The following is a 69,713-nucleotide window of genomic DNA, read 5'->3' as shown; positions in this document are numbered from 1 at the left end:
TAATCACTATTAGCCTTCCGTTTGAAGTTTCCAGTTCTCACCTCTGATTTATGTGGCATGAAACAACCCTAGCTGGCAAAGAAGGATTCGTCGTGAGGAATAATAGCTGTGAAACTTTCCTGAGATTCTCTATTCCAAGCAATGTAGCTATATAGGCTTGGTCGTGAAAGGCTTCTGGACTATTCGTTAATGATCTTGTAAATGAAACCTCAAAATGTTTGAAGAAAAGAGTTGCAGAACTACAAAAAATCACAAACTTAAATTGAAAAATTCAGAGATCTAAAAAGGGTTCCTCCAAAGAAAATTTGGGAAAACAAATTATATGATCACGATTTACGAGCTTCCCGCCTTACCCAAGCAGCCAAGCCCACAAGCTCATGAATTTTGAATGGGCTGGGCTTGCAAGTTTTGGACTGCCCATTCTACAAAAATATAAAGAGTGGACACTATTGGTAGGTATTAGGGGATTGAGTTTTTTTAAGCCACGGTGAATGGAGGATTCCTTCACCATCACTGCACTTGGATTGGTACTTGGGTACAGTGAAGGGCATGTACAAATATATTTATCAAAATGAGCAAATAATAATAGTAAAAAAAAAAAATGGGAAAGAAAACGCCATCCGGTCGCATAGCACACACCACCCCTATGCAGAGACACAGGGGAGCGTAAAATGACCGCCGCACCCAAGTCATTTCCATCTTTCCAAGGGTGCGACGGATATTTCGCATGCCCCTGTGTTTGGACGCAGGGGCGGCGTGCTCTTTCCCAAAAACAAAGAAATCTACCAAATATATTTTGGACTCTTGTCATCTACATTGTCCATTGGACCCCTTGACCTTCAGCGTAACGCTGTGAAAATGAGTGCTAATATATTATCTATAGGTTTGTGTTAATTTTGTCTTTATATCCATAAAATGTTCATTGAAGAAGACCCCTCTTTTGAAATCGGAGTCCCATTGAAAAATGTTAGGTAGGGTGTCTCCCTTGGAACTCTTTTTAAATTTCATAATTAATAAAATCATCGGCCGCCTAAGGTTTCAAAGTCATGAGATTTTGCTCTTTTGGCAATTGTGTTTGGTATGTATTCTAGGTCGATTTTATATTCTTGAGCAATAAAAAAATAACAAGAATATATGTATATCAAATACAACCGAGATTTTGTTGATATATTATCTTTTTTTTTTTTTTTTTGGTTAATGATATATTATCCATGTCATCGAGAAATAAAGCCACGAAAAAATAAAAAACAAAAAGAGTCATGGGGTTAAGGTAGGGGGAACTAATGAGTCCTGATTCTCTACTTCCATTTGCCCGGTACTGTCGTGTGCCCGACACATAAGCAAGGCAGAAAATACTACCTTACCCTTGCTTGGATAGGGTTAAAGCGATATTTTCTACCTTACTTGTGTGTGGAACACGCACACGGCAGTACCGGACAGGCAAAAGTAGAGGATTTCGATTCGAGATTAACATTGTTATGGTTATTGTGGTTGTTGTCCCAATTTTATGTCTAGAAAAGGATTCTAATTTAGAATGGGACCCTAGGGATGGATAGAGCCAAAATCCAATATCTTTTTGTGTCTTTTCACATGAAATATAAAAGTAAGAGAGAGTCTGGTGATGGCTTCTGCTGGTTGGGACCATTATTTTCTATCATGTCACAACTTTGCTGGTTTAACATTGAAATTTTGTTGATCTATTGTCCATGTCAGTCAGACTCTACCATGCATATAGCGACATCAAGAAATTAGGTCTTGAAAAATAAAAATAGAATTGTTTTAAAATTTTATTGAAATTACAAGGGAAAAAAAAAATTCTTATATGATGTTAATATTGATCCAAGTAAATTTGGCACTAGCATGATAAACAGCATATATACACAATTAAGAGAAAATTTATCTAGGTTAGAGATTGAAATTAGAATTTAGCTAGTAAACCCTAGAAACAATTTAAGATATCAGATTTTTCGGTTGTTTCATCCCATTTTGGCCTTAATTCCCGAAATCGGATTAATCTAAAGGGAGAGGAACAAAAAATGAACTTCATAAAAGGCCATTTTATGTTCTCAAAGCTGAATTAGATAGATATTATAGGAGAAAGTTTTCATGCACCCCCATCTATGGTTATTAATGTTTGCCCCCTCTAGAGTACGAAGTTGATAATATCCTTTTTTTTTTTTTGTTCCCGCTACCCTCTCCAATAGCATCTCAATCAACGTCTCAGTCTCCCTTTACGGTGGCTAACCATCCCCTATATTATAATGTACATCTATTCCCACATATATATTAAGAATTAGCAATGCTTAGTAGAACAACGATTATAAAAGAAAGGAAAGAGAATCACACACACACACACACACACACAGATAGAGAACACAACGATTTATGTGGTTCACCTAAGGTGGACTATGTTCCACTATTCTATCAAAGAAACCACAAAACCCTCACACACCTTGTCTCGTGAGATAGTAATTTTATCTGTTCCATTTCCTCAAGTTCCTCTAATATAGGGGGGTGGACCCCACCTGGACAGGGGTAGGGTGATCATTTCCCCCTTATTAGAGGAACTTGGAGAAATGGACCTACCCAGGAAATGAAGCAGGTAAATGTCCTGTGAGATAACCCCTTATATAGCATCTTGTACTTTATAATATAGAGAAAACCCTAATTCCCAAAAATACAAAACTTCCCCAATATAAACAACTCCCAAAAATTAAGGTTCTTTTGGATTGGGGATGAGTGAACACCCCTGTATATAAACTAAAGAGTTTCACAAATAAAGGGATGCATGCATGACGCCCAAGAAAATTATCTCCTCTAATTCCCTGTCTGGTCCAATTCCCCAATCCCTCTAATATGAGGGGGGAGGTGTGGACCCCACCCGAGCAGAATATTCGGGTAGGGGTAGGGTGGTCGTTGCGCCCCTCCCTCGTTAGGAGCACTGGGTATTGGCCAAGCAAGGAACTAGAGGGGATAAAGGTCCAAAGCATCCAACTATGTACAATTCTTCAAATCGGGAGGGGGGGGGGGGGTCGGTAATTTCGACCTACACATTGGTCTCCATCACACGATCATGCGTCAACCGTACACATAACCTTTGGCCCAGAAATTTAACTCAAGGTGTACCCAGACTGTTTCCTCTCAGAGACATTGATTTTGTTCAGAATTGTCAACAATGGGGTAGGAGGACATCTTGATTGTGTCTGCTATTTAGTCATTTTAAAGATACCGTGCCTTTAGACTGAGAGAAAGAGAGAGAGGAAATAATGTAGATGTAAGGGAGGGTGGTATCCCATCAAATGAAGCCAAAACTGTGATAGACGTAAGGAGAAACAAGTTGGAGGACATGAATCCAAGTTGGCAAAGTGAAAGTCCCATCCACGGCTCCGAACTCTCTGCCGCCTGCAGTAATAAATCCCTCGCCGGTCCCTATCCCACATTGGCCATCACAAAGGCAATGCCCTAACTCTTGTCCTAAATCCTCATAAAAAGGACCCTATCCATCTATACCCCAGACCCCTGCATGCCTCTCTCTCTCTTCCACAGCCTGGCACCTCCTACTGAGAGAGAGAGAGACACGTTTCGACTTCTCTGTGAATCTTCGTCTGATTGGACCACAACTCCCACGTGGCCATGACCACCCCTTGCCGGACAGTCCACGTGTACAATCAGCAAAATTAATGACTTCTCTAAAGAGAAGCATTGGACCACCTCATTGGAGTTAGTCCATGTCGACCCTCTTCATCAATATCTCCTCTCCTCTTGATGCAATAGGCAAAAAGTGCTATGCTTTAATAATTTCATGTCTTTATCTCATCCACAGCCACAGGTGGCCATGGCCCCTAACTGCCAAAGTCTTCTGCTACTGATCACTACACTGTCTCTCTCTCTCTCTCTCTCTCTCTCACTCCTCAGTGATGACTGATCTTTCACCATCTCCCCATTTTTCTAATATTTACAGTTTTTTTTTTTGGTAATATTAATTGAAGAACAAAGAAAAGGTGAAAAGGAGTGAAACACAAGAATTCAATTGAAGTTGAAAGGAAAAGGAAAAGGGAAAGTTAATATCCATACTGAGGGAGGAAGCCATACCATGAGAATGTTGGTTCCTTTTGAAGGGTACCCTTCGGATTAGAGAGAGAATCTGAAAGTGACCCATTTTGACCCTCCCTTGGAAGTTGGGACTTTGAGACTTTACTTGATGATGAGAGGGATATCTTCTTGGCCAGGCCGGCCTTTTGAAACTTTTGGGTCTGTGTCAATCTGTGTGACCTTAAGTTAATTAAGGCTCACATTATTCCCAAGAGAAAGAGAAAAATTTACGGCTCCATTCTCCAAGTTGCAGGAAAAGTAGAAAATTCCATAACTACTACTACTACACCCTTCGCAATCACAGCTGTAAGAGAGACCCCACCAGTGAACAGACCAGACAGTGAACCAGATAAGGGTTCGGTTTTACTGTGTAACCACCAGTTAAAACCTCGGTTACTCCGATCTAATCTTGAAAGCCATACTCTTAAATGCTTATCTTTTCTTTTAGAACACTTTCAAGTTTGAATAGTAACTTAGGCAAGTCTCCCACCTTAAGTCCATAAGGGTAGTAGGGTTGAAGTCAGAGGACTTCCATCTTAACCTCTACCTAATCCTTGTTATAGAGGAAGAAAGTAATGAAGTCAGCCTAAATAAATACCTTGTTTTGTTGGCGGCTCAACCCCACTTAACCCTCACAGAGAAGATTAAAAAACAAGAAGTAAAAGATTCCCACGTTGTACGTTTAACATGGTTCTAAGTATCGGTGATGTATCGGGCGATATGTACTGGTTTTGTTAGTCATTGATACTGATATCGTATTGATCATGGTACGGACAAGGGGAAAAATAGTTAGAAAACTTATTTTTTACGAAAATTCAAGGGTAATTTTATCCGATACAGCCGATACCATATCGGTATCGTATCAGTTTTGCATGTTGCTGATACCCGTTCCAATATCACGCACTAAAACCACGACGTTTAATATCTTCACACATGTATTTTTTATTCAATTTCTCTTTTCTCTCAGATTATTGTGGATCGTATTGATGACATGTTTTACCAAAAAAGAAAAAAAGTATTGATTATATGTCTTGTATTTTGTCGTTTGTATTAGTGGATGGATTCTAAAGAGCAGTTAAGAGGCATGGAATAATCAACCCATCTTACGCGTACTCTTCATTATTGGGGCTTTCCACGAACTGTCGATCCATGGAGAGGATTGGGGGCGGCGTCCCTTGAAGATTATTTTTTAAGGGCTACATGGAAATTTCGGTAAACTATCTGTACAAAGTTATAGTATATATTTGTAGTGAAGGTTCTTTCTCTGTAATCAATCTGAGAGATGTGTGAGAATGAGCGGTTGTTACCCTATTCTCCATTGATAGTAAAGAAACATATCTCATCTCATCTCACCGTGAATGTAGGCACGTTTGCCAAACCACGTAAATCTTTATCTTCTGTGATTGTTGTTTGTAATTTTCATTCGTTTCCTGCATCATTTTAGGTTCTCAATATCTACAAATACCATCTCACGCGCTACCATTGGTATAGAGAGAGACTCTTCCTACACATACAAAAGAGAGAACGAGAGATTGGACTTTGAAGGAAGATAGGAAGGAAGTTCATAGTTTACACTTGAGCTAACACCCATCACAATCTCCATCTCCACATACACACACAAACAACATAAATAGTAATCCATCAATTTGATATTGTTGATTTACTAGTATGAGGGGGGAAAATGAAAGAAAATATATTTTGTCATTAATATAGAATGGAGAGTACTCTTGTAAGACTTTTCAGAACAGAGAAGATGATGGCTCATATATGGCCCCCATATTGGTAGTTTTCTTGACATCTTTGTTTCGTTAGACATGTAAAGAGATTTATTTCCATTAAAATACACCCATTCTTGAGTTATCTCTTCGTGTGACATGATTGGAATCTTCGAAATTGACAAATTTAACATTACTCTATTGGTTCTGCCACATATAAATGATCGACAAAGAAGGGTTTGGTTATGAAGATGGTCACTAGGCTTAAGAACCAAGTAAAATAAAAGGTCTTATTTGGTTAGTTTTAAATTAATTAATTATCTAGATACCTTGCTTATTAGAAAGGAAAAAGTATATAACTACCTTATATAAACCTCATTAACGAGAAATGGTTGGTTAGGGTTAACCATCATTAGGTGAGGGGTCCTTTTTTTTCCTTTTAAATTGACACACAAACAAGCAAATTAGATATGATTAGTCGCGTGATTATACGATTTTTGTAGATAGGTTAGTGTCACCCTCCTCATATTCAAAGTTCATGTATGTGCATTTGATAATTAAATTTATAAAACCCACCAGGAAAAGTGTTCCTACGACCAGTTGATTGTCCTTTTAACTTGGTTTGGAAGAGTTCCTCCATGCTTACTTGAGGCCTAATGTGACCAATCACACTTAAATTAATGTGGGGTTTTTTTTTTTATCTTAATCATGCATGGTTAATTAATTATGAAAGTTGACATCATTATTTTTCTTTAGGGGCTCTGTTCGCTGTGCCGCAGCGCAGACTGTGCCCAGACACATGGAGGTGTGTGCAATGACCATCCTGCCCCTGCACAGACTGCCCATATGCCTGGGCGCAACCTGCACGTACTATGGCACAGAGAACAGTCTCTCTTTTCTTTATTACCAAATTTATCCTACCTAGAGAACAGAAATCCACCCTCAGTTATATGAAAGAGGTCACATTCAATATGGTGACAAGTTAACCAGTCGTAGTTACACAGTGCAAAACCCTCTTCTTTTTTTTTTTTTCCCTTCTGCAAGTAAGGGTTGATTGAAGAAGGAATAACGTGAACTACTGAACTATGGTGTGGGTAAGGTTTTCTTTCCTCAAATTCATTACTAGGATATGTTTCCTATCCCAGGGCGTAGCCTCCGCTAGCACCTGCCTCTCTTCATTTCTCTCCTCCTCCCATGAAATGACTTGTTAGCCCTCCTATTGACTGAACAGCTAGGGAAGCATTCATTAGCTATCGCCTACCCCCATAACCTCCACTACCAGACACGAAATACCCTCCATCAAATATAATATGAATCTTTCTTGAGTAAAAAGAAAAAGGAGTAAGAATGCCATCCGGTCACACCAAACACGCTATCCTTGCGCCTTGACACAGGAACACACGAAATGACCACCGCACCTCTAGTCATTTCTACGATTCCAAGGGGTGCAGTAATCATTTTATCGGGCCCCTATGTTAGGGAGGAGGGCAGCGTGCATTGTGCTATCGTGTGGTGTTCTCTTTTCGTAAGAGAGAAAGTTTTTATCCGAGAGTATGGCCTATGCCAGCCTTCTCATGTGTGTGTCTCTCTCTCCCTCTCCCCCTTCCTCAAAACAAGGGGCAGAGGTATCTCTCTCTTCCCCATATGAAAAGACACTTTTCGCCCCCTTGTTTTGAGGAGAAGGGAGATAAACACATGGGAATCCTAGTGTATGTTACACTATTGGACAAAAAACTAATTCCCAAAAATAAAACAAAAATCCTCCAAATCTTTATTTTGCTATGCATAGTGAAATGTTCGAGTGTTTCTACATATACCGACTGCCATGTAACAAATAGTGAATAGAAGAGTTTTACATGTCACTAGGCTTTATCATACATGATAACTCATAACGCTTCACTATCTATCACATGACGTAACTCATGTATTATCACATGATAGAATCATAACACTACACTAGGCACAGTGAGGTGTAGTTTTTCTTTGAGAACAAAAAAAAAAAAAAAAAATTCTTCATTACAACCAAACTCAATAAGTCATTCTTTTATCTTCAATAGGGGACCAATATTCATGGAGTTATTGCTGTCCACCTCAGCCCTATTATTCCCACTATAAGTATCTTTTTTTATCATAACTACTGATGATCCTATAGAATAGGGGCAACTCTGTCCCTCAATACAAACAAGCCATTGGAAATAAGAGTGTACGGTACCTACTTACGTATAAAACAACACGTACGTGCTCTAGCCGGAGAAGGCACCTCTGCCTCTGCCTCTGCCTCTGCCTCTGCACAACAAAACCACGCCCGAAGGGTTTGCCTTCCGACAGCACCTCGTCGGCTGGTCCTGTGTGGTTCCTGTTTAGTAATGGCTTTATGGGGATCTTAAACCTGATCTGAGAGAGCTCTGTGTGTGTCGTCCTTGTGTTGGTTCTTCTTACGTACAGAAAGCCTATCCTATTCATTCTTTAGCTTAACTTTTTGGCTGGAAAGTATATATATATATGCTTCTGTTTGTCTAACAAAAGTTCACTGCAGAGTAATTGAGAACAGAGACACTACTACTCTGATGATATAAAGCTGGACCTAGCTTTACCCCTAACTTTGAATCATTGTTTTGCCTACTTGCCTATAACAATAGGAAAATGAATGGACATAAGCTTATTGATTCTCTCTTATCATTTTAGAGGTTAAGAACTTCTCTATTTGTGTGTTACCCATCTCTTCCTCTCTCTCTCTCTCTCTCTCTCTCTCTCTCTCTCTCTCTCTCTTCTTACCTCTTTCCTTTCTGTACCTAGTTCAGCCTTCCTCGTATAACAAAATCTCTGAAAGTGCAAGTCAGAAAAAGGGTAGTGAGAGATAGAGAGAGATAGAGACCCCCAGAGGGTGGTTTTTCTTTTCTCCTTTTTTTTATTCCCCTAAACAATATTGTTTGTATTTGGGGTGTGGGGCTTGGGGGAGGGGGGGGGGGGAGGATTGTTCACATTTTTGGAATTTAGATTTAGATTGGGTTTTCACAGTTTCACAAAGTTACTAAACATGTAGGTAGGTAGTAATATTAGAAGTACAAATATATCAATTTCCTTCAATCTATCCATCCTTCCTCCTTGCTCAGTTTCCCACCATTTGCACCAAAGTTTAAGGAACTGTCCAAGTCCTTGATGTTGCCCTCTAACTTTACAGTATTTCTTCTCTCTCTCACTCTATTGCCTGCCATGAGAGTGAGACTAAGACTGTGGAGTGTGAAGGGTTAAGGTGACCCACCCAGCCATCCATCCCTTCCACATTCTTAGTCCCCCCCCCCCCCTCCCCACCAGCTTTAAGCCTTTAACTGTTTCAGATAACGAAGAATGGTGGTGACTGATGAGTGCAAAGCAAAGCCCTTTTCAAATATGGACAAGGGGATGATGTATGGTCATATGGTCCCCCACAATGATACATACCCATACGATTGATTGATTGATAGCTTGGATTCCTTTTTATCTTTCCTTGTAAATTGTCAAAAACTAACCTATGGCAATGGTACCACCCACCTCCTCTTTGATTCCCTTTTCTGTCTAATTTTAACAAAAGATTAAAAGAGCTATCATCATTGGATGCCAGAGGCAGGGTTATTACTGTTCTTTCCTGCTTTTGGTTCTGCTGGGACCTTATGTATATATAGCCTTCTACACGCAATTGCTTTGGTCAATAAACACTAGATAAATTGGAAGGTAAATGGGTTATATGTATGTAGGCTTCCTCTTCTTTTTCCAAGATATATATACCTTTATAAATTAAGGGAAAAAGAATTTTGGCGGGAGTGTGGTCTACGTCAGCACTCCAATGAGTCTGTCTCTCTCCTCTCCCATGTAAAAAGACATCTCTGCATGCCTCTTTGTTTTGACAAGGAGAGATATAAACACATGAGAGTGCTGGCGTAGACCACAATCCCAGACAGAAAACTGCTTCCCATTAATTAATTAGATTGAACCCTCCAATAACTTATACTTAATAAATTAGCTATTAGTTATCAAATTTTCAAGCTACTAGCAAGTCCACGGGGCATAATTGATACATAATCACCAATATATATGATCCCATTTACTTGAAGAACAAAAAATCTAATTGTATACATTTGTATAAAATGCCTTTAATCCTTTGTTACTTGGAAAAATACCTTTAATCCTTTGTTACTTGATAATTGCTTTTAGACAATACTTGCTATGTTTGGATGCCAAGAAATGAAAGAAAAGAAAAGAAAAAACACAATAAGACAAAATTCACGATAACACAATGATTGTTTTATGTGTCTATCTCTTTTTCTCAAATTCAATTTTTTTTTTGAAAATTTTCTTTTCTTGGCATCCAAACATAGCCTAAAGTTTTAGCTTATTATTATTAGTCATTTGCAATAGAGCTAAGTTACCCAAGATGGACCGTTGGGTCAAGCTTAAGTCACTTGGTATATTGGATGGGGTCCAAATTTTCTGGATAGGAGGATCTCAAGGTCCCGAGCCTATATGTTGAGTTTTAGCCCTAACAGAGTTTGCCAAGTGGTAAATAAAGCTATGAAGACATAAGGACTACAAGAGAGTCCATGGTCATATAAGGATGTTGATACAAGGGTGCATGCCAATATATGAGAAGGTATGTAATTAAATTAAGTCCTTAAATTTGATATTTGGCTAATCTATTAATAATCCTGGCATATCTATGCAATTGGTGGAATTGCCACATCATCCCACCATGTGACTCAAAATTGGTAAACCACGTACCTTGATAAGCTTATTGGATTAATGATCCGTCTTGACGAACTTTTGCGTCTTAAAACATTATTTTATAGGGCAAGAGATGTCAAATTTGTCGCATGGTCTCTACACAAGTGTTTGGCCAATGGGGGAGCACCTTTAGGTATCTACCCAGAGAGCAGAGATGTCATTTCATGGTGCCCTGTTAAAGGGCGTAGGAAATACTATCAAGTAGAGATCATTTTTCCTATTTTATAATGCAGACTTGATTCAGACATTAAAATTAGAATATCGAATAGGCTCCTTCTTATTTTACTAAACATAAATTTTCAGCACAACAAAATAACCCAAAACAAAGATGAACGTGAAATTACAATACTTAGCAGTTTAAATAAACAGGTCATTATCCATCTATGTATATAAAGGGAAAATCTTGTTGTAAATAAGGTTGGTGAAAACAATGTCATAACTTTAATTTTTACCCTTTTAGTATAAATAAGTAATATTTAGTTGTTGAGGGTCTCTTAAACCCACCAACTTACTTGCTTGATTCACTAACTTTTAAGCAATGAAAAAAAAAAAAAAAAAAACAAATGTTACACGACAAAGCATACACCCCTATATATATATATAAATTGACTCTAGATTAAACATCTTTTAATTATTTTTTTAGATTAAACATCTTTAATTATTATTAAAAAAAAAAACTTGTTATTATAAATGATCATATAATTCAGCCTATTATTGTAAACCATAGCAGCAGCTCTTTTTGTTTATTTTTCTCCATTCTCAACAAAAATTATTATAATTACTCTTAAAAAACCTTGTAGGAACTGTAATAATCAATATATAATAATAGAAATATTCTCATAGTCAATAAATGCCACAACACACTAGGTTCTGTCCCAAAACTTAACAGCTCTGATACCATTTGTAATAGCCCAAACCCATATATGATCGATAATAGGTGTCACCCTCGCGGGCGGCAATCCAATAGATTGGAAATTTCCACTTAGATACAGCGGAAAACGTAAAAAATAATAATAATAGTTTCATTCATGTGTCATAAATGCCAAGGATGACAAAACTGAACTGAACAGAACAAGAGAATAAGATTTAAGAGTTTAAACCATTTACATACTAGCATAAGCTAGTTCACAGTTTCACACTAAATAAGAACCATATTTAAACAATAAAAATATTAATATAATGATTATGTAATGAAAAGATTTTATTTTTTACTTAAAGACTAAATAAAACTTTTATGCTGTCAGGGCTGTCATGGCACTGCGTATCAGAGGTGGTAGGAGCCGATTTATTCCTATTGCGGATGCTTATGAGCAAAGGGATATATATATTATAAATTTTATGAAAAATCCAAACAAAAAATTATATATTGTCACTTATAATCATATTTGCATTCTTTAACTAGATTTTAGAGGATATTTGTTGAAGAAATTGCTATGGTGAAAACATCGTTTAGATATCCCAAGGGAATAGGTGGAAGCTGTTGAGGGTGACGGGTAGAAAATGTATAATTGATAGTATACAGCAGAGAAAATCCCCCTGAGTTTGATTTGATTAGAGATATTGACATAAATATGTATTTTCTCTTACTTATTTATAGGTGGTTATTTTTATTGGTGAATGGAATATATATTAAGTAATAGAGCAAAGAAATAAATTAATAAAAAAATACAAAGTAGCTAACGAAGGGGGGACCCTAAACAAGAGAAACAAAACAACTAACAAAAGGATGGAATATCAAAATCGGAGAGGAAGGGTGGGGAGGGGGTAACAAAATTAAAAAGATGATACATCAAAAATAGGGAAGTAGAGAAAGCTGAACTAACAAAGGTTGATACATCAAGAACCCGGAGGAGGGGAGTAATAAGTGGAAGGTCACAAGCTGAGGCTAGATGTCTATTTCGTCAAATGTCTAGGCTTACAAATCGTATTAGAAGAAATTTGTTTCTAGTCTCAATAGTGATGACTTTCTAGATCTACTCGATCAATAGTCCGCGTCCAAGAGGTCCATATTCTTTTATTTCCCACCAAAGGCAAATTACCAATATAATCACAAATAGATTTATTTCTAGAATTTTTCTAGATCCACCGCCATTGTCATTAAAAGAAAAGGATAGTTCTATGATGAGACCAACACTTACTAATGACATCTTGTCAAATAGATCTAAAGAAAGAGCAAGAAAAGAAGAAGTGCTCCACATTTTCAAAAGAATTCCAACATAGACAACAGTTTGAGATAGGATAATTTCTTTAAAGAATGAACTTTGGAATAGGGAAAGACAAAGTCAAAGAATGGCATATAGTAAAACTATGAGAGGAATATTGGAACCAAACCAAACAATATTATGCCATAAAACTCTTACAAATCTTGTTATGCTTATATTCCAAGCAGAGGCAGAGGGAGAGATAGATTCTTTGAAGAATTTTAAATCCATTACCAAATCATCACTGCCCCTGGGTCTTAATAAAGAATTAGAGAGACTAGACCAAACATCAAATAAATTGTTGGAGTTACTAAGACTAGGGCACCAAATACCATCTCAGGTAATGGATGAAACGACCTTGAACATTCTATCAAAATCAACATCATATCTTATACGTTTACCATATTCGAAAATGATTGTACCGTAAGCTAGGATGCTAGTTTTAAAGCTACAAGTATGTATCACAATCATCATCAATGCTTGAACAAGTAACAGATAACTATAGTTAAATCTTGAGAGATCACAGGATATTCTCTTGTTTCAACCCTGTCCCTCCCTTGGAACTATAGTTAAATCTCTTGTAATTGTGGTTAAAATCTCATTGACGAATTAATACAACCCTCCCCATCCCACCAAAAAAACTGAAGAAGAAAGAGAGAAAAGGACTCACATTAGAGGGTTGAAAAGTAGTAATTTCGTACTATAGTATAGTCCATAATATTCTCTTCAATAAATTGAAAGTGAATGAAAAGGATGTACATATATATATATATATATAGTGAAAGGATAATAGCTAGCAGAGGTAATTAAAGCATGAATAATGGGTCAATCATCATTGATGGCGTTTTCCCATCTTGTGTTTTTGTAGGTTACCATGATGCGAAGGGTAGGACTAAGACACTAAAGTACCACCACCACCACCACAACCACAACCACAAACAACGATACCCAATAAGAAGATATGGAGATATGTTCGACCTATATATATATAGTGATCGATGTTAGGATGAAATGAAAAGCCAAAAGGAACATGTTATACAAGTCAACTAGTTTATACACTACGTTGACTAGTCAACTATATTTTATTAACCTTAACCATGAAACGATACACCAATCACGGCGAGATTGAGCCTCCATGCTTCCGTACTGTTGGTGTCTCTTATTGGCATGGGAGATTTTATTCCATATTTCTACGCCGGCTGCGTTTAATTTATGAACAATATCTTCTTTTTATAAATTTAAAAAAAAAGAAAAAAAAGAATGGTAATTGATATTGTGCCTAGATATGTACCTATGCCTAGACACAACTCAGTATGAAAAGATCAATGCAATTCTAGTCTTTTTTGTTTTTTTATGAGACGCGTCGGTCTTTTAGCGTTGGGATGTATTTGGGTGCAAGTAAATTATGTGCCCAACGTTCAATTAGCGTTCTTTCTTTCATAAAAAAATTTAAAGGGTAAAAGAAAATAAAAGGGAAAAGGTGGAGTTCATCAATTAACTTGGGGTTATGATGATAAAAATGAAGTTTCTTTTTTCGGTTTCAGCAACAGTAGGGAAAGGAGAACAGTGGGAGAATGGTCCCCGTAGACAGTAGACAGTGGACACGGCAAACACTTGATCCAATCATGTATCCATGCCGCACTGTCCATACAAACCTCCAAAGGAGAAAAGCAAATACGCGTATGATAAAAAGAGGAGGACCCATGCCTCTCTCTCTCTCTCTCTCTCTCTCTCAATCAATTAGTAAAGTCTCGTCTCATCCTCACCCTTTGATTCCTTGAAAGTTGCAACCCCGTTTGTTTGTCGTTCTCCATCCACAGCCAAGCCAGGGTCCCAAGACTGAGAAGTGAGAAACAACGCCTTTAATACTCATTTAACAATTGATGGGTGCTTACAAATTTCAAGTTTCAATAGTTTTAGCAGGATTTTAAATGAGTAGTTAGTTCCTTTGCCGTTTGTCCAAGGGTCCTTATCCCATTTTTTGAGGATGTACTACCAGTACTGAGTAATTTCTAATCCATCACTTTGGTGAACTCAACCTCTTAACTTATTAGTCGTACCACTACCATCTCAGCCTCCACTCCCAAAATCAAGAATATCATCTTAGGTCTAATGTGAAGGTGTTTACTTCAGTGGAGAAATCTCTCTCGATCGATCGATCGATCGATCTCCATTTGGTGAACCTATTTTCCATGGTACAGTGCGGATAACAAGAAGGCTTGGTTGGTCACTTGGGTGAGTAGGTGAGTAGGCTAGTGTCTCCCAATTGGTTGCCTCGTTTGTGCTCAAAAGTCGTTGAGATTTTACGTTGAGAATTTATGGGTCATGATGGGTATTACGAATAGGATGACATATGACAATGATTTGACATTCATTTTTTACCAATTCGTTGTTGGTTGAATTGGTCTTCCGGGAACGGGAATGACATCAATCACCATGCATTGTCTCTCTTAGTAATTAGAGCATTCAATTCATTACTCTATATATTATGCTTGACATTATGTTATGGAATGGATTTTATGAATCAGTTTCAGAACTGAACTGTTGTAATATATATTCCATTTATAGATACCTATGGAAGGAAGCCTTTGAAGAGCTTTTCAATTCTCATATATGAACCAGAGATGGCCAGATGCGTGTACCTTTTTGGGCATATGTGAAATTTAATGGCACTTACCAAAAAAACAAAAAAAAATAAAATTTAATGGCAAATTTTAGGAGGGAGAATATTGTAGTGTATTAATCTATATGTGATGCAGCAGTTTAAAAATAAACTTGAAAATATAAAAAAGTTTTATTGTCAAAAAATAATAAATCAAGTACAAGATAACAAGGTCAGATAAGACCACTTAACTCTCCTTCGTTTTAGGACTTATTCAATTACAAGAGGATCTTAAACTCAAATGAGAACGCATTTTTATCTGTTTCATTTTCCCAAGTTCCTCTAATAGAGGGGGGTGGACCACACCCTAATAGGGGTAGGGTGGTCTTTTCTACCCCCTCTATTAGAGGAAGTTGGGGAAATGGACCTACTCAGGAAATGGAGTAGATAAAGATCCAATGGGAATTCATTCAACCACAAGAGAACCTCAAACAAAAATGTGGATTGACTCACCACAAGTGGTTGTATTGAATTCATATTCTTCTTCTCTTCTATACTTCACATACAAATATATATATATATATATAGGGGAAAAGAGAACTATATATAAATTGAAAAAGAGCCGTTGTTGTAGACTCATTAGAAATATAACTGTTGGAAATTAATGACTAGTGACATTATGGCTTCATCATTTTTCCTCACTTTGAAAGAACTCGTCCTCAAGTTTAATTTGATCATCTTCATAATCCAAGTGCCATGATCAAGTTTCTTCAACTTATACTTTACCTCTAACATGGTGCTCAAAATTGAAATTTACTCTGATACCAAGTTGATGTGGCTCAAAAATAAACTTTGAAGAAAAAAAAGTATTGTCAAAATAAGAAAACCAAGTACAAGATGACAACGAAGGTCACTTAATTCTGGAGTCGTTTGGGGATTCACTCACAACCAGAGGTTATATTGGATTCAAATTCTTCTTCTCTTCTCGTCTATACTTTACATACAAATATATATGGGAGAAGAAAGAACCAGTTGTAGAAATATAGTTGTTGCAAAAGAATCGTTGAATTATAGCCATTGGATATTAATGATTTGTAACATTATGGCTTCAGCAATAGGGCTCTCTAATGCTAAATTCATCCCAATCCCAAAGAGCCCGGATCATCTACACGTACATGTAGGTTGCATGTATGGTTAGGTGATGATATTTGTTTTATTTGTTGTCGTTGAGGTTGTGTTTGGTATGCATTACTGCAATAGATTTGGGTCTAGAACATATTTGAAAGTGAGAAAATAGAGAAGAACTGGGTTTCATAACCTATTCTTAACCCATAATATATTATGAGAATGCAAATCAAATTAAACACAGACTAAGAGTGTAGAAGAGGCAATTATGGAATCAAAAAATTGATAGATAGATAGATATCATCACCTAAATGTACATGTAGGTGATATAGGCTCTACCCCAAGCCCCACCCTGACAAAAAATAAAATTACTAAATTTATATACCTAAAATTTTTTAAAATTTTTTTTTGTGGCAAAACCAATTCCACCTGTGATTTTTAGCTTTAAGCATTTATTGGTATAGATTAGATGGATAGTGAAAAATATAGACTCAATTTGGATGCATATCCGTTATTTAGATATTCATTTGATAACCGAATAATGGGTATAGATTTAGGTTTTTTTTTCCAATCCATAAATGTTCATTCTAATTATATTATTTTTTTGGTAAACATTCTAATTATAATCTAAGAGTGTAAAATTCAATTGGTTTTAGTTAATAATTCATACTTAACATGTGTTATATATTCTAGATCTATTTCTATTTTCCCATAAGGAATGCAATAACAATTATGTACTATTTGTATCCAATTTTCATTACAATTTATTTCTATTAAATATTGTGAGGTTCAAAACCAGATGTATGAATATTTGGTGGATTCGAATTAAACACTCAAAGAAATACCAATGGGATATAAACTCAAATTTAGATGGCAAATAATGAATTCAAATACTAGTGTATTTGCTACTAATTCATTCCACATACCTACTTGTCTAAAGCAGAAGAAATTTTTATTTTCCTAAGTGTGTGTTTAGTGTTTTCAGGGTTTGCCCTTTTGCTGATGGCAATGCCGAAGGTAAAAGGTCAGATTTCTGAGAAGGTTTTTTTGGTAGTTTTTCAGTCATTTTTGTATCATCTCTTCTTTTATTTTAATATATACTTTGCTGACCTTTAGCAAAAAAAAGAAAAAAAAAAAACAAAAGAAATTATTATTTTTATCTTTATTTTTATTGCAAATGTTATTTTCATTGTCGACGACACACTTGAATGAGACATATACCAATCGGAATCAAAAGAGCATCACAAAATAAGCATATAGACTTTTCTTATACCCCTCTAATTTACCATCATCACCATGTATTTTTTTAGTTACTATGCCTAGTGAAGTATAGCGCTTCACTATTTGTCACATGGCAGTGCCTGAGCTAGTCCATGTGATAAGAGATTAATAGGACTAGACAAGCATCTAATTAGTACAATTTCACCTTAAAAATAAGCAGAGGAAGTAGTTAATATTACATAAGATATTATTATGTATTTTATATTTGTTGGGGAATCCAACGCCCGCCCAGACCCCAACTCAGGCAGAGCGATGCGCGCTGGATAGTGTACAATAAGGAAATAAAGTTGCACCTTCTCTCATAAGACGTCTTTTGGGGGATTGGCAAGCGCTTGATCCTATAATTGGCATTAGAGCAGGTGGTCGCGAGTTCGAGTCCCCGCATGTGATATACTGTGGAACAGATTGTACTTGTGAGTGCTCCCTGAGCGTGCGTTAGGGGCGATTGTTGGGAAATCCAACGCCCACCCAAACCCCAACTGGGACGGACTCACTCATAAGATGTATATTACTTCAAAAACCATTCAAAATAGGAGAATTTATTAAACCTCACAAGGCCAAAAAGGATGCTAAAAACCATATAATCACCAAAAATCTTGTTAAACAAATTATCTAACTGAAACTATCTATTAACTATTACCAAAAATAATATATATCTATTAACTAGGCCAAAATGTGGCAAATATCATACCACAAATCAATCTTGGTAGCTATTTAATGTGTTCCCCACATGGTTCCTCGGCAAGATAAGTGAGGATGGCTGGTGCCAAATATTTAATGAGTGAAGAAAAGATGTGTAATTGAATGGGAAGTTAGCCCAAAAGAAGATAAATAAGACCAAAAAACAAGAATAGGCCAATTTTGTGTAACAAATTCAGAATTATCAAAAATTGTTTCTATTGCTATAGCCATCCAAACAATCACAGAGAGAATAGTTTCTTATTTGGTTCTATGTCAGGTCTAACTAAAGTAAGAAGCAATTGATACAATGATACGTGCTTAGCAACTTTGACACGTGAGGGGCAGATGAGATGTTCGATAAATTGACAAGGTGGTTTTTTGTGGTCCTATGCTCCATCGGGCGTGTGAGGGATGGGTGAGGTTCACGTGACATCACACTCACATATCAAAGAAAATTAAGAACTCAAAGAAGGTTGGCCTGTCATCTATCAAACCGGTTTGCAGTTGGAAAATTTTTATCTTCAAATCTCTCTCTCTCTCTCTCTCTCTCTTGGAAAATTTTTATCTTCAAATCTCTCTCTCTCTCTCTCTCTCTCTCTCTCTCTCTCTCTCTCTCTCTCTCTAGAGTTGAGACTTGAGAGAGAAGGCCTCCGTTGACGTACAAAAATGGTCATAATATATTTTTTTTATTCAAAAATAATATATTAGGATTCAAAACTCCAAATATATATTCTCTAGGTTGGTGTGGCCTTAAAGCTACTTGATCATGATTCGTTATTGTTCGATGCCTGGCGAGTTAGTTGGGACCCAAATTTCATCCAGAAGTAAGGTTCACTTTAATGTGCCAAAATTAAGATGACAAAGATGATTAAAAATCAATTTTTGTTAGTTAATTTAGATTGTTAAGAAAGAACATTGTCGTTAGCCGCATATAAAATGACATATTTATCCCCTATTGTGAGAGGAGATAAATATAACGACGCACTAACGTAAGCTATGCATTCGACACTTGACTAATGGAGGATTGGAAGGTATGATATCCTATTCTAATTCAACAGTTAAATGAAAAAAAAATTCCAATTAAGTAAATAATAAGTTCATAATTTTATTTTTTTTGAGAAATAAGAATAAAAAAAACTTGCAAGACATAGGGGCCATTAGCTATTGGAAAGTGGGATTAATTAAAAAAATTTCAAAATATAAGTTGCAAACATTAATTACAAAAGGAAAAATTAAAATTGAGAAGATATAAAAAGGAATATAAGAAATAAAATTTAAGAAAATTAGGGCCAAAGGAAGTTGGGTACAAACATGGCCATCTCGCCAAACGCTAAAGCAGTTTAATGTGCCTTTCATAACTCACACGTGCCTAACCTTTATAGATATCGCCTTCTAACACGTGCCAATCTTCTTTTATAGGTAGGTTCCTATGTAGCTTTCTTTCTTTATTATTTGTTGCCTCACCTTCCCTCTCTCTTATAAAATATCTTTGCCTTACCTACTTTAGCAATTAGTTTAGATTAGGAAAAAATTTACACCTCTAAATCACAAGAGGGCCAGTGTTCTCTATCCCGGAGCGGAGGATGCGCTAGCAATTATTGTTCATTGTCTCACTACTTTGGGTAAAGAGGCCTTTCATGGACAGTGGAGAGTGGAGAGAGACAGAAGTGGGAGGTGCGCTCTCGGACTGAAAGCGTGTAAAAGTCCTCTCCAACGCACATCGGATAGTTAGGCACTGGCCTTGGGGTGCATGTCAATCTGTTCAGTTGTCTGATGCATGCTAAATGCACTGATGCGTTAGAGAGGATCGACTCACAGAAAACATTGTCCCATGGTAAAAATAGACTTTTCAATTTGAGCGTGCATTATTCTCAAAGACAAGATTAATGTGTGGTGGTGGATTGAATGATATTGCAATGATCTTACTTTTTATCCGGCTAAAATAAATAAAGAGATAGGGATCGCTATGACGTCAAAGTACATTTTTACACTGGTGAAAGAGTGTACCCAGTGCATGAGACTCTCACCATTGCAGGGTCTGGGGTAGTTCATAATGTATACAACCTTACCCCCACTGTGCAGATAGCCAATAATAAATTGAATTATCCAATAGGGAGTTTTGATGAGGAGAGAGAGTGTGGGGTTCATAGATGAAATGTGAAAGGACATGAACAGGAATCTACACTCACATGGTGGAAATTATTTTCACAGTAATAAATCTCAATTTGGATATGTATTGACCTCTATCGGTCTGGATCAAAACATATTCAACTTTGATCGTTTCAAAAAAATTGGTTTTTTTTTTGTTAACATTATATATGGGATCAGTCAAGAATCGATGTCAATCTCTACCAATCCGATACCGATTCCTCAAACCATGATATAGGATCCACATGAACCCACATCGTCAAAATATGAGAGAGATAGTACTTATGTGGACCCAGTGTTTTTCATGTAGATGGATATAAAGGAATCATTTTCCTTTAACTAAAAAAGAAAAAAACAATAAAAGCCTTTTCTTTTATGGAAACAGATAAAAAAAAATTTTTGGATAAAAGAAAAAAGATAATTAGCATGCCCTCATTCAGAGGAAAATTAACATGTCTCGCATTTTTTATCGTGTGGAAACAAGATTTGAAAATTCTGATCATTAGATGTTCAAGAAATTATTTAGATATACCACATGTCAAATTTCATATCTAGATATGCATTTTCCCAAACGTAAATATATCCTATTGTGAATAGTTGTCACAATACCTAGGATAACCAAGGTGATCGACGGGAACAAAAATTAAGGTGACACCAGTAAGGCACATAGGTGTAGCTTAGATGGCCGATGTGCCAATTTAAACAAAGTCGCCAAGACGCCTAAGCGACCCTTGACAACAATGCTCTTATGTAAATCTCTACACTCCACTCTAGTCCTTGCCTTGTTTTGACACTTAGGAAAAATTGAAATAGAGTAAATTTAGACAAGCAAGGAATCTTTGGGTCCACCTATAAATAAAATTTCAGGAATTTGACTCTTGTCCACTCGTGATGGGAGCTTGGAAATCCAGCTCAGCCACAACAGGGGTATTTGTGTCATTTCTTATGCCAACCCCTTTAGCTCGCATCCAACGGCTAGAGGAACCCAGGATTCGTGCCTCCAGCCATTGGATGTCGCTAGCTTGAGAGTATCCGGGTCCCAACACCCTGCTCCCTTCTTTAATTTCTCTCTTTCTCTCTTTCTCCGTAGGGCTTACATATTTGTGGATTTGGGTCCTCTTTAGCACGACACAGCATGTAGCACATCATTCAACGGTCTACAGCGCACGAGCACATAATCCAACACACAGGTGGGTTGTTGGACTGTGTATTCGTGCGCGATAAACCATCTGATGTGCGCTACGCTGTGTCGCGCTACAGACGAACCCCACGCCATATTTGTGTGTATTTTGGAGTGAAGTAAATATTGAAGCATAGTGAACTTTTGTCTACCTCGCTCGCACGCAAACAGTCTCTCACGCTTTGTTTCTCCCTCTCTCTTTCTCGAGGGTGTTTTTCACTCATAGGTCATTTACAATTATTTATATCATTTCCTATTTTGATGTTTAATTTTATGCTCTCCTGTCTTTTCAGAAGGCGATTGTAATCTTTGAACCCTCACTCACTACTGCAAAGAGCAAAGGAGAAAAGGAGAGAGAGAGAGAGAGAGAGAGAGAGAGAGACGGACTGAGAGACAACAGGGGGTTTACAAGAACTGAAGAAAGCTTTCAATCAAACAGAAGGAAAACGATGTCTGAGAACTTGGCACTCTTTCGATCCCTGCAACTATATCAGGTAAGCATCTAAACTAAACTAAACAAAACCCATTTAGAACCAAAACAAAGAAATTCTAATCACCCATTTCATTTCAATTCTCTACTTTTTTTTGTCTCTGCAATTCCCCCCTCTTTTTCTTTTTTTCTATCCCTTTTCTTCAAATGTTTTCCTACCGATAAGCCTTAATTGTTTGGAATCCCATCCCAAAGGCTTCTCTTTCTTTTTTGGCTTCTAACAGTTTTTTACTAAAGTTCTAACCGATCCGAATGGCAAAAATGGGCAGCAGCGGCGGACTTAGGAAACGACGGAGTTGGAGACGGCAGAGAAAAAAAGAGATGATGCTGAAGAAGAAGAATTTACTACTGATATGGAAATAGTGACACCACCACCACTTTTTCCGACTCACTCCTCTAATAATAATAATAGAGAGTTAGCCTCAGGCAGTCCTAATTGTGTGAATTCTATGTCCCAAAGCTTCCACCAAGGGATCTTCAACTTCTCTAATGGATTTGATAGATCGACTTCGGCACAACACCAACCACAACATATCGCACAGCAAAGCCGGAGAGACAAGTTAAGGGTGCAAGGGTTTGAACAACCACCACCGCCGCCATTGGTGGGTATTGAAGAGGAAGAATCCGGTGATCTTCCCGGTTACGAAACTGGTGGGATGTTGTCAGAGATGTTCAATTTTCCATCAGGTTCGGCGGTGGTGGCCGCCGACCTTTTGGATAATCAGATCTCTTCAACTTACCATCTGTCACGGCCGTCACCGGCGGCATCAGCAACAGCTAACGATTGGTACGGTCACAGACAAATAAACAGCAACGACCGTGACAGCAGCAGCATACCTTCACAACAACATCATCATCATCATCAGATTTCAAGTATAAATGCAGATTCCGCAGCAGCCATGCAGCTTTTCCTCATGAATCCACAACCAAGGTCACCTTCTCCTCCTCCTCCTCCACCACCACCTCCTCAACCCACTTCTTCTTCTACTCCTCTACATCTTTTACTACCAAACCCATCCACTACTACTCCTCACGTGCAAGGGTTCCAGTCGTCCGCCGCCGCCTTCGGTAATACCTCAATTCCTAACTTGCAATTCACATGGGTCCCCGGCAGCAGCAGCGGAGATAACCAGAACAAACTTGGAGGAGGGCTTGTAGATAGCCAAGGGCTTTCGTTATCACTCTCATCATCTTTGCAACAATTCGAAGCGGCGAAAGCTGAGGAATTAAGAATGGGAGAAGGTGGAATGTTGTATTTCGGAAATACTGGTTCTACAGCGGCGGCGGCGGCTTCATACCAATCAATGAAGAATTTGAGAAACCATCATCATCAAGAACCATTACATTTGCAAGTTCAGAACCAGACCCATAATGGGCAAGTCCATGTTGGTTTTGGGTCATCATCTATAGGGGTAGTTAATGTTTTGAGGAATTCTAAGTACTCAAAACCTGCTAATGAGCTACTTGAAGAATTCTGCAGTGTTGGAAGAGGACAATTCAAGAATAAGAGACTTTCTACTACCTCAAACCCTAACCCTAATCAAGGTAATACCAGTGGTGCTGGTGCTGGTGCTGGTGCTTCTCCTTCTTCTTCCAAGGATATTCCTCCTTTATCTTCTGCTGATAGAATTGAATTCCAAAGAAGGAAGGTCAAGCTCATATCCATGGTTGATGAGGCATGTAATCTCTACACTCAAACCCATTTACATTTTTCTTGTTCTCTGTTTTTTTTCGGATTGATTGAAGCTTTTTTACCAAAAAAAACATAATAAAAAGTTTTTGAACTCATTAATTTCATGTTATGATTCCTTCTCTTTTAATTTTGTATTAAATCATTTTTTTTTTATTATTATTTTTTTTTTTAAAGATGAAAATTTGGCTTCCTCAAAGGTGGCTTGTGATTATGACTGGTTTCCTTCTTACTCCAATTCCAAAGACTTCGGATAGTTGACATTTAAAAAAAAAAAAAAAAAGCTTGTATAGTTTAGATCGATGGATGAGGGTTGTGGGTTTTCGTCTGGTTCTGTTGATGATTATTTAATAATTTTGGGTAAGCATCTGTAATGGGCTAACCTTTCTTTGTACGTAAGTGTTTGATAAATCTATTTTTGTCTCTTTCAATGATTATATGTGAAAGAACAGGTTGATAGGAGATACAACCATTATTGTGAACAAATGCAAATGGTAGTAAACTCGTTCGACTCAGTGATGGGTTTCGGTGCAGCAACTCCTTACACGGTGTTAGCTCAGAAAGCGATGTCACGCCATTTCAGATGCTTAAAAGATGCCATTGCAGCACAGTTAAAGCATACATGTGAACTTCTAGGAGAGAAAGATGGTGTAGGAGCTTCTGGAGTTACTAAAGGAGAGACACCAAGACTTAAAAAGCTAGAACAAAGCCTTAGGCAACAACGAGCTTTTCATCAAATGGGTATGATGGAACAAGAAGCTTGGAGACCTCAGAGAGGTTTGCCTGAACGTTCCGTCAATATTCTGAGAGCTTGGCTTTTCGAACATTTTCTTCATCCGTAAGTCTGAATTCTCTCTCTCTCTCTCTCTCTCTCTCTCTCTCTCTCTCTCTAGCTTTAACAATTGGTATCAAAGCCATCAAGATTGATTACCGAGAAAACCAAACCCGATGACCTCACCAAATCTTCTCCTCCCTCATAATTTTGATAAACCTAAAGATAGTAATAGATATTGAAAGGGAGGTAGATGGTGTGGGTGCAGCTTACTTGTCTCCTGACAACTGCATCAATTCTTGTTTCTTAGATTTTCACGCCTTAGCAGGGAAAGAAATTGTTCAATCCCATCTGGTACATAAAGCTTGTGTTTTCCTTATATGAATCAGGTAATGGGTAGGGACCTGATGTCGTCGTTTTCTGATCTGTTTCTCTCTCTCTCTCTTTCTTTTTTCTTTCTGGGTTTGGTTTCAGGTACCCGAGCGATGCAGACAAGCATTTGTTGGCACGTCAGACTGGTTTATCAAGAAATCAGGTATTGTTACAGACCTTCCCTACCTGTTATATTACTATATATATTCCTTTCCCTAACCCCATTCCGAAAGAGAAGTAATGGAAATACATGCAGGAAAAGAGAAAGAGAATAGGAAACCCTAGGAAGGTAGTGACCATTAGTTGTTTCAGTGTCACTTGCATGGTTTTAGTATTTCATATACTTTCTGTTGTAAAGCTTAACCCTTTTTCTCTTCTCTTTTCATGATAACATATCAATAGAAATATTAAACTGGTAAATTGTCCATCGGTATCAGAAACAAGTACACCAGAAACCGGTGACATTTGATATTTGCAGCCTTTTTCCCTCTTCTTCCTCTTTATTTTTTTTTTGTTTTTCACTTTCCTCTGGTAATAATACAGAGTTTACTTCCATGTCCCAACTTCCAACAATTCAAACATCAGGACCATTAGAAATTAAGAACCCTAAAAATAGTCAATGGCATTCATTTAGATTGTACATTTTGTACTTGATTTTCACATGAGATTTCTTTCATTAAAAAAAAAAACACACCATTACCTTACTCTTCTTCATCTTTGTTTCTTTCTCTTTCTATTTATTTTGGTTTCTCATATATGTATCCTCTCTCTCTCCATATTTAATTTTCTGAGATAGAAACAAAATTTCCCACTACCAATTTGCAGACCAATCAATTAAGAATCATGAGCACAGTAAATGAGAGAGAGAAAGAGGGATCTTTATCAGTTCAGTTCCTGCCCGGTCTAGTTCCCCAGTTCCTCTAAGAAGGGGGGAGTTGATTGACCACTTTATCCTTACCCAAACACTCTGTCCGGGTGGGATCCGTCACCCCCTATTAAAGGAACTAGGGAACTGAACCGGGGCAGAAAACTAGATGAGATAATTTTCCGAGAAAGAGGGGGAGGGGATATGGTTGTGGGTTTGTGAGTGTGTGGTGTGGGTGCCGATAAAAGAACAATCCAGATCCTCTAGGGTGCGAAATGGTGCGCGATGACTACCTTACCCTTGCCCGAGCGCCTTGCCCGAATGGAGGTAAGGCGATCATTGCGCACCACCGCCTTGTGTCTGTGCAGCACGGCCTAATGTAGGTCTTTTAATGCACCAAATTGGTCTCACTTTCTAAAGGTTTAATATTATAATTTTTGCAAAAATTTCAGGTATCAAATTGGTTCATTAATGCAAGGGTTCGGTTGTGGAAACCCATGGTGGAAGATATGTACCAACAAGAGGCTAAGGAAGAAGCAGAAGAAGAGAGAGACATAAAAAGAGAGAGAAACCAACAAGGCCAAAGCAGCAGCTCTACCCAAACACCAACAGTGACAGCAGCAATGTCATTACCAACGACAACAGCAGGAGCAGCAGGAGCAGCAATGACTACATCATCTTCAACAACTACTTCCACAAATGCAGCAGGCAAAAGATCCGAAATCAATGCCCTTAGGGTTGATAACGACCCATCACTGGATGCAATCAATAGACAATGCTTCTCGGAAAACTATGCCAACCAGTCTTACTCCTCCACCACCACCTCTCTTCCTACCATGGCGGCCACCACCACCACCAACTCCAACTCCATAGCTGCTCATCACGAAGACTTGTCAACGATGGCATTGCCTCAGCGTTTCTCAGCAACCCACTTACGCGACGACACTTGTCGAACACGTGGTGGCATCTTAGCTCCTAGTACTACTAATTATGGGACCACAACTGCCACTCTTATAAGGTTTGGGACCACTCCCACCACCACCACCACCACAACAGGTGATGTCTCGCTCACTCTTGGGCTTCGACACGCCGGTAACTTGCCGGAGCAGAACCGGTACTCCGTTAGAGATTTTGGGGGATGTTGAAATCTAGAGAAAAGAAAATTTAAAAAAGAAAAAAAATCTCTTTTTTTGTTCTTCTTATAATGTTGGGTATTTATAAATGAAGAAGAAGTAAACTAAATGTTGAAGATCTATTTAATTTGTATAGAGATTGTTTTGTATACTTTGATATATAGGTTGTTAACTTGTTGAAAAAATACTTTTTATAATTCATATTTAGAAGGAAATAGGAAGATGCAGTTTTTGTTTCCCTAGTAAAAAGAGAAAAATCTGGTTCTGATGTCTTTGAGGTAGCAAGAAAACCCTAGAGATGTGTTATTTATTAATTGCCCCTTTCCGACCATGATTGAGTATTTAAGGCAAAGGAGAAAAGTAGTTGATAAATGTGTCGGAGAATCACATGGTAGAGCCGAAAGAGTAGAGAGTACTGATGATGAGCTTAAATGTGATGGAATATTGCTTCACTTCCTTTTCTCTCTCTCTCTGGTTTTATTGTAGACCAAACTTATGGTCTATGAATAATATATGCCCAATTTTATTATTTAAAAAAAAAAAAAAAAGACTCAATAAGTTTCACATGACTCTGGCAAAAACACCAAATCAATAAAAATTTGGATTGACTCGAATCTCATCTGTTATTTCTTAGACTTGGACGAGTTTCTATTATTACTTTTCTACTTTGTGTGACTCGTCGGAGTCAAAATTTAGTTTTCCAACAGTGTTTTGATGATTCAGAATACATAAAGCACAAGTTAAGTTTGAGTTGAAAAATATGATCCACGTAATCAAACCTGTTTAGTTGGGAAGAGGTTTAGTTGAGTTCAGTTCACATCTTAGAATTATGGTTATATGGAACAAATGAAATATTCTAAAACTTTAAAAAATTAAAAAAAAATTTTCATATGTAATGAGATTAACATTTTATTTACCTAATTTTGGTAAAAAAAATTAAAAAAAAAAAAAAAAAAAAAGAGGCAGAAATGATGTCTTGCCAACTTGGCAAAATGTTTCTATTGATTACAGCCACCTCATTGATGTTGTGGCAAATTTAATCAAGTGGATAAATGAGGTCCTTCAAGAATTAGTCATATATCAAATTTTCAAATCAAATTCAATGGCCAAATTTTATTCCACTACTTCTGTGTGTGGTTTGGATAACTATAGACATCTCATTTTGTCACCCTAAAACCATGCATGTCTGTGATAATTGGATGCCGAAGGAAAGGGTTTGAGATCTTGTTTCTAGCCTTAGGATTTGTGACACTTTGACTAACGTTTGGAAGTATCTAGAAATAATTTGAAAGCGTCAACTATGAATTACTAAATAGTTGACCATAAAAGGAAGTCAACGACACCAGATTCTAACCACATTTTAAGATTAACTGTGTTACATCATGGAAAAACCCTTGCATTTGGAAATGGTTAAAATTATTTTATTTGATCTTTATTTTACAAAATATTTTATTTTCAGTCCAATAAACTTCCTCAAGGGTTTCTAATCATTTTTTTTTTAATTCACACCATGATTTTTATATTATGTGAAAATGCTTGAGTTTTCTAGTATATCGAAATTAACCTTATGCAAATACCAGCATCATATGTCATCGCTATAATTTTAAAATTTCTTAAAATTAGGGCTTTTGGCTTGTTTTGCATGGTAGGTTTTTTGGTAAATTTTTATGCATTTTCATGAATTTCTAAAAATTAGTTTGGGTTTATTTATTTATAATGAGGCTAAATTATTACTTAAGTGCAGTATATACATTGTATACTTTTTTTTGAATAATCATATATAGAGTTGCATCTAGAATATAATGGATTATGGTAATTTTTTTATTAATGCAAAAAAAAAAAAAAAAAAAACTCGTTATTTTTAATGTGCTTTTGCATTAGGTTTAAAAATCTCAATTCTAACTTTCTTAGGATATTATGCATAAAAAAAAATTAGGGTTTTAGTTTGGAGTTTATGGTTACTCAAAAGTGTAAGGGTAGTTTTATAATTTTGGTTATTTTTAACGAATATTATAATATCATACTATTATATTTTTCATTTTAATTTGCATAATAAAAGGTGTCTTGTATGGATAGTGGCATTATTATATATTTCATAATTTTATATTTTCTAATTTCTGAGTTTTAGGTGTGTATTTATGTTAGTTTTGAATTTGGATTGTTGTTATCTAAATACATTTTATTTTATTTTTCTCATCAAGTGTTTTTTTAGAATTTTATTTTATGCACAAATTATGTTTATTTTTTTCTTAATTTATTTCTTCAAAAAAAAAAAGTTAGAAAGCATGATTTATTAGCATTTTTGTTTGATTATTTTCTGGTGAATATTTTTTATTTTATTGTGATGTTAAAATTAATATTCATTTGTGGGTCTTAGATCCTTATTTAGATAACGACTGTCTAAGTCTTTTTCTTTAATTAACAATTTTATGTTCTTTTTTTTTTACTTCCGTCCATTTTACACTAAACAACACCTAAATGAAAGAAGAAAAAAAAAAGATAAAGAGAGAATATAAATTCATGTTTTATTTTCATTCCTTCCTAGAAATCACTCATGGTTGAAGCAACGTACATATATATGGATTGATAGTGAAAGAAATTGTCATCTTGCATGAGCTACTACATATCTTTTCTTACAACTTACATGAGAATCAACCTCCACAAGTTATGATCCAAAAATAAAATCTACAAGTTGCTTAAAGTCTAAAATTATATGGACAAGGCTGCCATCAGCATCATTTACCTAATTTGTTCTTCAATTGCAGGAAAAATAAAAGAAATCACAACCACCAATAAACAGACATATATCCAACTAGGCTGCCTTGGTTTAAAGGATTTGTAGTGGTCCCCTAGGAAGAATTGATTCTACTTAGAACATAATTTCAATTTTCTTTGTCAAGGGTAGTGTTTTTAGAATACAAAAAAAATATCTAGGGAAAAGGAACGCTAACTAATCGCTCTGCGCGCCAGACACAGGCCAGCATGAAAAGATCGACGCACCCCCATGAAAGGAAAGGACCAGGGGTTTGTCGATCTTTTCACACTGGTCTATCCATGAATTTGACCCAGACCTTCATTTATGTGTGTGTGATTGAGAGAGAGAGAGAGGTGCTAAGTTGGCCATGTCTGTTGAAATTCATGGACAGAAAGGTGAACCAGAAAACTTAAATGAGTGATATGGAGCTTTCTGTAGTCCCAATTAATGTGTTTATTAAATGTTTCTAGCTATCGAAAGGATATATGTTTGGGTGTAAGCCCTCACTTCAGATTATCCAGAGTAGTTGTTGATGGGTTTATGAATAGTTGATCCACTAAGCTAAGATCGACAAAGTAGAATCCATATATCCCCTGGCCATGTCTGATCCACAGTTCAAAACTATTGGTTCTTTGTCTTGCTCGATCTCAACAGAAACAATAACAATGCAGAAGTAAAGAAGAAAGGAAAACAAAGAATAATAAAGCAGAGCTTAATCGATCTACTTCATTTGGTGTAGTGTTTGTAACCAATATTTGAATAGGTCCCCCCCCCCCCCCCTAGTTGTTGAAAGCTACCCCTCAGGTCGGTAACAATCTGTAAAGATGGCCAATACCAAACACTGCACAGTACATGAGGGGCTCAATTTGAAGAGAGATGGGACAACTCATTTTGCTTGGGACTATCCGCCCTGGCTAATAACCTCTCTCTCTCTCTCTCTCTGTATTCACGTTTCAGACTGAACCAATGGAATGGCAATAACTCTACACGTTTCATTATTGGGCTTTCTCTCTCTCTCTCTCATAGCATGCAAAGGAAAGAGTGTGCATGCAGTGTGCAGGTCCTGGTGGTTATAGTCATCTGATTAGATCAGCTTTTTTACAGCCTAAGAGATTCTCTAAGGAGAACTGAGTAAATGGGGTTCTACTATTTACATTGGTCCATTCTGATTTCCCTATTGTTGCATATGTGTAGAATTTGTTGACACTGCATGTGTTTAATGGGCTTTGTTAACCAGCCCACATGGGCCATGGAAAAGATCATCCCTAGCTTTACAAAAAGGGAAAACTATTGGGTTTGGTGTCTTATATATATTTAGACTTTTTGATGATTTTAGTTTAGCAGATTAGGGTTTTTTAATGGGTATTAATGTAGGTTCCATCTTAAAACCAACCTCTCTCTCTCTCTCTCTCTCTCTCTCTCTCTCTCTCTAGGGTTCTAAGTGGGGTGACCTCTTGTGGCTCTTATACTTGATAGTCGGAGCACCCACAGCTGATGTGGGATTATTACCTTAATACTCCTCTTTACATGCAGGCCTCTTTTGGGCTCTGTCTTTTTGTGGGTGGAACAGGACCCATCATCGACAGAGGCTCAACATACCAGCTCTGATACCATATTAAGCTTTCATCGTAGAACTAATTGGTTTTAAAATGGAAGCTTAATAATGGAGAAGGTGGAGAAACACCAAGGTAGAACAGAGAGTGCATGAAAGATGGCATAGTTTTCCAATGTAGTGATAATAGTGGAAGAAGAATTTGGAGTTTTCCAAAGATAGTAGAGTCCACAAAGGAGGTAAAGTCCTCCAAGAGAGTGGAGGAGATGGAAACTTTCAAAGAGGTGAGGTCTTCAAGAATGTAGAGTCTTCTAAGAGGTAGAGTTTCCAAGAGAGTGAAGTCTTCTAAGGTTGGAAAAGGAGTCTTATAAGAGGAGAGAGGTGTGTATCAAGTGGGGTAGTGAGGATCCAAATAATAAAAAACCAAAATGTGAGGAAGAGGGATGAGAGAAGGGTGCACAAAGGGAATTTGATTTGCAAATCAAACCGTAAGGATTGCATTATTCTCTTGATCCTAATGGAAATTTGGACTCATTTCAAAGACATAGGAAGTATTATCGAACCATGTAAATCTCTTGTCTAGCTCTTGTGTATGTACTTGCTTTATTTCCTATGCTCATTGTTCACGCACACACGTGTTGTATGTCGTACACAATCTTGTGGGTGCATACAGTTTTGTTCGTTGTACACGTACATTTTCGTGTGTTGCTTGCAATAAAAACGATTGTGACCGCACCCTCCGGGAAAGGTAAAAATCCTGCCCCCACAAATGCCACGGCACATGCTCTCATTGGTTATTGATTGTGTGTGGTCCCTGTGCTCCTCAGGAGAACGCTCCCACATAATAAATATTGCTTACTCACCCTGCATATTATTTAAGGGAAAACGAACTTGAACTGCCTAGTCACATGGATCCTATGTCCAAACATAGGAGCACATAAAATTACAGCCCTACCCCTCGTGAAGTTAAAAAAAAAAAAAAAAAAAAAAAAAACTCATTCATGTAGATGCCCGGCCTTGCACGTTTGATTGACCTCTGCACTAATACAGGGACTACGCAACCAGGTAGCGATCTCTTGCGGCCCTCCCCATTGCTTAAATATCCCTTAGATACTACCCACTCCTTTCACCTTGTGTATGATATGGTGCCGATCAACTACAAAAATTTACTGCACGCCACATGTTGAGAACACACTCCCATTGGCCACCACCATTCACAGGCCATTGGACTCTATTAAAAATAAGGGCTCATATGAAACACTTTTCTTGTTCTGATTCTATGTTAAAGTATGGGAGCCATGAACGTATCTAACATTAGAAGCAGAAGTAAACAGAAAACTAATAATACTTTTTTTCATGTACAGAAAAGCCTGAAAAGGAAGGGTAGCTAGGAACCACCATTAATTAATTATGCCTTTCTTTGAAACAATGATTTAACCACCTTCTTCAGTAGCCTCTTTGTATTATTCTCTGGTTCTTTTTCTTTCTTTTCCTCTTGATTTCTTTCGTCCTTGCAGAAACAGTAACTTCTGAGAAATTTTTGCCTGTGAGATAAATGACCGTGACAGATTTCTACATTCATGCTTTTAAAAAACAAGAATACTGCATCTGCCTGTGGCCATGGATTTAGCTTCTTGAAACTTACTGTAACATGGACTGGATGAGCTTCTGACTCACATTCGCTATTACTGTAAGATTTCATCCTTCCTCTCTCTCTCTCTCTCTCTCTATGATCTTTGAATGTCTTATGTTTGTGATAATGCCTTAGCGAGCATGTCTTTATATATTAGAAAGTCTTCTTCAAATCTGATTTCAGAGCTTTACTTGGTTTCGAATCTCCATCTCCTATTCAAACTTTAATTAGAAGTTGTATTATGGATTTCTATTGTTCCTTTCCTACTTTCACCACAATTCCTAGAAATTTACATCAGGTCCCCTTATTTTTTGTAACCAAATACACTTCGGGGGTGACGCTTTAGTAACCAAATACACGCCCATTATTGGGCCCAACTCCCAAGCCCAATTGGGGTCCTACTCCTACCTAGGCCTGTAAACGGATCAGATTCAGCTCGGATACGGATCGGATGTAATCGGATTCGGATATTTCTTAGTCGAATTCGGATACCTCTAAACGGATTCGGATGGATTCGGATGCGGATCGAATTCGAATTTTCAACCATCCGTTTACACCTCTGCCTTGTGTAACCCGAACCTTCCTCCCCCTAGTGGATGCAATTCACTCTCAATCCATAGTTTTAGATCATGATTCTCTTTTCCTCATATTCTAGAATCTGTTGAATCTTCAAAAACCCTCAAGATCATTATTTACTTAATTTTCTATAATTAAGTATTCAGATTTGGATTTTTTTTCCGGATATCTCTAAACGAATTCGGATGCTCCGAAACGGATACGGATGCAGATCGAATTCGAATTTTCGGTTATCCATTTACAGCCCTGCCAATCCACAAATTTAAGGTGAAAAGAACCCTACCTGATCATATGTGCCGGCACGCAGTTCCTATGCCTAGACACCTTAGGGTATGGTGGTCATTTTGTACAACTTTGTGTCTAAGCACAGTAGTTGCACGCCCCATGCGACCAAGTAACGTTCTCTTTCCAATTTTTTTTTTTCTATGTAGCTTCTTAATTCACCTCACCTAGGGGTGTCAATTTGAAACCGAAATCAATACCGATCATTTAAAACCGTATTGGAACGATTTCGGTATGAAGAAAATGAATCTTGTTCGTTACGGTACGATTTCAATATCTAAGGTAAAATTGTTTGATACAAATCGAATTGTATTAAATTACCTATTCCCAAAACCATACTGAGTATACACATGTATAGAAATTATATATTATGTATCTAAGTATATATTATGAAACCGAATAAAAACCATACCAAAATTGAACTCATAAGGAACCGCTTTATATGAAACCGAATAAAAACAGTATCGAAACTGAACCGATTTGATACGGTTTCGGTATTGAAAATGCATTCAAGTTCTTGGTATGACACAATGCACTTTTGGTTTCTCCATTCTGTACCAATTGACATCGTTAACCTCACACAATGAATGAATGATCTTAGGGCTATTGGCGAGTTTGGACCTATTAACTTGATTATTCAATGGGCTGGACTCAGGTGTGAAATGTCTATCTAATGGGTCAATATATCTTTTCAGTCCAGCAATGGCCCACCGAATTGCCTTGCAGAAGTTTTTTTTTGGTAGAACCTTGGAGAAGTTTTAATTACAGGGAGAGGGTTCCCTGAGCAAGAGCACCAATGAGACACGAAAGAATGGTTTCACATATAGGAGGGTCGCAAGGTCATTTCATGCGAGAAGGAGAGATAGAGAAAAATGGTCTAATATACCCTCCCTTGGCAGCTTAGAGAACCTTTACCCTAATTATAATATGACAAAAATACTAATCTTTAGATAGCTAGCCCACTTAGTTCTTTCTCGCGGGTGTGTTATATGAACCAACAAAAATTGATCGAACCAAAGCAAAACCGACCAACTGAACTACTTATTTGTTCGGTATTGGTTTTGGCTTTTGGAAACCGCTAAGAAACCAAAATCAACCGGACTGACCAAAACGACTGGGTGGATTAAAACTGGAAAAACCCAATAATACTTGAGAAAACTAATAAAATCCAACATATTTTATAATTTATTTTATTTTATTTATATGAAAAACTGAGATCGGATAGATATTAGACCAATAAAGGACTTATAAAAGAGATCTTACGATCTACTTGTCCATAAATTGGGTGGGTTTCATATTGCAATTGTGAAACCAGACCAGACCAGACCACCTCTGTTCATGTGTTTGTAACCCTTAACTGCTCTTGAGCTATCTAATAAATAATTAAGCATGCTAATCTTAAATTAGATGATATGTAGGCCCTTTTAATTGCAATGTAATGCCACATGGAGGTGTGGGGGTGGCTAAGAACAAACATTAAAATATTTTGGGATCCCTCCCTTGATAAAGAAAATTTATCGCCATTAAGTACACAATACTTACGAAACATTGCATGGAACATGTGTGGGCTTGTACACATTACAAAAGGACAACAACTGAATAACAACAAATGGGTCACATTTATATATGGGCCTTACCATCTTAAGGGCCCTGGCCTGTTATGTTTGTCAGACATATCTGATTCGGCTCTTCCCTGTTCCCATGTATTTGGATTTTTAATTTGCCTGAATATATATATAGTTACTGCAAAGGACATGGGGGAACAACACAAAAGGGGCTCTTTTAGGGTTTGTCTCCTATATTAAGTCTAATGTACTGGAGTCTGGATCAATTACCCGTATATGGAGTGTAACGATTCTTCCTGAATGGTTTTATGATGATATGTTGTCTATTTGCTTACATATTAGAAGATTTTTATAAAATCAAAAGGATACATGTCGTCACAAAACATACATAAACACTCCATGTACAAGGAGTTCATCCAGGGGGGGCGGACTAAGTGTAGTGTAGCTTCTTCGTCACTTTAAATCCCCACATGGTATTGCTCAGCAGAATTTTGAAAAAAAAAAAAAAAAAAGGCTAATTTATCTTAGGGGAAGGGTTTCCCACGATGCTACAGTGGGAAGATTACACCAATACGAGGCGCACGACCAGTTTTTTCAATAATGACAGAAGAGAAAGAGTATCAAGAGTTATCTAAGAGGAAAGACTGAAAGAGACTGAGAGAGAGTTTTCTACTCTGGCATTGTGGGGAAGCCTTTCCTATTCTTAACATGAAAGATTGAGTTGGGGTTTGATCATGGGTGGCTGGATAAGGGCATCTAGCACCTCCCACATGCTAAAAGCCCATCTTTCTTAAAAGGAAGAAAAAGAAGAAATGGAGAAGGGAAGTAAAGTGGTTTCATCAGCTAGGAACACTTCTTTTGGGATGCAGGAAACCGAACATTTGAACAGACTCGGTAGAGTTGCAAAACTAACTGACGGATGCTGATACTTATCCCTTGCCTTGGAAACTTTTTCATTTACTTTTTGACATCAAAACTTCTTTTAGTTTATTTGGTTCTATAATTATTATGAAGCAGTCTAGGCATTATATCCAATTGGTTCATATTTTAGCTTATCAGGCTAGGACTAGGAAACTCTCTTCAACCAATATTCAAGATATTGTACTATTTTTGGATTATTAATTAATTTTCTGCTTCTCATAAAAAAAAAAAAGTGGTTTCATTAGGAATGAACAAACACTCTTGTTTTACAGTTTATTTCTAATTGGGTGTGGATTTCTAATCAACAAAACATCTTTGGCATGTTGGGGGTACGATGTCTTGTATTCCATTGTTTGGATTTATAGGTTGATTTCGAAGGGTTGTTAAGAGACTATAGGTCTCGAGGCCTACAATGGAAACCCTTTTTAAGAATTATATAGGTATTTCGGTAAAATTCATGTATATGGTTTCACTAATATTTGTAGCAAGGGAATTTTTTTTATCAAAAATTAGAGATGTGAAGACGAACTACTCTAACCCTATTCTCCATTGATATTGAAGCAGATCTCATCTCACTGTGGATATAAAGTACCTTATATTCGATTGTGTGATTATTATTTACGGTTGTCATTCTTTTCTGCATTGTTATAGGTATCATTTTCTACATGGCATACACATGAATATGCATTTTAAGGATGTCATACAACAAACAAACTTGACTTTTGATACCATATTGAAATATCTAACTTGAAAATTTAAGCTCTTAGGTGGAGAGTACCTCCAAATATATAAACACACCCAAAACCTAAATAAACCGATACGCACAGGATTATAACACTATAACTCCCAACACTCCATCACGTGTGAAAGGCATGAAACATCATGTACATGTAGAAAGGCATATGAAGGAAAGAACGAAAGAACCATTGGGCTCTAGTGATGTAAGCATATGAATTTGGAATGAAAATGAAGTTGACACGGAAAACCCACTTGGGAATCAGACAAAGGCAATCCCTTTCAAATGCCTTATCACCTCCTAAAAGGGAAGGCCCTCAAAGAGATAAAAGGCAGCCGACACATAGAAAGAAAAAGAAAAAAGAGTAGTCAAGAACACAATAACAAAAAGGTTTAAATATCTAAATCCTTTCTTAAGTTTAAAATTTGATAAAAAATAAAATAAAATTATGAATCGATCTATTTGGATCAGAATTGATTGTGAACAATTTCGATTTTGATCAATTTGACAAGGCCTATTCATGTTAAGAAACTCTAGAATTGTTAGATTTTCAAATGAATCTAAAGGCTTATTCTAAAATTTTTAGATTGATTCAAGTCGATTCTGATCCAATGGAATTTGATCCCTTTGTTTAGAGACACCGACCATAACTAATAGATAGATAGATAGATAGATAGATATAAGGAGACGAGGATAAAAGGGTGATTGATAGATACATGGGCTATTTCAACCATTCATCCATTATTCTGATATGAAGTCTCAGTGAAGACTCAAGAAGGAAAAGCAGTGGGCCACTTGCTTGTTAATTAGGCTCTATCGCTAATACCCTTTTTAATTCTAATGCATATATACTTTCTCCACTACTTTCTGTTCTGTTAAAAATAAACACTTCTCTTTCATGTCACTAATGCTTTCTAATCCCCTTAATTAAAAGGTAAAAAGAAAGTTAAAAAGAAAAAAATGAAAAGCCTTTTTAACTTTTAAGAAAATGTCATTACTTAGATGTGATGTCTCCCCTCTTCATTCTCCACGGCACAATTCTCAGTTTATCTTTAGCTTTTCTCAGTTCAAAAATAGTTTGATAACAACTGCCATGATCCTTAAGTTGGACTATGCATTTAATCCCCCAAAAGATTTTGGACCATGGACTTCAGGTAATGGAATAAAAAATATATATATATATATATAATCAGCCCAATATCGTATCAATATTAATATTAGTAGCGATGGATACTAGCACTGATACCATGAACTAAACCTTGAGCTGGAACTAGTTTTTCTTCGACCAACGATGAAGAGAGGGGTCTGGACCTTTAGTTAGCATCGAAAAGACATTTATAATAGAAAATGAGATTAATGATTATATAAGAGTCTAATCATAGAATCACATCATGAGTGATGAAGGAATTCCTTCTTGAGGGAAAACTTAATCTTTATTTGAGTAATTTCTTACTCCAAGTCCTTAAACTACAATCATGGAATACAATTTGTCTCAGTTTTGTGATCATAGCAACTAAACTATATAAACAATGGGTTGGACAACTATGGTATTCTTGTTGGTTCACATGGTATGTGGGACTGATAATACAGTCTATTACAACTTGATAGCATTAGGTGTTCTTTAATTAAATCATTATTATCCATATAAATATGAAAGAGAGAGAGGAGGGGGTGGGGAGGTTAGGAAATTTGGAATACTCAACCATCCAAAACTTATACAAATAAAATTAAATTGGTAGGTGTTGACTATGTATTAATAATTGGAGTATTATAAACGTGCATCGCACCAACATACATGAAAATGCATGCCTAAACACAAGAAGATATTTGATTGAATTACACTAAAAAATGATATATGACTAATCAAGGATTGTATTAGCTATATAGTAATCATATTTGCCCCATCATCATTCCACATGGAAGAATGAGATGGGCTGCTTACATAATGGAGAGTTCAAGTAAGTTTTTTCCCCTTTCTAAGCACAAAGATGGGAGGTCAATCTATCAAGATCTTTTTATTGATGCTAAATAGTGGTGGATGTGTACTTTTGACTCTACCAAGTTTTTTTTGGGAGGTTTTCAAATTTCAAAGTATTTCTTCCAACCCTAAAGTGAACCGGTCAAACTGATCGAACCTAAGCGAACCAATCAATTTCATATCGGCCATTAGACCAATAAAAAAGCACACCAAACCTGAAATCAGACCGGACCTGAAAATCCATGGCTGAGACTGAGAGCAAAATGCGAAAAAAGAAAAGAAAAGGGTCAAGTTCCATTGCTGACCTCACATGACTTCATTACGGGATGGTTTATTTACCTGCCAAAAGCTGGGTGGAGACTCTGGAGACTTTTCAAGAGAACGAGAAATGTAGAAATTTTCTTCAGCATAAACCGCTTGCCCACTGATGTCAAAGGGAGATGGTGGGAGTGGGAATGGTGTGGGTGGTTTGGGAATCTCCTACCCATCGGTTGTTGTTTGATTCTTCCGACTTTTTTCTCCTTTGTGTTTGTTTTGGAAGGTAGATGTCCTTTTCGGCTTGGCTTGCTCAGAAAATCCGATTTTCCTTCTTATTTTGCAGATTTTTCTTTTTTTGCCTTCTTTGTCTATTCGCCTCAACTCTTCCCTACACCCTACAGTAGAGAGAGAGAGAGAGTACAGAATCCATAAAATAGGCTATTAAAGTTCAGCGTTTTCTCTCTTTACACTTCTACTAGGAAGAGTTTTTGGGTTCTTGTGGAGAAAGGTGGAGGACCCACATGCAAAATAGCTTCCAAAATGATAGAAAATCCTGAGTACCTAATTGGGTTTGATGCCATTTGTATTCGGATTTTCAAGGAAGGTAGCGAGGAAACGGAAGCTGCAAGTGCTGTTTTTTCTCTCTTTTGACCTGTATTTGCGTAAAATCCACGTACTCTTTCTTCTCTTTTCTATTTGATTTTTTTTAAAAAAAAAATTTCTTGGCATGTCCCTTTGCATATATCTGTAAGAAAGTGGGGGATCTAGTTTTTCTTCTTGCTTTTTTGTTCATCTTTTTGGCTTCCCTCTCTGATAGATTCTTTTGAGCGTTTTCTGCTCTTATAGATTACTCTCCGGATTAAAGGAAATGGAGTGGTAGGGAATATCTTTTATGACTGTAAATATTCCCGCTGACAACCCTTTTAAGTATATCGCGACCCTGATTTGATCTGGGTATCCTCTGCTTCTTCCCGTTTTGAGATTCCCCATCTGTTTAAGGTGAGCTACTTACCATCAAAGTTCAATTGTGTCCCTTTTATTGAGAATAGTTATATCCCTGCTCATTAATATATGGACATGTTGAGCTGGAAGAATCTTTTCCCTTTTCTTGTTTTTCCTGTTATCTCTGTACCAATATGAGGTTGGTAGAATTTAGGTAACTTGTTCAAGCAAATATATGACCAACCTCTTATTCGATTTGGACGGAGTTGGACTTCTTGGACAGGTCTACATGATTGGTGGGTGTTTTGTTGTGTTGTTTCTAATTGTGTTTAGATTCTCTGAATGATGGGTACCAGGTCAATCTGTATGGATTGAATTTAGATATCTTTTCTATATGAATCCGAGTTTAATCTGATTATGTGGAGGTATTCTTCACAGCTTGCACAGTTGGTGTTACTACTGTTCTCCACCAGTCCACCATGTAGCTGGTCAGGCTGGATTTGAATTTTGCAAGCTCTCCTCCTTCGTCTGCCTCATGATTGAGGTGGACTTGAACCTACAAGCTTAGGAGCAAGGAACAAAGCACATACAATTTAGAGATAGCCTAAAAAAAAATCCTGGGTAGTTTTGCTGTTTGTGATAAATTAATTACGTTTTGAGGCATCATACTAGTATAGTGTTCCAGTTATATGGCATAATTAGGGCATAGTATCAACAGTATATTGACCATGGAAATAGTTGGCAACTTAGGTTCCCACATGAAGGTCTGTCAGGAAGAGTTTGAACCCTGAAACCTTTGTTGAAAAACATCTGTGAACTTGTTCTCGATGCGAACATTTCTCATGCTTCAGCACTATATACATGATTTTTGTTCATCGATTAATTGGATATTTCTAAAGTCTGTTTTGCATTTAACATTCCTTTTATCTGTTTTCAAAATGCTGATAACTAGTGAACTATTATGAGCTTTAGAGCTGTTATCCTAAAATATCTGTTCCCCTTTTTGTTTCTTATGCATTTCTTTTCTGTGCAGGTAAAAATTTGTCGGATCATGAGCCCATAGCATCTTGTATTATGGGTTGGCTGAGCAAAATTTTCAAAGGTTCCAGCCATAAAATCTCAGAAGGGCAGTATCATGGCAGATATGGGGATGACAATGTTTGGAATGAACCTTCTAATGCAGTGGTAATTATGGTTGCTGCTGCTTATTAGGAATACTTTTAACTCTTGTCTGTCTTTGATTAGGTTCCCTGTTTCTGCACGTATATTTGAAAAGTATAGCATTTTATATTTTCCAAGTTAGTTGATGAAGAAGATGGGATGGCTTTGAGCCTGACATAGATGGATTTCTCTCCTAAATTATTTCCTTTTGATGCTCATTTTCTCCCATCATCATTTGTTAGATGGTAGAACATGGCATCCAACTCTCATTTATTGTATTTCAGTTTTCCATTTTCTTCCTCTGCAGCTAATATTTTCCTCTTCCTTCTTTATTTCTGGAAACTTAATGTAGGATGCATGGTCAGATAATGAGAATGAAGACATAGATCGTGCCATTGCACTTTCCCTTTTGGAAGAAGAGCAGAAAGGGAAAAATGTGATTGGTGAGTAATATCTCTTTCAGTATTTATCTATATATATTTAATGTTCTTTGCATTATTTAATAGATTGCCCAATCATCGACCTGTAGAAGGAACAGATTTGTATTTGAATGGTTCAACCATCTTGGTCAATCACCGATCTATCTATGGTTTTAACTTCATATGCACCAATGAAATATTACTGTTTGGCAAACGTGAACTTGGTTACTATATCAACTCAACTGGAATAGTTCCCTGCAGATGGGTATCATATATGATTCAAAACTGTGCATTAACACTAAATCTCCACCAGATCTGCAAATATATGACCGATGCTTACTTTTTGAAACCTAGGTTGATACTGTAGGTCATTTCATTTCTCAAAAATTTAGCTTGTTCCTTTGCTTATAGGTTCCTGTGGTCAGATTTAAAATTAGGGAAAGCTTGGATGATCTATTCATCCCAAGCACTCTTTATTTATAAGAGTAATAAAACAGTAAACATCTGTATGGTAGCAATGTGGGACTAAACCACATAATACAAAACTAATAAAATAACAAAGAAAAGAGGTCCAGAATACCCCCACGGTATTCTGGCCATATATCTAACACTCCCCCTCAAGTTGGAGCATATATATCATGCATGCCCAACTTGACTAAGATAGGATGAAACAGCTTGCTACTCAGTCCCTTAGTGAACACATCAGCCAGTTGATCAGTAGACTTCACAAAAGGAACACAAATGAGGCCGGCCTCAAGCTTCTCCTTGATGAAATGTCGGTCAACCTCCACGTGCTTAGTACGATCATGCTGGACAGGGTTATGAGCAATGCTAATGGCTGCTTTATTGTCACAATAAAGCATCATGGGAAGATGGACAGCAACACCGATATCCTGTAATAATCCTCTAAGCCACGTAGTTCACAAATTCCTTGGGCCATCGCACGAAACTCGGCTCAAGACTCGGACCTGCCACAACATTCTGCTTCTTGCTACGCCATGTGACAAGGTTCCCACCAACAAAGGAACAGTAACCAGAGATAGATTTCCTGTCAGGAGAACCAGCCCAATCGGCATCAGTATAGGCTTCAATCTTAAGGTGACCCGTGGGAGATAGAAGGATTCCCTTTCCTGGAGCAGACTTCAAATACCTCAAAATACGATGGACTGCATCCATATGAGAGGAATAGGGATCATGCATGAATCGCTCACCAAACTCACAAAGAATCGCAATGTCGGTCGTGTGTGAGAAAGGTAGATTAACTTGCCCACTAACCGATAAACACCCTAGTCAACAGCTCACCTTCTTTCTCCCTAAGTTTTGTAGTAGCTTCCATAGGAGTATCCGAAGGATGACAACCTAGCAGCCCTGTTTTCATCGATAGATCAAGGACATATTTCCTTTGAGAAAGAAAGATGCCCTGAAGAGCGAGCAACTTCTATCCCTAGAAAATATTTCGAGAGGACCAAGATCTTTGACCTCAAACTCACGGCCAAGGAGGAGCTTCAAATCCCCGATAGCATCACCATCATTACCAGTGATCACAATATCATCCACATAGACTATGAGAAGAGTTACCTTGTCACCAACTCGTCTGATAAACAAAGTGTGATCAGCATTACTCTGCCTATAACCTGCTGAAATCATAACCTTGTGAAATCTGCCAAACCATGCCCTATGTGACTGTTTTAGCCCATAAAGTGCACGCTTCAGTCTACAGACCTTACCCTTGGTCCTGTCATCAGAGAAACCTGGTGGAATGTCCATATATACCTCCTCCTCAAGCTCCCATGGAGGAAGGCATTCTTTACATCTAACTGTGAAGATCCCACCCAAGATTTACAAAGACAGATAATAGCATCCGGACAGGTGTTGAGCTTCGCCCATCGGTGCAAAGGTCTCCTGATAGTCAACTCCATAAGTTTGAGTGAACCCCTTTGCAACCAGGACGTGCCTTATATCGATCCACGTAACCATCGCCTTCTCGTTGACCACGAAGACCCATCTACATCCAACTGGTTTCTTTCCGGAGGAAGAGTCACAAGCTCCCATGTATTATTTTTATGTAGTGCTCTCATTTCTTCCAACATTGTGCCTTCCACTTTCCATCTGTAGATGCTTCCGCCAAGTTTTAGGAATCGAAAGAAGAAAGAAAGATACAAAAGCACGAAAAGATGGAGAAAGAGAACTATAAGAAACAACACGAGATATGGGATGTAAAGTACAAGTCCTAGTACCTTTGCGGTGAGCAATAGGTAGGTCGGAAGAAGAGGGATTACCAGGAGATGGAGGATCCGGATCTGAGCCGCAATTGGATGGGTATTGGTGCTAAAGTGGATTGAAATCGCCCTCCGTTGGTTCCGCCTCGTGTAGGTGAGTATGTTGGAATTGTCAATTCTCTTCGAAATTCACCAATAGTTCTCTGGACTGGAGTCGCCTCCCCCTGAATAGGAACAATTAACAACACTATTTTCTATGGTCTCCCCCTGTAAAGGATTCCCATTAGGTGAGGGAGGAACAGCCGGAGGAGGTTGGACATCATCCAAAGGAGGTTGGGCATCAGTCAAAGGAGGCTGGGCAGCAGCCAGAGGAACCTCTAGTGGAGGAATCTCAAAGGGCACATCTTCACTAGAACTCTCCCCTTGAAGAGGTGGTGAAGAATAATAAGAAAGGGTCTCATGGAAAACAACATCCATACTTACCAAGGTACGACGGGAAGGGGGATGGTAACACTTATAACCTTTCTGGGTTGGAGAATAACCCAAGAAAATACAACGGAGCCCACGAGGCTCAAGCTTGCCTGGAGATCTGGTATCCCTAGCATAACACACACACCCAAATACTTTGGGAGGGACAATAAAGGAGGAATGGCCCAGTAAAATATCAGAGGGGGTACGGGAATTAAGAACCCGAGAAGGGAGCCTATTGATGAGATAGGCGGCAGTGAGAACCGCATCCCCCCAATATTGAGAAGGAACATTCCTCGCAAACATCAAAGCCCGGGCCATTTCCAACAAATGGCGGTTTTTTCTTTCTGCCACACCATTCTGGGCAGGGGTATCAACACAACTAGTTTGGTGAATAATGCCATGATCAGCCAAATATTTTTGAAATTGTGATTCAGTAAATTCGGTTCCATTATCACTTCTCAATATTTTGAGAGTAGCTTGGAACTGAGTTTGAATCATCTTATGAAAATGCTGAAAACATGAGAAAACCTGATTTTTAGTGTGCAAAAGATATACCCAAGTGTTCCGAGAATGACAATCAATAAAAGAGACAAACCAGCGATGACCAGAAAAAGAGGGCTTGCGGCTAGGGCCCCAAACATCAGAATGTACCAAATTAAAACAAGAAGAACTCCTTTTATTTGAAATAGGATAAGTTGAACGTGTCTGTTTGGCCAGAACACAAGCCTCACAAAAAAAGTCATCCTTAGTATGTAGGGTGACCAAACTAGGAAATAAATGAGCTAAAATTCCTAAAGGGGGGTGACCTAACCGAGAGTGCCATTGGTAAAGTTCAGAAGAGACCAAGGAGTTCTGATGCGCGGAGAAGGCAATGGTGGTGGAGAGAAGCGACCGTCATCAAGCGTACAAGCCACCATGCACTTTACCCAATCCAATCGTCTTCCCGAGTCCGATCCTGAAACACACAATGAGATGGAAAAAAATGACTTTGCAGCTTAAGATCACGAGTAATACTACTAATGGAAAGAAGGTTAGTAGTAAAATTAGGAATATGTAAAACAGAAGACAAGGGAAGAGAGGAAGTGCAGTTGATGAGTCCTTTTCCAGATATTGAAGAAAGGGACCCATCAGCCACTTTGACCTTATCTTTCCCAGAAGTGGGAGAATATCTGTGAAACAGACTAGAGGAACCGGTCATATGATCTGTGGCTCCAGAATCTATGATCCAAGGATGGGAAGCCACAGAAGCACAATGACCTACAAATGGAATACCTGACCGGGCAAAGTGTGAACCTGAAGGAGCTGAGGAATTGGCAGTAGCTGATGTAGTAGAGGCAGCAGCAGCGGAAGTCCTGAGCATACGTAGGAGGGCCTTAGATCATCCTGGGATAGACCAGGTCGATAGTAGGGGCTGTAGTAATGTGATCTCGTCGATGGGCCTTGGTCTTTGTCTTTATCTTTGTCTTGGCAGCCCGTTTAGCTTCAAAATCAGCCGGTTTCCCATGAAGTTTCCAGCACTTCTCTTTGGTGTGATAGGGTTTGTGACAGTGCTCACAAACAGCAGTCCCTGTAGTAGAATCACCAAGAGAAGCGGTGCCACTAGGTGCAGAAGGGGTCGGGGCAGCAGCCTTGAGAGCTGATCTATCAGTAATAGGCGGGTGCAACATGGCAGCCCTACGGTTCTCCTCAGATGAAACCAATGCATAAGATTGTTCGAGTGTGGGAAAAGGCTTATGGCCCAACACTTGAACACGAATTGGATCATACTCCACATTCAAGCCAGCCAAAAAATCATAGACCCTGATCTTGTCCACATGCTTCTTATAGGAAGCAATATCAGCAACTGTAGACGGGTGGAAGTCAGAGAAGTGGTCTAATTGCTGCCACTATGCGTAGAGTAGCATAGTACTTCGAAACTGAAAGTTCACCTTGAGTGGTATGGAGGACCTTCTGCCTAAGTTCATATACCTGGGCATCATTGCCAAGCTGCCCGTAGGTTTCCTTGCAAGCAGCCCAAATCTGTGCAGCTGTGTCTAGAAGAAGAAAGTTATGCTGCAAATCTGTAGTCATTGAACCAATTAAGTAGGACATGAGAACACCATTATTAGCAAGCCACCTGTCCTGAGCAGGGCCTGGGGCAGTAGGTTGAACACTAGTGCCATTAATATGGCTGGTGAGACCACGGCCAGCAATGGCAAAAGAGGCAGACCTGGACCATAAAAGGTAATTCGAGCCATCAAGTTTAATAGGATTTGGTGTGAAGTCGTGGTAGTCGGCCTTGTGGTGACCATCGGTAGGTGGCTGATCTGAAGTAGTCAAGAATCGAGAGAGTCACCCATACCGCCATAAAGAAGTCCAATAATGTCTTCAAGTGAAGGCTGAACTAACTCCAAAAATCAGAGACAGCAGCAGTGAAGAGTCCTATATCGATAATGGCAGGGTTTTTTTGAGAAAACCTGAATTGCTGAAATCGATGAGGATAATAAGGAGTCCAAAATTCTGCAGAAAAATGGCTTCAACTGAGGTCAATTAACCCTCTATACTGGAAGAAACAGCCTGCAGAAAAATCAGGAACACTGGGCTGCAACAACTCCAAGATCGATAGGTGTCAGGGTTTTGCAAAAAAACCCTGTGATAGTAGGATCGATCTCAAGGAGGTCTTCAAATCTGTAGATAAGAACTGAACCAATGAAAAAGAAATCCTGCTGCAGTTTGTGGTCTTCAAAGGAAGGAGTTAATGCCTTGTAGTTGTTGTAGAAGCAAGCTCCAAAAAAAAACTGAAGATCCAATATCGCAGACAGGCTTGGCAGGTCCTTATCGAGTAGAATTATAGTGCATAAAAGAGGTAATGGGGGCAGCAACTGGATCGTATGATCACCTCATCAGTGCTGCCCTATATGGGAATGGAGAACAAGGGAGAAGAAAGAGAGAACTAGAAGAGAAGAAGATCGAAAGAGAGAGGGAGAAGAAAACTGAAATTCGAAGGAGGGGTTTTGTCCCTAACTCGAAATCTGCTCTGATACCATGTGGACAGATTTAAAATTAGGGAAAGCTTGGATGATCTATTCATCCCAAGCACTCTTTATTTATAAGAGTAATAAAACAGTAAACATCTGTATGGTAGCAATGTGGGACTAAACCACATAATACAAAACTAATAAAATAACAAAGAAAAGAGGTCCAGAATACCCCCACGGTATTCTGGCCATATATCTAACAGTTCCAAAGAATGGTTGATGTTTTTACCAGTAATTATATTAATCATTGCTGTCATGGTTACTATGAAATTATGGGAGAGAGTTATTGAAACTCGCCTGAGACAAAATTATTATTACAGATAACCAACTTGGTTTTATGCTAGGAAGATCAACTCCAAAAGTTATTTACTTGCTTAGGAGACTCATGGAAAGATTAGAGAATGTAAGAAGGATCTCCATATGATATTTATTGACCTAGATTATTAATTTTACAAGGTAAAGATATGTATAATAGTGTGGTGACTAGTGTAAGAACTATGGGGGAACAAGGTAGTGAATTCCCAATTGCAATTGGGTTACATCAAGGATCAACTTTAAGCCCTGATTTGTTTGTGCTTATCATTGATGAATTAATCGGTGACATTCAAGATAAGTTCCCTTGGTGTATGCTTTTTGCTGATGATATTATTTTGCTTGATGAGACAAAAGCAGGTATTAACACTAAATTGGAATTTTAGAGATCGACTTTGGAATAAAAAGGGTTTAAGATTAGAAGAACAAAAGCGGAGTATATGGTGTGTAACTTTAGTTACAATGGGATGGATAACGAGGTGGTGAAAATTGATGAGAGGGAGAATCCGCAAAGTGATTATTTTAGGTATTTAGGCTCAATCATAAATAAAGAAGGAGAAATAGAGGAGGATGTTACACAGTGAATTAAGATAGGATAGATGAAGTGGAGAGGTGCATCCAGAGTGTTGTGTTATCGACATATTCGTTTAAAACTTAAAAGGAAAATTTTATAGGATAGTCATGCAAATGACTATGATATATTGTGCGGTATATTGGATAGTTAAGAAACATCATATAGATAAACTTAGTGTAGCTGAGATGAAGATATTGAGGTGGATGTGTGGTAAAACTAGGAAGGATAAAATAAAGGACGAACGCATTAGAGCTTTATTTGGGAGTACTACGAGAAAGTCATTTGAGGTGGCATGGTAATGTAGTCCTAGGTTTGAAAAGTCAAACTAGGAACCAATCAACCAAGATCTGTTATGAATAGGTGAATTGGCTAGGTCAAAATAGGGTTTTTGGTGAAAGTAGGGTTAGGGTTTGGTTAGGGTTAGTGTTTGGTTAGGGTTAGTGTTTGATGTATGTGTTGTGTCAAGTTGAGGTAGGGGAGTCTATCAGTGAAGGTCCTGAGATGTTTTGATGGATGGAAGTGTGTAAACTTGAATGGGCAGTAACTTAGGTTTAGCGTTTAAGGTTTTGGGTTTTGGAAAAGAGAAAGAGGGGAATCTGGGGTTTAGACTAAGAGGATGGTGCTAGGGTTTGGATCGAGTGCTACAGGGGCAGAGATGGAAATTCGGTTCTGGTTTGGTGTGGTTTTGATGGGTGGATTGGTCTGTGCAAGTTTTAGGCTATGGAAAAATTAAGAAACAAAAAAGGGGGAAAACTAGGGTTGGGGCTGTAGAGGATTAGAAGAAGAATTAGGGAATGGGGAATGTTTCAAACTTACTGGAGTTGCAGAATTATCCTAGCCTTGTTTGCTTGAAAAACTTGAATAAAAATTGAAACTTGAACTGAAACTTGAATGGAGCTTCAATAGAACCACCCGGGCTTCCCACCGCAAGGTGTCAATCGGATCAAACACTGATCCCACCAACCTTGATCAAACACAAAACGATTCTTCAAAGGAGAAGAGAAGTTGCAGCAGCTTGCAAGAGCAAAATTTACAAATCTGTGAGGTAATGAGCACCCCCACAATTTCTATTATTTATATTAGCCAAAAGGCCTACTGTCCTAATCAGCCTAGGAGTCTAAAAGCTACTAGCAGACTCTAATTACACATCACAACCTCTTTCAAATTCGTGGAGAGGTGTGGACCCAACTTATAGTTAAAACAAGGGCTGATGTTCTCTGTGCCGCAGCGCAGGCTGTGCCCAGACACATGTGCTGGGTATTTCTGCCATTCAGGGGGGCGGGGTGGTTATTTTACCCACCCCCCATGTGTCTGGGCTCAGCCTGCGCCCCCAGCACAGAGAACATTTGGCCTTAAAACAAATAAAAGAAAGGTGTGACTCAAGTCACTTAAATTGAACCACTGGTTCAAACCTGTTTTGGACCGGTTCAATTTAAAACATTAAAACATGAAAATAAACTAAGTGTAGAAGCTAATCCTGTATGCAACCTAATTACCCCTACTTTAGGTCCATAAAAGTTACCACATTGAAACCCATGGGAATAAAGGCCCAACATGTATATAACGCAACCCTAGACTTATTCGTAAGGAAAGAAGCCCAATTTGGTGATAAATCTGCATCACATGGTCATGTACAACAGAGGCCTTTAGATGCTTCAGCACAGAGGAGTGATTGGATTCAGGTTGAAGGAGCTAAAAGGGGGAGGAATAGATCCAAAATGACTCAGGGAGAAGTGGTGAGGAAAGACATGCATAACTTAGGCCTTGTAACAAATATGACTTTGAATAGAGCTGATTGGAGAGTAAGGATCTATGCAGTTGACCCCATTTAGTTGGGATAAGGCTGAGTTGAGTTGAGTTGTATTGTTCCCCATAAGTAACATCCAGAATCTTGTGCATGCTCAATCTGACCATTGATTTGGTTAAAGCTATCTTTATGCATATGTACCTGGATGAAGAAAGAGAGAAAAGTTACGTGAATGAGGATGTCGAATCATGAAATATCTCACTTCAATCGATGGATCACACACAATGGGTTATGGTTGCAAGTGCAAGGCCAGATGCCATTTTCTGAATTACATAGCAAAATATGTAGTGAGATTACTGAAACCATCAAACTAATTAACATATGTTTCTCTAGAGAACTGACATAGTGATAGGAGCAAGGACAAAGCCCATAAAATGATGATTGACCTTGATATGTTTGGTTTTCCATAGGACAAATTTTCTTATTTAAACTTTATTTTCTCAAGTCTACAACAACAACCATAACCTTATCTCAACTAAATGGGGTTTGCTACATGGATCCGATAGAGGCTATGACGGTAAAAGAAATAAGAGAATTAAAAGGAAGTAAAAGGAAGAAAAATAGAAAATCAGTGAAGGAAAAAGTCAAAGCAGCATCCCAGGAACATTCCCTTACAAGGGGTCGGCTACACGGGTCTTTGTCCTCCAAACAACTCTATCTGCGGTCATACTAGGATCGAGCCCTACCACATGCATATCCTTTCTTACCACTTCTCCAATAGTCATTTTAGGCCTGCCCCTACCTCTTTTAGCTCTGTCAAACTGAATCTGGTCATTCTTCCTTACCGGTGCATCCATAGGTCTCTATTGGACATGACCTACCAGCTCAAGCGGCTCTCACGAAGCTTGTCCTGGATTGGTGCAACTCCCAATCCGGTTCTAATACAATCATTCCTTACTCTATCTCTCCTGGTCTTGCCACACATCCTCCTCAACATCCTCATCTCCGCTACACTCATCTTATCTCTTAAATGCCCAACATTCCATTCCATAAGTCATGGCTGGTCTTATTACTGTCCTATAGAATTTCCCCTTAAGCTTAACAGGCATGTGTTTGTCACATAACACTCCTGATGCACCTCTCTACTTCATCCATTCTATTTTAATTTTGTGGGAAACATCATCCTCTTTATCACCCTCTTTGTTAATGGTTGACTCCAGGTATCTAAAGCATTCACTTTGTGGTAGCTCTCGCTCCTCAAGTTTCACCTTCATCACCTCTCCTGGTTTGACTGAAGTTACACATCATATACTCTGTCTTTGTTCTGCTTAACTTACAACCTCGTGATTCCAAGCTTGATCTCCAGCTTTATTTTCTGAAGCATATATATTTAATTCGTCCCGAAAGCCTAGGTTTTTGTCCTTCGGCAGTACGTTGGTGAAATTTTAAGTTTCTCTGAATTTTTCCTTCTTGGGTTGAACTTTGTCTGATAAAATGATGGTTTACTTGATTAGCCATAGGCTGTTCTGAAGTTAGACCACAGGCACCCTGTTTCTGGAAACGTGGTTTTGTAGTTTTGCTTTATTTTCTGATCATCTTAGATCATTAACTTATGGGAGAAGGATAATGGCTTGTAATGGGTGAATAAATGACATCACTGGAACTCTAATGACTACTTGGTCTAACACAGTAGATGAAAAACTAGCTGATGAAGCCAAAGTTGATTGGGCTTTTTGTCTATTACGCTGTTCTTGATACCATAAGGTTGGATACCTGATATTCCATCATGAAATTACAGCAGGATTTTCCTTTTTATATGGTCAGGTAGGGATATGAGACTGTATTCAGTGCGGAAATTCCTTGATCGGTTGAGCCACTTTTATGTGGCTCACTTATTTCCTGTCTCTCTAAACAGTTGTAGATTTGTAAAAGAGCGTCCCAGTATATGAGGCTTTTTCTACTGCAGGGTCTGGGAGGGGCAAATGTACACAGGCTTACCCCCGCTTTGCAGAGAGGCTGTTTCCATGCAAAACCCGCAACCTGATGGTTTTAGTCAACATAAATATTACATTTCTGATTAAAAGGCTTTGGTCACAACGTTGATATTCACTTTGCAGTTGGTAGCTGAAAAGCCATTGACAGGTTTTTCTTTTTCCCCACTTCTGGCAGAGAAGTTTACAGACTGAATGGCGAATATGGTTATGTTCTTGTGGGCAATACTTTATTCATGTCAATGAATCTAACTGAGTGAGCTGAGTATGCCCACCCCCCAAACAAAAAAAAAAAAAAAATCAGAGCTCAGCTCAGGCTTGTGACTCATGAACAAGGTTCTGGGCAGTACTGGAGACTGGGACCAGCCTAGGTGGTCTAATTGGTTGCCCTGTTACTCAGTTCCATATGTGGGTTTGTAGAAGACTGTGAATAGCTTGGGTTGATCCAATGACCCAATCTGATTATTTTGGTTCCAGTTGCCCTATTGGAGTGAGAACCAATACCTAGGGTGCTCCTTTTTTATCATAAGAAAAAGAGTGGAGGGTTTGTATATTAAGGAAAAGATGGTGATGTTGACTGCTGACTTGACCGATGAAGATATTATGCCTTCTTAATTGTCTTTTGAGTTGATGACTATATTGTGTGCCGTTATGGTCATCTTTACAACATTTTTATGTTAATAAACTTCTCACATTAACAGTTATCCTTTTTCCTCAGATAGTGGATCTCATGTGGAGGAAGATGAACAGCTGGCTAGAGCACTACAAGAAAGTATGAACATCGAATCTCCTCCATCCCCCCCCCAAAACAAAAATCAGAGCTCAGCTCAGGCTTGTGACTCATGAACAAGGTTCTGGGCAGTACTTGAGACTGGGACCAGCCTAGGTGGTCTAATTGGTTGCCCTGTTACTCGGTTCCATATGTGGGTCTGTAGAGGACTGCGAATAGCTTGGGTTGATCCAATGACCTAATCTGAATATTTCAGTTCCAGGAGCCCTATTGGAGTGAGAACCAATACCTAGGGTGCTCCTTTTTTATCATAAGAAAAAAGAGTGGAGGGTTTTTATATTGAGGAAAAGATGGTGAAGTTGACTGCTGACTTGGTGATGAAGATATTATGCTTTTTAATTGTCTTTTGAGTTGATAACTATATTGTGTACCATTATGGTCCTCTTTACGACGTTTTTATGTTAATAAACTTCGCTCGTTGACACTTTTGCTTTTTCCTCAGATAGTGGATCTCATGTGGAGGAAGATGAACAGCTGGCTAGAGCACTACAAGAAAGTATGAACATCGAATCTCCTCCACGTCATGAAAATCCTCCACGTTATGAAAATGGAAATATGTTTCAACCTATGTCCTACCCCTTTTCAACAGGGTTCAGGTATCTTGTTCTTGATGTCAACTCTGCACTAATTTCTCTAATCTGTCCCTTGTTCTTGTTTATTTTCTTAGTATGTATATAGAACTATATATTTTATTAATTGGAGACCATGTGATTCGCTTGTTTGGGTTGCTCAAACTATATGAATCTGGGTTTGTGTTAATATATTATATTGCCACATGCATGCTTGATATACTGGTAGGTTATGATTAGAAAAGTGAGGTCTTGCCTAATGGTTATACCTGATAAACATTCACCTAATCAGCTAATCATGCTATTCCAAAGAAGCTCATTGCAGAAAGAATCAGTCGAGACACAAGAGCTCTATGTCAAACTAAGGCTAATAATCAGCCGATGTTCAGCCCACATCATATCTATGGTTTGTAATCATTTCATTCCCTATACGGTTAACAGTTTTGCCAATGCACAAACAGGATTTCTTCTTGGACATCTTTCAGAATGTGATGATTTAACACATTCCATGATGCCCTGTAGCAGGGTTCTGTTCTGAGATGTGATGATGGACCATGTAGCATACTTTTAGGCTACGTTTGGTAACGGTCTGAGTAAAGAACGGGCATTCTCAACCAGAAACGTTCTTTAGCATTTCTGGTCTGGAACGCCGTTCTGCGTATGAAAATGGCCGTTTAGTAATGGTCTCAAGAACGTGTTCAGAACAAAAATGGCGTTTGGTAAAACCTGTTCTTCCAAATTTGATATTAATTACAATAATGCTATTTCCTTCTAAATTATACCAAAAAATACTTGTAAAATCCTTCTCTCTTACCAACCTTAGCATAAAATTAAAATATCTCATTAACATAACCAAAGTAATTATAAAAATATATCAAATTCCAAAGATGCCATTAAAATTGGGTTATTGTGTGGATTAGTGCCAACTGACTATAGTATGAACAGTTGAATAAAAAGGGCCTTGGTGGATTCGAACCACCATCCCCTTGGAACATGCTCATGTTCCGCTCATGTTCCAAGTGCTCTACCAATTTGAGCTAAAGACCCGTCAAGTAGAGCTTGGAATTTACAAGTAACCATGAGTCCTTGTCACAAACCTTGACAGAATAGTAGATAAATAAAAATTTATGAAACCAAAGGTATTGCCTACATGTACCATTATCATGTACAACATCTGAATCCAATTAAAAGGAAAGGGGGGAGGGGGGCTGCCAATGGTGGCCTCCCTCCTCTGTGTGTTGTAGGTGATTGGGGCTGCCAATGGTGGCCTCAGCCACTGTCATTTTAAATATTCATATGATGCAACATGCTAAAAGAACTTATGAATTGATAGGACAATGCTACTGACTTGGGGTTTATATTTATAGCATGCAATGCGTCTAAGATAATGCTTATCATGTCCCCAATTAGGGTGCAGTTTAGAATGCACCTATCTAAACAAACTACAGCTAAAAAAACACCAGTATCTGAATGATCATATACAGAAGACATCTGTCCATTTTCTCTTCCCTGCAAACTTCAAACTTATCACTCTCTCTTTCCTTCTGTCTCATACACTTCTTTATCTACCTCCATCACTTGTACCTCTAATCCTCTATTATTCTCATATTCCTTACCTCCAACTCCATGAGAACTGCTTTGCCTTTCCATGACCTCTCTTTACAGATCAGCCCACCATCAGTTTCAGATTCTGAAACTAAGATGGATGTGGGTTATGATGGATGGATGAACTGAAATAGTTGGGTTAAAGCTTTTTGAGGTGAATAATGGATTTTGTAATTGCTTTCTCTTTTATTTTAAAACTTGATACTTCCAGCCCATATAGCAGGCCATTATAACCCCGCAAACTCATCCAATTCCATCAACACATGTAGTCTGATCCTTCAGTTATCATCAAATATTCAAATCCCGATCTTGTATTGCAACCAGCAGTAAATGCCATAAAACCCGAGCTAATCAACTCATTTTGAACCTCCAAAACCCTGTTTTTCTACATGAAATTCACCACTGCCTCCTAGCTGCATATAGCAAAAACCAAGAGAATACAAATTTTCTTTGCTAAATGGAGTAGGTAGTGTCAAAATTTCCTGTTAAAATTTTCTATTTATGATATCCATTCTCTTATTCTTTGTATGTGTGTGTATTGGGGGAGGGGGATAGTTGCATATAGCAAAAACCCGAGAGTGCAAATTTTCTTTGCTAAATGCAGATCCACATTGCATCACAAGTTCAGTGGGATGGCCCAAGTGGTAGGGTGGAGTTTTCCCAGTTGTTAATAACCTAAGTACCTAACAGCTATGCCAAAATCCATAGGACTGTCCTGTTAGAGGCAATGATCAAATAACTATGATGAAGGACTGTGACTGCCAATGTAATTAGCCGTGTTTACTTTTCTTTGGCATAATTTGGGACCTTGTTTTAAGCCACTGGATATTTATGACAGAGATCTTCTACAGATTGAAAACTGCAATGGAGTCAAATTCTATTTGATTAGCATAGTTCATGTATAGTTTATTCGAGTAATAAATTTAGAACTTCTGATCCAATTTTCTTTGCAAAACGAGTAAGAAGATATTGGATTGGGAAAGTGAAATGTGCTCGGATCTTTTGCATTGTTTTAAGATGTTAAAACAGAAAAATAAAACACATAAATCAAACCACATAAATTTTCCAGCAGACCAAAGTTAAGATTGAGATAGCAATCAATAGTTGAACCCTAACATCAATCTTGCTCAAGAAAGCTCTGAAATCCATACCTTTTCAGCTGATTTCTTCAAACTTCGCCGGATGTCACAAAGGCGACCACATCGCCGGCTTGGCCAAACTCAAACAGTACTTTCACCAATTTGGTTACATCCCTCCTCCTCTTTCTCTTCAAACTTCACCGTCAATTTTGATGAAACCTTAGAATCCGCTCTCAAACTATACTAGAAGAATTTCAACCTTAACGCAACAGGCAAACTCGACATCATCAACGGCACCACTTCCATGAATTCCGTCAAGCCCGCACATACGACCCTCTACACCGTCTCTCACTAGAGAGTTGCAGAGACTGCGAGAGAGCGAGAGAGCAAGAGAGAGAGAGACAGAGAGAAAGAGATAGCGAGAGAGAGAGGGGGAGAGAGCGAGAGAACGATGAGAGATTCTCTGAAAATGGCCTCACCTTGAAGGGTTGCAGGATGAGAGCCTTGCAGATCTCCTCCGTCTCCACAGTTCCAAGGGCAAGAGATACCTCCTTCAAACTCAAAAGCCAGTTGAAATCATGGGTTCTCCTTGATTTTAGCCTCTCAATAGTTGTTCTCGTTCTTTACAGACCGTGTCTGAGGCGGTGTATAAAGAACGTTCTTTTTAGCAAGATTCCCTCCGGTTCATTCTTAAAGGCCAATAGAACGAACCGATTACCCAAACATGATTTTGTGTGTTTTTTTTTTGTTTTTAAAGAACGAAAAAACGCCAAAGAACGTTCTTGAGACTGTTACCAAACGTAGCCTTAGTATCCAAATTGAGAGTCAAAACAGATGTAGGATTGTCAAGAGGTTCTTCCAGACTTTTTACCCTCCCTGTTGATCGTTGAAGTAGAATAGAGAAGGTCAGGACCTTTTCATCTATTATCTTCAATGTTTCTTGCCTCTGTGGTTCAAGGTTTCCCAAATGATGCAAAATTTTTCCATGAAGATGCAAAACCCACTTTAGGATTATTCTTTAGTTTTAATTTCTTTTTCCCAGTAAATCAAACCAATGTTGGTCATTCACAATGGGCAAAGCAGTAGACGGGTTTCGGACCTTTTGGCATTTTTCAATAAGTACAACCCCCTCCCCGAAGGGGTAGGCCTTAAAGACAGCAGTGTGAGAGCTTAGGTGGTGGTACCCAAAGAAAGCTTCACATAAATATATCACCATATGTTCATAGTTTTCTAGAAGAAATGGCTGAGAAGTTGATACTTTAAAACGAAGTTCTGGTTTTTGTTTTGGGTAAATTACACGTCACCTCCTGGTTTTTGAAAATACTCATCCGGCCCCCTCTACAGTAACGGTGTTAGTCTGCTGGTAGTTATTGGTGTGAAGGACTATTTTATCCTCGTACTAAAACATTAGAATTAAATTTACAATACTATCCTTCCTTCATCTTCAACCTAAAATACCCCACCCCTTTCCTGCAACTCCGCTGGCAGCACCGCCACCACCGCTGCCAATGAGCGCTGGACCCAGACCGGAAAGTTAATCCCTTGCAGTTTTGAATCAATATTTGATACTGAAGTCCATTAATTGGATACTTATTAAAAAAATGTTTGATTTGCATTCTTAAATGGGATTAATTTCTGTGGTTATTGTAGCTTTGTGAATGAGTACTAAAACTTACAAGGTTGCCTGAATAGGAACAATAAAATGGGCTGACAACAGAGGAGAGTTGTTGGCTATAGTTTCCTTTATATTTGTCGGTGAATGCGAATGCCTTTTCTGCAGTTTCCAGTAGTGTCTTCGAGTATTGAGGATCCACATGTTTGAACACAAGGGAGGCGGCAGCAAGGTCAGCGGCGGTTTCTCTGGCGACATCAGGACCAGGATTTGTAGGAGTCACCTTATAAACCTTTTGAGGGGTTTCAATATCCTCCGGGCGTTGCCTGCAATCATGGTCTTCTGTTGGGTCACCAACCTGAAATTAGCCAAATAAAAAATAAAAAATAAAAAATGCCCAGTACAAGAAGATATCCCACTGAGTTTTCTTCTGCAATACGTTAACGAGACTCCCTAGTTTCACCTATATATACATGAAGGAGCATTCATGCTTTGAGAACAAGGCAATTGACCCACGTAACTGATCAACCGGGTAGAGCTCACGATCATTCAAACACGTAGGTCCGGAAGAAGAATGGCTGACTCCCATTGTGCGCCTATGATCAATCCAAACAGTTCAAGTAGAGTGTCTAAAAAATTGATTTTGCACTGAGCAGATTTACAAGATCCAAAACCAATTCCTATCTGTGGGTTTCTATAAGCCCAATGCTCTTATTGCAGCAACTCCTACCTCCCCATACCATAACATATGAACAGTAGGAACTAGAATTCTTATCGATACTGGAACTCATAGGGAAGAAAATGGATTTATGGATGAAATCAAATATGCAGTATTTACAGACAAGGATACACCGGTGCTAAAACCTTTTCTCAAGATATCTTCCAAACTGTTGGGGTCATCGCTCCGGATGTTGTTCCCCCGGTGGGAAACCAGTTGGTTCCGTAGTTTTAGAATTCTGCTGATCCCAAGTACTCCATCTCATAAGCTATCGATTCCACGAAACCAATTTCTTTTGTTGTCAATTGTGTTTGATCGGTTTCTCACTTCTTCTTCTAGAGTTTTAATTTTCGAACAGTTAAAGAGTGAATCAGGAGAGGAGTGAGGACGATTGATGAGTTTGAGGTGTACGAGCAGAATCTGCATCAGAGCTCTTCAAGGCCTGAAAGACCAGCAGAGATCTCAAGGAACGATGACTGGATTCAAGTTCCAGATTTGGGGATTTTTTGTATACAGAGGAGATTTGAGTGTTGACTGTTGATGGGTTTGGAGATTTGAGTGTTGATGGATTTGAGTTGCTCTGAGTTTTTTGGAAGAAAAGAGAAGTTCAGATTTGGGGATTTTTCTTCTCTCCGGTGAACTTCTGCTTGAGATTGAGTTGCAGGTGTGAGGAAGAAGATGAATTTGGGGTTTTTAGTTACAAGGGTAAAATTGTAAATCAACACTGGTCAAGGGTAGTTTAGGGATTTAAATTTATTTAACTGGCTGACATCATCACTTAACAACATAAAACTAACAGTAGGGACTAATTTGACATATTTGGGTCTAATACAGGGGGTGATTTGAGTATTTTCAAAAACCAGGGGGTGATGTGTAATTTACCCCTTTTTTTTTGTATTTTTGGGGGTGGGGGTGGGGGGAGGGGGGAGTTCTTTATGAATTTGCTTCGCAGATATGAATTAGCGAGTAGAATGGTATGGTTTGACAATGACCTGAGTGCTTTTCTGGGACATTCTGTGCTCACATTTGAGGGTTCAACTCCTCAGTACTGATTACATATGTGTTTCTGACAAGTTATTTTGCCCAAAATATTTATTAATTTATGTCACATTTTCTTTTGTAGTGTTTTAAACACATTTAAAAAAAAAATAAAATTAGTGGGCATCATTTACTTATTTTTGTAAATTTTGTTGTAATTTCTGTGTTTCTCTTAAATTTTCCCTATAACTGATATGTTTTACACCATTCTGGAATTCCTTTTTTAAAAGTTCCATTTTCAAAAGTTGAAATTTCTCAAAAAACCAAATTTTAGAACTTTTGTTTCATGAGGTTTTCACAAGTGGCTTTGCCAGTCTAGTATTGTTGGGCTCTGTTTGTTGCAGCGTAAAATTTTACTCACCACCTAAAAAAATTTTAGATGTCAAATTTTCAATGTTGAAAAGTGTTCCAATGTTTGTTTTTTTTATGGAAACAAACATTAGAAAAATTTTCAACATGTAAAATTTGCAGCATAAAATTTTCTAGGTAAAATTTTACGCCGAAACAAACGGAGGCAAAGGGAATCTATATGACTGAAGATTCTCCATTGACTGAGAAGGGTTGTACTTCTCCACCTCATAACTCTCTTGCATGGCAGCCCAATATTGTCCTGCTATTCCCTCCCTCCCCCCCCCCCCCCCCACCAAAAAAAAAACTAATTTAGTCACTTTTTCGCTAAAACTTGAAACTTCTATGGCTGGTATAACTGGGGAAAAAGTCCAACACATAGTGGGGTACGTCATACGTACTGACATGGGATCACTTCTTCAATGGAGAATCTGGACTCAGAATTGGCTATATAATGCCACCATATGGCTAAAACTAAGGAGTTTGTCTATTGAAGGGGTATAGATAACCTGTCAAATAGGCCTTCCTTTCCACACTTGAATAGCTTGTGCTGCATTGTGTGCACCAGATAATCTATGCTTCCATGTATTAGATGTATTTTATACAATTGACCAAGGCTGTAAACATTGTTGTCATGGCGACAAGCTGACCCAAGGTGGCGATCAGGCTCTTAGGCACCCTAGGCGTGTAAATGCATATTCTTTTCTCTTCACACACAGAACATGCTGAGCTGGGGTAAGCCAAGATCAGCCAACAGCTCATCCCAAGCCTATTTGTCAAATCTTGTATACTCAGGCTGGGTTTAGGCCCAAGTCCAACCTAAATCCCCTAGGCCCAGTTGTGGCCCAAGTTATCAGCCAAGCAAAAAACTCCAAAAGCCCAGTTCAAAATTAAATTTTGGGGGCATTAGACGGAGAGTAACAATAGTGAGGGTTCCAGGGAGCCAAAGATTTCAGCATGATCTCTGCCAGAGCAATATAAAGAGGAGGAGATGAAAGAGAATAAAAAAGAGAAATATAAAGAAGGCAGAAGAAGCAAAGAAAGAGAAGGAGAAGTAGAGAGAAAGCAGAAACAGAAAGAAGAAGGAGAAGGAGGAATCTACCCAACAGAAATGTTAGAAAAGGAATCACCAATTAAACCAAAACAAAACGCCTTGGAGTACCAAAGCTGCCTTGTCGCCGAGGTGATGCCTTGACAACTATGGCTGTAAATCAAGGGCATCTATCCCCTGAAAAAAGGCTGTAATCAAGGGCATCTATACCCCAAAAAAAAAAAGTTGTAAATCAAGGGCTTATGACCACTAATCAAATTCTCTTACTTATCCTTTTCTTTTAAGCATTTGACAACCGTTTAAATTGAGCCGGTGCTGAATTCCTTTTGGAACTTCCACATGTATTCTTGCATTTTTTAAAGTTTTGGTTATATCATTTTAATGCTAATTCCTCTTGTATCCATTGTGTTTCCTATGTGAAACTGATTTGGTTGATTAAAACAATTTTGTGTAGGATTTGTGCTGGTTGCAACACTGAGATTGGCCATGGACGGTTTTTGAGTTGCATGGGTGCAGTTTGGCACCCAGAATGTTTCCGTTGTCATGCTTGCAATCTGCCCATTTCGGATTATGAGGTGTGTAAACTAATTCCAATATAATCATAACTTAAAAACATGATTCTTTAATTGCTTGCTGATTCTTTATGGTGCATGCAGATTGTTGTATCAATAGAATAGTAGTATCCTTTGATTATAATAGTCTGGCTAATTCTTTCTTTGTTTCTTTTCTAGTTCTCAATGTCTGGAAATTACCCTTATCACAAATCTTGCTACAAGGAGCACTACCATCCAAAATGTGATGTTTGTAAGCACTTTGTAAGTACCTTTTCTGTGACTAGATAATAGTATCTTGAGTTTCTGGCCGGTCTGCCCCCTTCCCCCTCAACCAAAAAGGAAAACTGTTCATCACTCGGGATAAACATAAAGATGTTCATTAGTTGTTACTTGTGACTCAAAGGGGAATGTTTTAGATTGGGTATTAGGGCCTCCTGAAGTTGAGGTTTTTGGATTATTCCTCATAGTCTCGTTTATCTTAGTAAATATGCAGAGATGAAACTTTTTGGCAAAAATAGTTGCAGTGAAAGAGGATATTTGATCAATATTTGTGTTTTAGTTTATTCACAATAAAATAAAATAGAATAAAGAATGCAAGGAAAATTACTTGATCAATATTTGTGTTTTAGTTTATTCACATGTCTATAAACTATTGAAGCTTAATCATCTCCATTTATAAAAGTGAAATTAATTGTGATTTGGATTCTAACAAGAAGGTAACGAGTATAAATGTCACTGGAGGTTCTTAATGTGACATTAGAAAATGATGATTCACCAGAAGTTGAAAGTATATCCTCCAAAAATATGAAATGGAGACACATATAGACCAGGGAAAATAAATTTTCACCTCGTATTGCGATTGCTGTTAATAAGTACATTTTGATAGATATGGAGTTTGTAAAATAATATTAGGGCATGTGATCGCTGCTTGGTCGTGTAGCCCCTGCACCAGTGCGGGGACCAATGAGAGCGTGCAGGGGCATCAGCACGGATGGGATGTTTTATTAATTTTGAGCACTCCTGTGTCTAGGTGGAGGGTCCATGCGACCAAGCACTGTTCTTTTTCCCATAATATTATTCAGAAAATATTTGAGATGTGACAGTGACGACTTTCAAATGGTTAAATTACTTCAACTCCAATCCAGCCATCCAGGTACTAAATGGAACATTGGGGTGGGCCATCAAAATTTTTTTAGGGATTAGGCTATGAACTAGGAACTGATGGGATGAAGTTCCTTTTTGTAAAATTATTTTATATTAGAAGTTATTCATTCATAATTTATTAATTATATGGTAAGCAACTGCCTTGTAGATGATGGTTTTGTTCCTTCTTATATTTCATACTCAGTCTCAGCCTGTTTCTGTGTTGAATCATTGTTTGCAGATTCCTACAAATCCTATGGGTCTTATTGAATACAGAGCACATCCTTTCTGGTTACAAAAGTATTGCCCCTCGCATGAGCATGATGGGACTCCACGTTGCTGTAGTTGTGAAAGGATGGAGGTCAGTTTGAAATACATTACCTCTGGAAGATGCCTGCTTTAAGAATTTTCTAAATGTCAATGAATTTGAAATATTAATGTAATAAATTTTCTGCATTTGCAGCCGAGGGACACGAGATATGTCACCCTAGACGATGGTAGGAAGCTCTGTCTGGAGTGTCTGGATTCAGCAATCATGGATACTAGTGAATGCCAACCCCTTTACCTTGACATACAAGAGTTTTACGAAGGATTAAATATGAAAATAGAGCAGCAAGTTCCATTACTCTTGGTTGAGAGACTGGCACTAAACGAGGCCATGGAGGGAGAAAAGAATGTAAATAGAGATAAATTGAGCAAACAATGCATTATTTTTTTTTTCTCAATGGGATTTTCCTTGTATCCCTTATAATTTCTTTTTCTTCTCTTGTTCCTTATTTCTTTGTTGTGTGCAGGGTCATCATCACATGCCTGAAACAAGGGGACTCTGCCTGTCAGAGGAACAGACTGTCAGCACTGTAAGGATGATTTTATATTATTACTCTCAAAAACTGGGATTATGTGCTCTTTTGACAAATCTGTTTCATGGGTAGAAAACTCAGTGTTCTGTTATACCTTATACTAACAGATTTCGAGAAGGCCAAGAATCGGAGCAGGAAACCACATCTTTGACATGAAAACAGAGCCGTATAGACTAACTCGCCGATGTGAAGTGACTGCCATTCTCATTTTGTATGGCCTCCCAAGGTATTGTTTCAGCTTTTTCTTCCTTTCTTTTTGCCTCTGTATGATTTCTTAGGTGAGTGGTTGACATTTTCTTAGCTGAAGCTTTATTGTTTTTGGTCACAATCTATTGCAGAGCAGCTTTTCTGAGTGCTGCTTTGATTCTGCCTCTTTGATGAACTTGGCGTTTGGTTATTTTACAGCTTTGGAGTATAATAAAGGTTTTGATTTTGCGAGGCTGTGTTGGGTGTTTACCAACCCTAGCCCAATTGAAAAATACCTCTAGAATTACTTTTATGAACTGTTATTTTCTAAGCAAGTTTCTGCTGGAACAGTTATGTATGTTTCAATTTTCTATTCACTCATGATCTGGCCTGACCTGGTCGACCCAATCATGATATTTCACTCATGATCTGGCCTGGTCGACCCAATCATGATATTGAAGGATGGGACCTTGCACTTTTTTTTTTTTGGGTTATTGGTTGGCATTATTGGTGTTTCGAAAGTTTGTATGGATTTTTGTTTTCTGGAATACTGCATTCCACTCGAAACTATCTTTTATCATGTTACTAAATGCCTCAAGAGAAATTAATGAAATACCACTTACTAAAAGTTGCACAAGAACAGCCTTGATACATTTATTGGAGCATTTAAGAGGGCAGATCTGTCAGTTGAGAAGAATCGTTAAACGGATATTAGTTTGCTCATGCTATATATCACTGATGGCCACATAAATTGTAACTGAAAGTAATTTTCAATTGTTTCTACAATCCCCAAGATTTCGAGTTCAAAGTATGCATATAGTACAAGCACTTGCATTGCCCAATGCTATTTTCTAAAGTATGTTACTTATTCTAAGCTAGTACCTTGCCTTTTTCTTTCTTTTTTTTATTTCCCCTTTGGGGTGGGGGTGAGAGGGAGTGAATACTAAGCCAAAAGCTGCATAAGTTCTTTGAAGTAACACAAAAATCCACTCCAGTTTATAATAGTTGTTCCTAAATCTGTGTTTTTTGCTTATTTAGGTTAGTTTTTTGATGTATGACGAAGAATCTGTCTGCATACAGATTGCTGACTGGGTCAATACTGGCACATGAGATGATGCATGCATGGCTGCGGCTTAATGGTGCTCCTCTGTTCCACAACTATTGTCACCTCAAAGTCAGATTTGATTTTTGGATTATGGTGGGCTCTGTTAAACCGCTAAATTTGCGTATGGTTATTTCACAGGTTATCGTACTCTTAGTCAAGATGTTGAAGAGGGTATCTGCCAGGTGCTAGCTCACATGTGGCTAGATTCAGAGATCATGTCAGGTTCTGGCAGTACTGTTGCTTCAACATCATCTTCATCATCATCATCATCATCGTCCTCGTCATCATCTTCTGTTTCTACATCATCAAAGAAAGGCACACGGTCTCAGTTTGAGAGGAAGCTTGGGGACTTCTTTAAACACCAAATTGAATCTGATACGTCACCAGCATATGGGGATGGGTTCAGAGCTGGTAATGAGGCAGTGCTCAAGTACGGACTGCGGAGCACCCTTGACCATATCCGGATGACAGGTAGCTTCCCATACTAAGTGTTGATCCATGACTTGGCCATTCTTTTCTCTTCCCTTGATGGGGAAGAAGCTTGGCCCTATCATATTAGAGCTTAGGGCTGATGCATATTCGAGTCAAGTATATATCCTTAGAAGAGAAATTAATTATGTTCGGTCGGGTTTCTTTACTTCATATTTGTAATCTCCTCTGTGGGTCCCCTTTTATATCATTTGACATTAATGCCACGTGTTTAATAAAGTCAATTTTATACTATCTTGCCTTCCTTCCATGGTCTCCTTTCCATGTTACACTCTTTATTCCTATTTTTATGATTACCAGTCTTTGGGTGTTCATTGTTCAATTATTTTCATGCTTAGAACATTCCAATGGGAAGCAGACCAAATCTGTATGTCCATAATTGGTAGAAAAAATCCAGCAAGCCAGCCAAATATTGACCCAATCTGATAACTTGAACTGACGGAATTATTGACCATGCAATGGTCCTTTATCTCTCTTGCTCTTCTGCCAAGGTTTTATCTGTTCCAACAATAAATGCACCCCCCCCCCCCCCTAGTTGTGTGTCTGGATCCTTTTCCTTGATCTCTCTTTTCCTCGCTTTCTTGTCATGTACAATACAAAGAAATGGACAAAATGGGCAAAGAAATGTGAAACAAGTTACAACTAAGGAGTTGAATTTGCAGGATATAATTTTCTGTTGAAACAAATGGACCCTGAGCTGATTGTAAGATTGTAAAAACACTGCTACATTTGGAGGATTCATTGGCAATTTTGTGGGATGAATCTACCCTCTTTTCTTTATTGGTGGCTTACTGTTTTACTTTTTCTTTTGGTATATTATCTATCCGGTTAATGAAAGTTCTATGGGGAACTCTACAAGGCTCACCTAATTTCACGTCATACCGATGTATATGGCCCGAAGATTGGAGTGAGCTATAAGGAAGTAAGGCTTCCTGTATTTATTATCTGGCTTTTGAATTGGCAAATAGTGAGCATCTTTTTTTTTTTGTTGTTGGTAGAAAGAGGTTTTATTGAAGAACAGAGCATGAAATACTCAAGGCAAACAGTGAGCATCTGGGGTCACTTCTGAGGTGATTTCATGGGATTCTGGATTCTCTGGAGCAATTCACGGCTAAAAATATCTGTTTTATTTAAATGAATGTCTTTACTCTCTTCTAACATATGATATGGGGTAGTTGAATCTGCCAACAAAGTTTTTCACCAACACAAGATGGCAGCAATGGAGTATGACTCTCACACTAAAGAACTAACAAACTTGATAGAGGTTGATAGGAACTCCAGCACTATGGACTTGATGTCCAAATTAATTATTTGCATGGACAATCATCATATCCTAGTTGCTGCAATAGAGGAAGAGGAACTAAGTGGAGACAATCACTTCGAATTTTGACATTCTTGATCTTCAATATGGATGCTTCAGTGACCCCTCTCCAGGCTGCCCCAGCTTCCATTTACAAAGTAGAGCTGATGGAAAAGTCAGTGTGTTGAAAGAAATTTTCTTTCTTCAGAATGTGTTCTACACCCAGAATCTATTCCGAGTATGCATGCCTAAACAGTCTAAAAGTCACATTATGCCACGACCACAAAGCAAGCAAGATTGATCTCGAATCTCACCCATGTGTAGAAAATGAAACCTATGATGACGCAGAAAAGATTGAAAATCGCAAACAATCACATAGTACACAAAAGGATTTACGTGGTTATGCATGATTGTTTACGTCGATGGTGAGATGAGATCTGTTTTACTATCAATGGAGAATAGTGTGACAGCAGCTCGTCCCCACATCTCTCAAATTGCATTACAGAGAAAGAACCTTCGTTACAAATTTATAACAAAAACTTATACAGGAATTTTACTAAAATACTCAAATAGCTCTCTTGAATCCCTGCATCCCCCAAATCTCCCTTCACTCCCACTTTTGGCCCCTACAGCCTCGTAACGACCTTTTGAAACCAACCCACTAATACAAGTGACGGAATGCAAGACATTGTATCCCCAAACATCATGTCCAAACAATTTGAGCTTTGTTGGTGAATTCCCAAGAGACTTCCAGAGGAATTTTTTGTGCCCGGGCAGGATGGGCAATTTCCACCAAAATTTTAATATCTTGCTAGTAGTGTCTAGGATGTTGCCCTGCACGGTAGGCCGGCCGTAGTGAGTGATAATAGGAGACTCCTTTGGTTGTCCATACACTCTTGTTTGATGATGGACAAAACCAGTCATCGCTTTATTATGGAGAAGTAACATAAATGAAGCAGACTGTAGTTACAACAATTGGTTGTGCCTAAGGTGATGCAACTTTTCTGTTAAAGACTGAAGAGGTCAATGATATACCTGCCAAGAACACAAAACGCAACAGTAGGAACAGAGGATTGTTAAATCTGAAGATTAGCCATGATCATGAGAATCATATATCAAATTTAAGAATGTAATTTAATCAAATATCCTCCCATGCATTGGTATGCATTCCCATTTATATCCATGCTTGCGTATGTTACTTCAATCATTACTTTGTACTCTCCCGTGGTCCTGAATTTTTATTTTCTATATTATTGCTACTGGGCTAACTCCCTCAGGTTGAAATTTGACATGTGACTATTTGATTAGGGAACCTTGGGGTCTCCCTAATCCTATTCTTACATTATGTGTCACCTTCGTGAACTCTCACATTTTGCAATGTGCAAAGTTTGTTTATTAACTGTAATTTGCTATTATAAAAATCTGAAAAATGATTTGTATTTTTCTCCTTGAAGTTTCTAATACATGATGGGTCATACGATTGATAGTTGAAATTTCTGTTGAATGGTCATATAATTAATGACAAAACAACTTAGTTAGATTCACAACTCAATGTGAGCAATGGGTATGTCAATACACAATATTCCTTGTTGCACCATAAGAGCGTGTATGTTCTTAAGGATAGTGTCAATTGAGATGACTGAGTCCACCCGTTGTCATTTGATGTGTTTACCTATTGTGGTTTCGAACAAGTTTGTGATAAAAGATCTCCAACTATGAATATGAATTTTGGGTGCCAGGACAGATAAGATCATTCTCTCAATTTAAGATTATTCATATTGAAATTCTTATAAATATTTCTTACATGAAAAAAAAGGGCATACCCAGTGCATGAGGCTCCCGCCACTGTGGGGTTTGGGAGGGTTAGAATGTCCACAGCCTTACCCCCACACTGTGGAGAGGCTCTTTCCAGAGACTCGAACCTCGGAAATATTTCTTATAGGAAATCAAAAAAAAAAAAAATCTCTCATCTCCATATATATAACACTAGGTGATTTATTCACCCAAAACAAAAACAAAAAAAAAAAAACACTAGGTGATGATATGAACACATTTCTTTAAATTGACATAGATTAATGAAACTTTGCAGCTTATGGAGTTGCAGGGTCTACCCAATTACAGCCAACTTGTAATTATTGAAATGTTTACAGACAAACCAGATCACAAGCATGAGAAGACAGAGAAGATGAACAGAAGAATACATCAATTTATCTTGCTATAGCAATGAAGTTTTACAACTTGAGACCTATAAGTATTCTGAACAACCCCTTGGTATTCATTGATGACTTTAAGTTGTTTATTAACTTGGCAAAAAAAAATAATGGCTGGAATGAAGTAACAGTCCCTATGAACTGCTGTTAAACCTCTGTACCCAAGAGAAGTGATTCCCAAGATACTGAAGTAGCGACGATTATTGAGAGGGACTGCGCAATCTTATCCATACCTGGTCGACTTGCTGGATTCTTACTTAAGCAACTCTCTATTAGTCTGGCCAGAGACAGAGCCAGGTCCAAAGGATATTTTGCTTGTAGAGAAGGATCTATAAATCCTCCTAGCTTTTCTTCTGTATTTTCCTCATGGAGTATAGCTATTAACACATCAAGTAAGAGCAAATCTTCCGCTTGAGATGAAACAACATCTTTTCCAGTGATTAGTTCCAGCATTACAACCCCAAATGCATAAACATCCAGCTTTGGAGAGATCAAACCATCCTCCAAATACTCAGGTGCCATGTAACCTTTTGTCCCAACAATGTGCTTTGTCAATGCGAAGCCACCTTCTTGCTCTTCTGTAGACCTTGCTAAACCAAAATTGGCTATCATAGCCCTGAAATCACTGTCCAGAAGAATATTACTGCTCTTTATATCCTTGTGGACATAGGGAGGATTGGTGTAGCTATGGAGATAATTAAGCCCCTTGGCCACATCCAATGCAATCTGTACTCTCTCTGTCCAGCTTAAAACCTTTGGCCTGCTCATGTTACTACGAATCCAGTTACTCAGAGGTCCATTCATGGCATACTCATAAACAAAATACCAATTCCCCTCATTAA

At 38.1% G+C, this 69,713-nt stretch overlaps 3 protein-coding genes across 5 annotated transcripts in view; 2 read left to right on the top strand and 1 right to left on the bottom strand.

The window, feature by feature from the left end:
* The first annotated feature begins 21,986 nt into the window (after positions 1-21,986).
* LOC122662255 (BEL1-like homeodomain protein 4) lies at positions 21,987-27,337 on the top strand. The gene is made up of 6 exons (XM_043857838.1): positions 21,987-22,277; positions 22,546-23,949; positions 24,416-24,801; positions 25,210-25,270; positions 26,425-27,118; positions 27,151-27,337. The coding sequence occupies exons 2-5, from the start codon at positions 22,627-22,629 to the stop codon at positions 27,115-27,117; spliced, it is 2,463 nt and encodes an 820-aa protein (XP_043713773.1). The 5' UTR covers positions 21,987-22,277; positions 22,546-22,626; the 3' UTR covers position 27,118; positions 27,151-27,337.
* A 12,426-nt stretch (positions 27,338-39,763) lies between these two features.
* Positions 39,764-65,595, top strand: LOC122661919 (protein DA1-like). 3 transcript variants are annotated; one of them, XM_043857433.1, is made up of 13 exons: positions 39,764-40,034; positions 40,208-40,360; positions 41,337-41,488; positions 41,817-41,907; positions 53,447-53,600; positions 61,479-61,599; positions 61,756-61,839; positions 62,963-63,082; positions 63,185-63,397; positions 63,516-63,578; positions 63,689-63,807; positions 64,848-64,906; positions 65,011-65,595. In XM_043857433.1, exons 3-13 carry the CDS (start codon positions 41,378-41,380, stop codon positions 65,358-65,360), a joined length of 1,485 nt encoding a protein of 494 aa, XP_043713368.1. In that variant the 5' UTR covers positions 39,764-40,034; positions 40,208-40,360; positions 41,337-41,377; the 3' UTR covers positions 65,361-65,595. The 3 variants fall into 3 exon arrangements, with proteins under 3 accessions (XP_043713368.1, XP_043713367.1, XP_043713366.1); XM_043857432.1 differs by lacking the exons at positions 39,764-40,034; positions 40,208-40,360 and adding an exon at positions 40,503-40,599 and having other exon boundaries at positions 65,011-65,137; positions 65,168-65,595; XM_043857431.1 differs by lacking the exons at positions 39,764-40,034; positions 40,208-40,360 and adding an exon at positions 40,524-40,599.
* Positions 65,596-69,004: 3,409 nt separating this feature from the next.
* The window catches only part of LOC122662321 (lysM domain receptor-like kinase 4), a 2,019-nt gene continuing 1,310 nt past the window's right edge, over positions 69,005-69,713 (bottom strand). The window contains exon 1 of the mRNA XM_043857919.1: positions 69,005-69,713. This exon is cut by the window's right edge and continues 1,310 nt beyond it. Within this exon, the coding sequence (XP_043713854.1) occupies positions 69,019-69,713 (695 nt within the window). The 3' untranslated portion in view covers positions 69,005-69,018.

This window comes from Telopea speciosissima, chromosome 5, assembly GCF_018873765.1.
Source record: "Telopea speciosissima isolate NSW1024214 ecotype Mountain lineage chromosome 5, Tspe_v1, whole genome shotgun sequence".
Classification (NCBI taxonomy): Eukaryota; Viridiplantae; Streptophyta; class Magnoliopsida; order Proteales; family Proteaceae; genus Telopea; species Telopea speciosissima.
Note: the sequence above shows the minus strand (reverse complement) of the source record. Positions and strands in the feature narration are given on the sequence as shown.

Excerpts from the sequence above, each read along its gene's own strand:
- LOC122662255 (XM_043857838.1), top strand. The coding sequence starts at position 22,627 with ATGGAAATAGTGACACCACCACCACTTTTTCCGACTCACTCCTCTAAT. Across the intron at positions 23,950-24,415 it reads TCATATCCATGGTTGATGAG|GTTGATAGGAGATACAACCA; the intron begins GCATGTAATCTC and ends GTGAAAGAACAG. Across the intron at positions 24,802-25,209 it reads TTCGAACATTTTCTTCATCC|GTACCCGAGCGATGCAGACA; the intron begins GTAAGTCTGAAT and ends GTTTGGTTTCAG.
- LOC122661919 (XM_043857431.1), top strand. The coding sequence starts at position 40,539 with ATGACCAACCTCTTATTCGATTTGGACGGAGTTGGACTTCTTGGACAG. Across the intron at positions 63,579-63,688 it reads AGGAACAGACTGTCAGCACT|ATTTCGAGAAGGCCAAGAAT; the intron begins GTAAGGATGATT and ends TTATACTAACAG. Across the intron at positions 63,808-64,847 it reads ATTTTGTATGGCCTCCCAAG|ATTGCTGACTGGGTCAATAC; the intron begins GTATTGTTTCAG and ends GTCTGCATACAG.